Below are 72,089 nucleotides of genomic sequence, written 5' to 3'. Positions count from 1 at the left end.
GAGCAAACACAGGGTTTGATGACCTGGAAAGTAAGCTAGACAAACTTCTAAATCTTCAATCACCGACACGCTTCTGTCCTCGGTGGTACAAAGAGTCGACGCTCTGGATAAAAAAACTGAAATGTTAATAGGCAATATGCATGAGCAGGTGGTTAAACAGGACACTCATCAACACAGCATAACAGAGCTTGAAAATAATCTTCAGCATGCAATGGACTATATTGATCAACTTGAAAATCGCCATCGTCAAAATAATCTGAGGCTCCTAAAGGTGCCTGAATCGCAGGCAGATAACTTAAACTCGTGGCAAAATGGAAACCATAAAGGTTTTTATTCTGCATTGAAATACATATGTGATTTTGGAAGTAATTGTATCCTAAAATCCAAAGGAAGAATCAATCATGAAGAATAAGTATGATGTAACTGAATCTTGTTCTCTTGGTTCTGTTAACTTTCACAGTCATTACGTTATAAATTAAATGAACCCTTTCTGAGCCTATTGCATCACCCATCCTAACATTACAGATCCATCTATTCAACATTTTACATTGATATGGAGAAGTTATATGCAAATACTGTCAGAATGATTACAGCCATTATAGTAATAATGTAATTCTGGGAGTTAAAGTGTTTTATTAACTTTCTGGTTTGTTGAGGCTTTTAAAAACTCCAGGTATGATAACTGGAAGGCATACTAATAAAAAGTGGCGGCTGACCAATAGAGGGCGCTAGGGCACCGCCCTCCCTAGTGGAGAGTGTGTTTTTATTTTTATTCATTTTATTTTTAAAAACTAATGTTAACAAAATTACGTATTTAAATATGTTATATATATATGTATATATACAAAAAAATATAAACTAATGTTCATTGGAAATGTGGGAAACAAGCATTAGGCTACTCGTCTCTGCTTTAGGGGCACTGGAAAAAGCGCCCATAAAGCAGAGATGAGGAGCCAATCAGGGACTGTTGCTAGGGCAAGATACGCGCATATCAACGTGAATTTGGCCAATCAGCGTAGAGTCGTAGAAAATGATTTATTTCGATAAGTCTCGGTGGTTGAAGTCTGATCAGTCTGTGAGTGATGGAAATGACAAAGATGGACGTGGACACCGCAAACAACTCTGTACGCTCTCTTCTTCAAAATCCTTTCAAGAGGAGAAGTTTAAGTGAAAAATTACGGATTAAAGAAACTGGACCGGATCAGCCAGATATTAAAATCAACTAACAAGCGAGTGAAAAAGGTCAAACCTACACCAGAGGATTTTCTCGCAACTGGTACACCACAAAGGCTTGGCTAGCTGGATGAAGCCATGTAAATGCACTATTTTGCTTCCTGTGTTTACTTTTTAAAACTGCTGGCACGGATACGGCATGGACTTGTTAAAAACTGAGTATGGCACAGCACAGCCCCACCTAGAATATTTTTCACCTGCCGCCACTGCTAATAAAACACCTTAATGTCAAAGCTGACCTGGGTCAGTCCCACAATAAGAAGGCCCGGTGCTCCACACAGCCTCCTTTTCACTGAAGCCGCGATGAAGTCTCAGATCTGGAAAGCATCTATATTTTACTCCCACTCAGACTGCTGTAGAATATGTAAGCATGCGTGTTTCATGATTCAACATCCACTCTTTTAATGTCTCAGTCTCTCACTTCTTTATTATTCTACCTGCCTGCCCCGCAAACTACAGACAGGAAAAAGCTATTTGCAAAAACCCAGAATAAAACATCTCTGCTCCTGAATTAAAAAAAAAAGATAAATTAGATATGGACTTTGTATGTGAAGAATTAATATGCAGAACTAAATTAAGTTTCTCGAGTGTTTACATGCTCCTGGAACAGCTGGTCTCGAGCGATCACCGCTATTATAAGATACTTGACACAAACAAGCCCTGTGATGAATCCCGCTGCAGACTCATTAATTCAAGGGTTTAAAAAAACATGCGTGGAGTGTGATCTGCTCCCTGCGGACCCGGGGCAGATCACACTCCAGATCTCGCTGTGAGCGTGGATAGCGAGGGCCCCGTGCCTCTGAGTTTAACTGGGGCCCTAGAAAGCATAGCTGGCAGGGAGGCTGACAGAAACGTGAAGTAGACACATGCCTCTGCCAGACACCGTGGGCTAGTGCTGAGTGGGTGCTTCGACATGCCAAGTTGGTGTGGAGGAAAGTAGGGCAAACAATGCATTCCAAAACACAACAAAGTGGACATTTTCTTTTGAGCTGAAATTACACAAATATAATGTGGCTACAGGATTTGCATATATTTGCAAACGAAGTAGCAACAAGGAGTCATTGTCACAGAAAGTGCAGCTCCTCTGCAGTCCCATGGCACATTTGTGGTTTTGCAAGCTTGAAACTATCTCGAAACGCAGAGTCAAACTGCAAATTCAGCCATAATTTTTGTGTGACAGTGTTTCGATTATGCATGACGAACCTTTTGGTAAGTACAGCATGTATTTATAAAAGTGTGAAACAAAGATTTTCACACATAGGCCTCAAAGTGGGAAATGATTTGATAGTTGACCCTCTGTACAATTAAAGATTTTGTAACAGAATCGGCAGAAATCTGTAAAAACCTGAATGAGCAAGAAAAGAGCCTTTACTTCCGTTTGTGAAAGGTCTAAAACAAAAGTGTCCTTCACCCCCACACTCTTTTAATCTTCATCTCCACTCTGCGAGGCTGACTTAGTCATACTTATTGTGGAAATGTGACTGTTGTATTTTCAGTAATTACTCACACTGAGGTTCAGAGAGGCTAATGAAGACACACCACTGAAACCTCTCTATTGTCTCATAGTTCACGCTTTTTGTTTGAGACATTTTTCTGATGCATTTTGTCAGCAAGCGAGAGTTTCTCTATTCACAATCGATATTCAGAATACCAGTTTGTTGTTCTGTTTTGATATTCTGGGAGCATCTCTTTAAACTCCTGTACCAAAACACACTCGATGACCCCGTTGTGTACCACTTCATCTTTATTAACCCTTCATTAAAATCTGTCATTACACTGCCCCCTGAGGAAGATCCATTATGAGGCTGTAATGAACAACAATGTTTTTTATTATTGATTATTCTATTAAGTATTTGTTTCATTAGTCATCAGTACATGGAGATAAATGCCGATCAAACTCCCAGGGTTCCCATTGTAACATCTTCAAAACATCCATCCATCCCTCCATTATCTATACCACTTATCCTGTTCAGGGTCACGGGGGGACTAGAGCCGATCCCAGCTGTCATTGGGTGAGAGGCGGGGTACACCCTGGACTGATCACCAGTCAATCACAGGGCTGACACGCAGAGACAGACAACCTTTCACGCTCACACCTACGGGCAATGTGTTTGGACCAATGACCGTATATATAGACTGTGCAGCCCGTTTTCAAAACATCCCAAGGTAAAATAAATTATTATTAACAGTATTAACAATAGTAAAATATATAGAGAGCTTAAAATATTCCCATTTATAAATGGTTTGAAGGTGTTTGAGGATTTTGTGGCTTCTGGAGGTGAGGCTGCAGATTGAGACCTTAGAACACAGGTGGGCAACCCTGCTCCTGGAGGGCCACCTTCCTGCATGTTTTAGGTTTCTCTGCACTCTAACACACCTGATTTGAATGATCTGCTCGTTATCAACCAACTGAATCGTCTCAGGAGATTGGTAACGAGCGAAACATTAGAATCAGGTGTGTTAGAGTGCGAAGAAACCTAAAACATGCAGGAAGGTGGCCCTCTAGACGCAGGGTTGCCCACCCCTGCCTTAGAACAACTGCTCCCCTCACCCTCCCCGTCCAAGAGTGTAGGAGAACCTACACTGGCTGCAAAACTCAGAAGGTCCCCTCTACAGCTAGTTTAGGTTTTCCATTTGAAGTGATAACCTCCAAGATCTCAGTTCTGTTCTCTTTGTCGGCACCTTATGGCCATAAATGGCAATTGCGGGAACACACTTCCCAGACAACCAGACGTCCACGGTTGGCTCCGGTTGTAACTCTTGATTTTCCTGGCTGACGGTCGCTTTCCTTTTTCATCTGAGCGTCCAATTTGTTTCTTTTTCTTTGGATTTTCACTTATTTTTTGAAGTTCTATCTGTAGTCATCGATCTTTTCTTTGTTTGTTCAGCCATAGTAGATTACTGTTTACTCGCAACACTTGCAGAGAGCGGAAAAGCAGCCACTTAGCTCCGCCTACCCTCTCTGGCAGACCAATCACTGCTGGGTGATGGAAAACGCGTCACTAACTGGGCGCCTGATTTTTTCCGCAAAAGTCATCACAGACACCCAGTCTGTAAGACTGCAGAGGCAAAGGCGTTCATCAGTGGGCCATAGGCTCAATCACCATTGTGTTACCTCATTCAGTGATAGATACTGACTTAACAGACATTTATTTACATGAAAATCTTCAAGATTATTACTTTAAGGGCTACTGCAGAGACATCGACGAGGACCCGCTCCCTCTGTATGCAAGAGCTCCTTCTAAGGTCGCCAAACACAACAGTTCTTATTTTCAGAAATACACAAATGAATATGTATGATTTTTTTGTTTTGATAGATCTCTCTAAATATGGAATCCTGGCTCTGGTTTAAAGCAGCATTAGTTACCTGTAAATGAATTTTAAACACAAGAATGGAATTTTATTAGCTAATATAACCTGGTTGCCTGGTTACACATCCAGCAGACACAAAGCAAAATTGGTGACAAATTTCAATCTCTCGAGCCGCTTTATTTTCCACAGTGTTCACCTGCTGGCTGCTTTGTCTGCTCTTTGTTTGGTGCAGGAAGCTTACAGTGAGTTTATCAGAGCCCTGTCACTGAAAACAGCCACATGCTGCTGCTGGAAATGGGATTTTATGAGAGAGTGGTGGGAGTGAAACAAAGCAGAGATGGTTTTGGGCCTTAAAATGAGAACAGTGGGTGAAGAAAGGCAGATTTAGTGATAACTCTCAGGGGTTCGTCACTACAAGCAATTCCCTGCACATTAAAGGTAGTAATTGTATGTGTTTTTAACTTGAAAATACATGAGTTCAGCCTTAAGCAGTGTATTGATAAGAACATTATCTATCTAATCAATGAATCCTTATGAAAAGCGATGGTATAAACGACATAGCTATGAGATGCATCTGGCAGCAAACATCCATCACCTTGGATAGCTACTGCTCGCCCAGCTGTGTAGTTACTTTCTGTGCTGTGTCTTTGTAAATGCACAACATCACAAAAACAATAGGGATTAAACGTTCTGTTTCAGTCCCCACTTACTGATATGACAAAATCCCCCCCCTGCAAAACAAAGGCGGAGCAGATAGGGCTGAAGTCAGACCGAACTGGTGTTTACCAGCGGTCGCTTCAGGTGATGTCAAATCCCCCAAAACAGGATGAATACTTTGACGTCAATCAGGACATCAAATTACACAAATGTCCATCATGTTTGTGTACTCACTGGTGTCTGATAAAGGCGCACAACAAAGTACAGGTAGTTTCATTTATTCATTTATTTTTTTTAGAGAGAGATAATATTTCTGGCATTTGATATTACTGGATTGTGCAGCCAAAACATAATTAAATGGAGAGAGAGAGAAGAGGGGATGACACGCAGAAAATAATCAACCCAGATTGCTGTCATATAAGGACGTAAGGTGAGCTACAAGGATGGCGAATTATGTGTCAATAAATAAAATGATATGTTTGATGATGACGTTTGATAATACACACCTCTTTTAGCTGCCTAATTTGCCACATGCCACCTCGTGAGGTGGAAGCTCTATGGTGACTGTTCCACACAGTTTTAATCTCAGCTCAGTTATGACTCAGTGTTGAATAAAATAAACAACTTGAATTAGAGAAAACTTAAAAACACCCTTTTTTCCTCTGTTCACAACCAAATTATGACTATTTATTATTTAAATAATACAAACATTGTTTCCCTAATTTTTGCTGCTGTTAGGTCTGCTATACACAATACAATGTGTTTTCCCTTTATGAATGAACATTTAACAGATATGATTGAAAGATGATGTAAAGGCTTCCCCTTGTGTTCTTGGTGGTGTAACTGCGATGGGATACTCAGTGGTAAAATAACTTAGAGCATTATTTATAGTTCTCCACAAGCATCAATTAGCAACAACAAGGCACCAGCAGAGGGCATCAAAAAATCATCAAGTTCCCAGCCAACCATTTGTAGGGCGCCTCCTCCAGCTACACTTAACAAGAATCCAGAGGAGGCAGCGGGGACATCCTGAAAGACGAAGGAAGCTGTGGGGCAGCCGCATGCTTATGGGATGTGGGAATGTGACAGCTAAGCTGGCCTAACATATTGCTGTCATGTTGTGCTGCAGAAATGTAGTGAAGCTGTCAGCTCGCTCAAACCTAAATGTACCAGCTGTGAGTGGACAGGACTGGCTGTCTCCAAAGCTCTGACTTCAGAAGCAATCACACTCTGCTTTGTGTAAACCTGTTTGAGATGAGGAGTAAAATCACTCATGCTGCAGCTCTATTCTTTGATTGCATCTGGGATAAACCATTTTACCTTCGAGGTTCAAAGTAAGGAGTAATGTTGTAAAGTAGACGTCCAATCATATCACCAGAGAAAACAAGCTCCATCCCTCAGATGTCAGATAAAAACGGTTCTGCTCTGATAATAAAATATGGGTAAGACAATGCATCGTCCTATCTCCTTGGCTCGCTGTTCATTTAATCCAGATGTGGAAGTAACTAGATTAGAGGCAGGTCTGCCAGATCTCCACTGGATGCATCCAATCACATTATGTATGAAATATACTGCAGGAATATTAATTTTGTTTCAGCTGTGATAGCAGGGATGTGCTGCAGCAGCTGTATAGGCACTCTGTCTTGTGGCTGCTTCTGGAGGCAGGGACGTGTGCCAAGAAGGAACTAAGTCCCTTGCAAATCCATTCACTGGGAATGGTTGTCATCCCTCCAATCCATTCAAATTTGATTTGGCAAAAAGTAGTTTGCATGACAGAACCTTGAGCTCCAATTGGGCGAGGCGATGAGGGGGAGGTGAATGACGCACACGCCCCGGGAAGCTAAATGAGTAAGGAGGAGGATTCCCAGGGCTCATACAATACACTTGGTTAGTGAATCTAAAACCTCATTTTGAAATGGCAGTTTATGCAGCGAGGTTATAGCCAAATAGATCACTCGAAAGTGTACAGTAGATACATGGGTGGTGCATCATAACAGTAAGGACAAACCATCCAGCTGTCAGGTGCCTTTCTTGGTGCAGCTTTCTTATTCTTCATGTGTCTGTGTGTGTCTATAAAATGTTACAGGTCTAGAGAATGTTTTCCTAAGTATCAATTCCAAGGTGAAGTCTTTAAATAGTTGGCTTTCTTTTCATTAACTAATCAAGTAATCACATCGCAGCACCCTAAAGCTGCTTAACCAAAACCCTAACCCCAAACAATGGGCTCAAGGGCAGGCAGATTTTGCATTTTGCAAGTGCCATTTTCCTCTGGAGGTGGTGGAGACCAAAAACAGAGTTAAAAACAGAGCCAGTTTTAGACATGCATTCATGAAATGGCCAGAAACACACAATTCCAAATGAATCCTAATGTTGTCTCCTTGATGTGCAAATGAGCAAATGTTAGCTTAAATGTTCACCAAAGCAGCAAAAATATTTGGTGCGTTTGCATCCCAAGTCGTCAAAAACCAATGCTTTGTCACAGGCCTTCACTGCTCATACAGACGGGCAAGGTAGCGTCTGTTTCTATCAAGGGAACAGTGAAAAACAGGCTGTTTTGCTAGGTTTAAGTAGGTCAAAATAATAACTCAACTTCTATCATTTGTTTCCACACAGGACTCCGATCTGCACCGACCTACTGGGTGAAGGTTTCCGTGATGTTTGGCCCATCTCTCGTCCCCAATCGCCTGCTAAAAAGGTACTTAATGTTCTCGTTATGCTGTCACTGAGAGCGGTTTCTCTGCTATTGCTGCACATGGGCTTACATTGGAGTTGGTTGAAGGGTACTGTGCTCTTTTGTATTGGACGCCATGGCTGTGACAATGAGTCAATACATGACAACTTGGGAATGAGAAGGGGCGAAAAGAGTCGCTGTGAATGTTTTATTGCAGCTTACTCCTAAGCTAGCTCATTCAGGTTAAAAGCTAAACACTTCTAGTCCAGATATCTTTAATTTCTGAACCACATTTTATTGGAAATATCATATTTGCATTCTAAATCACACATACTGCTGTTGAATCTCCAGTCAGCAACAGTAAATTGACCTTTTTGATGCTAACAAGGACAACAGAGAGTAAGAACATTGTGATTGTTATTTGCAACCCCCCAGTACCCAGAAACCCCGTGTCCTACTGTCTGCATAATTTGATTATATGTATATAAATACTGTAACACACACCCACACACAAACACACACACACGCTGTATATAATAGCTATGTGAGTCTCTTGGATATAAGCTATGTTGCATAATATTTCAGTTTGAAAGCTCTGACGTTCTTTCTCAAATCAAAACCAATTAATCCACAGCAACCACGCCGTTCTTTGGTTTTCTAACAAGATATAAAAAGGTCCAGAAAAATTTAAGTATTTGGTCCTTGTTTGAGGCAGTCGACAAGAACTGGTTGAATAATGCATAACTCTGTCTTTGACTGTGCAATGCTTTGTGTATTTACTGTGCATGCTGATGAGTAGCCTACATCAGTTGTAAGATAGTCTATCTGCAGCCAGGTTCCCATGTGGTTACAAATGTGTATGTAGCCAAGAATACAAAGTAGAGCTTTAATTTTAAGTTTACTGTAGAATACCCACTGAACTGTGATGAAAGGAATCTCATGTTTAATTTATCTTTGGCGGACAATATGCAGCAACCTCAGTGGCTAATTATGGGATGATTAGTGAATGGTTAGTAGCTGTTACATTGGACAAACCAAAATCAAAGACACTTTTGGTCTCCACATAAATAAAGTGAATTGAGTGATCCTTGGTAGTTTATTAGATGTCTTGATAAAATGAACACACAACAAAGGCCCAGTTTGCCAATTTTCAACCTCAGTCCTATCATGCTATTATGGGGAGCTAATGCCATTATGGTTGGGGAAAAAAAGCTCTTGGAGGACGCTATCCGCTTCTCCAATGGGCCCTGGAAAACCTCTGCCAGACTTCGTAAAACACATCATCTGGTGGAGGCCAGGGAGCTCGCTAAAATACACTTCCTCAATCTAGGACGCCGCCTCTGATGTCGTGTCTCATTCAAAATCATCAGGTTTGAAATGTAGACTGCAGACCTGAAGATTTTTTAGACGATCCAACAGTATATTCTCGTCGTATTTCGGATTCTGTACCGCAGTGCATGCTGGGCATTGTAGGAATGTAGAATGGGCGAAACCTAAAGCTGTTTGTACAACTTTCTCCACAGCTATGGCACCAATTTCATTAGTATTGCTTCTATTGATTACAGAGAACACCAGCTTTGACTGACAGAGGCTTTTTCAAGGGGCGAACTGCTCCTTTGCATGTTGTATCAAATCCATAACCATGCAGGCATGACTTTTTAGGAAGGGGTGTAGAATATTAAGTTGAAGCTTTTACATGATTTTATAATTGAATATAAAGGATACAACTGGTATTATATGCACTATTCTGGAGTTTATTTTCTGGAGTTGTGTGCATGGAAAAGTCAGAAGACATGGATTTACATATTTTACATTGGGCTGCACAGGGTTATTCATCTTCAACAGCGAGTGGGCCAAATTGGAAAATCACTGGGGGCTCCATCAGTCACACAAGATACTTTTTCATGTCTACAATAGCTCCTATACTTACAGTATACTGTTGAAATATAGCAATAATAATGGAATGAATAATGGAATTATCTACTCATGCACACTTTAATGATGAATTAACAATAAATACCTTACTTTATTCCTATTTGCATCTGAAAGGTAAATAAATACGTATTTTGTCCATTTAGCTTTGAAAGACATTTTGAAGCTTGTTGTTAAAAGCTTAAAGTTCGCTAATGTGCGTTTTTCTGTGAACAGCCAGAGTACAAAGTGAGGCTTCATTGAACAAATGGCATTTGCAGGGTGGGCGTAATCCTGTTGCAGCCAATCACAGCACCGATCTGCTGTTCAGATGTCTCACAGCAGCTCAGCGACATGGACGTTGTCTTAGTAATATTTATCATACAGAAGACACAGATTTAAAAAAAGGTCTGTAGCTGACCCACGGGCAGCTCCTTGAGTAGGCCTGGTTCACACTGTAGTGTTGTTGCTCTGCTTAATATTTTTGGCTCTGTTACGCTGCATATTCTCTTCTATCTTCTATTTATCAGAGTAAAGTAATAGCCTCGGTTTGGATAAGGTTTATATAATATAATATATTAAAAGGTGCTTTTGAGGTGCAGCATCATTTCACCCCTTAAGAACCACTCACTTTATGTTTTGTACAGAGTATAATTCAAACTGACTTTATCCAATAAAATACTTAATATTTGTATTTATCACATTTTCAAACTAATACCGTGTCAAATGTCGACTAATAGGCGCATTAGCACATTTGTGGCGGCAGTCCTGACTGCGCTGCCGTGGAACATGAGGGATGTGAGAGGATGCATTACATGAATTTATGATCATAATCCATTTAATCTTTGTCAGGTTTGGCATATTTTTCACCGAGCCTCGACGCTTTCAAGGACAATTCAACATCATAACTTTGCTATAGGGGCTCATGATAAAGTGACTGTTGCAGGCCTGTACAGTATATTGGCCTGTCAGATTTATATTAACTGCGGCTAATTTAATCCAGGCTTTTACCTCCCTTCAACATGCTTCTTCACAGATGTGCTTCAGGAGAACAGGGTCGGGTTATTTAGTGGCATTTCTTTGCAGGAATGAGTCGTGCAGACTCGGCTTTCAGTCAGGAAAATTCAGATTCAATGTGAAATTCATTTCCTGTTCTGAAGTCTGCAGGATCAACATAATTTATGACTTTTGGTTGTCTGGGGCCCAGTTGTCACTTGGAAATTAGGATTTAGAGGAATTACTATCAATCAATGATAAGTCTGGCTCCTAATCTGTCACATATCCTCTCTGTCCTGTACATTGAGCCTCTTCTAAATGAAGTAGAGATATCTTACATATAATTAAAATAAAAGGCAGATATGGGTACACATTTGCACATAAAAGGTAATATAAATTCAGATTTATTATTGATGATCTTTCTTGTCTAATCCATCCGTTTGAGGATGTGTTCAGAGCCCGGGGGAAAAGGGCTGAGAAGAAAACCAAAGCTACAGTCAGAGCTGTGTTCTTTAAAGCCAAAGTTATAATGAACTCCACATGTTTGAAGTCAGACACGCACGTCTCCTCAAAGGCTACTAAACTCGTATATAAAATGCTTCTATATAAAAGCCGACGGGTGATTAAGTATTTATAAGAAGGTAGTTCTTGTTAATTTGATGATCACACCAATTATAGTGGAGTATACTGTTCCATAATGTAATGGCTCCATTGATGCTACATTTATGACAAGGTAGCTCACATTCAGTTGCAAATGGTGCAAGCTGAAACAGTGTAGAATTCCTTCTAAAACATTGTGAATTTGGTGATAAAATAGTACGCTTTTTATTTTAAAAAACTACTTTTGACAATTTATGCAGGACCTACTTTTCCTGCATAGTGGAAAACTACTGCGACTTATTATCCCCAGAACAACAGCATTTCCATTAAATTTGTTGTGGATAATAAAAGTCCCCGGAGGAGAAATCTGAATGTTTTGATGGCCCATGGAGGGTCCTTTTCTGGCAAAAATACCGACTCTGCATGCAAAATGTCTCACATCCTGATTGTAGATTGCCGACTGTTGATTGAAATTTGTGAACCCAAGAGGATAAAGTATTTTTATTTTAATGATACATGTCATTTTCATGAAGCAAAGACAATTATTGGCACACTCACTTTTAGTACAAAAATACTTTGAAAGTTAAATTTGCACAAACATGTGAAATTAAATGTTCTTTCCACTCGCCCCCAGAGAATGACGTGACTGACTTTACCAATGGCATGAGTCACTGGCTTAAGCTACCACTCTTTCCAAAACATTGACTGTTTTCTTATTCTGGCACAATAATTCAATAAAACAGAAAAAAGTTGAATAATGTGTATATATATTAATTTCCAGCTACATTACAGCTACTTGCTCTTTTCTTTCAGTTATTAAATCTGCTAAATTTACAGCTATAATAATTTGATTTCTTAAGCATTGCTTGAAACATCATCTGTGTGCATGTATACAAACAAACATAAGTAAAGATTAAATGAGCCTTATTTCATTACACAGAGAGCATTAATGCTCCAGACTTTTAGCTTTTTATGACTTGGAGAACATGATGTGAGAATAAATAAAACAAAGGCAGATTATTTTCTGCAGACACGTGCACCTGAGTGTATTATACTTGTGCATTAACACATGTTTCACTCTGCATTCACCATATTTATCCATTCATTTACTTATAAGCCCTTTTATTAATTATTATTTAATTATAATATATAATATAATTATTAATTAGAGTAAAACCACTCTTGTAATATATGTGATATTAATGCAATCTTAAATAAAATATACAATTAAAACTTTACTTTTCTTTGACCACTGACCTGAAACAATAAATCTACAGTTAATACATAAATCATTGTTTTCTAGGTTCTTAAAATCTCGATCAACAGTCAGAGCAGGCAAGAAAACAAAGTGAGGCCTGAGTGAAAGGATTAAGAGAAGAGGAGAGCCCAGAGCAAAGAGCTGCTGCTGGTCTGATAAGTTAGCTGAGGAGGCTGATTCACGCTGGAATCTGACATCAAACCATTTTTGCTTTCAGAGGACAGGAGCAAAAGAAAGTAGACGATTCATTCTTCTGAAGCTGTAGCTAATAACCTGTAGCAGCACAAACTGTGGCGAGAACCCTTTTGTTGGGCTACAGCTCACATTAGAAACAGCCAGTTGGCTTGATTTAAATGTCTTACTAAGCCTATTTAGCCGGCAATCAAGGTTAGATAATGTTGCATGCAGCTAGGTCAATTTAACCTGATTGAGAGGATGAAGTCAGTGCAAACCTGAACCTGCAGACGCTCTTTGCCAAAGACGCGACTCATTTTGTATTGTTTGGTAACCTGTTGGCTCAGTTAGAATCTTTTGTCCATATACCAACAATCGTTCATATATGATTATTAGAATTTATAATAATCAAATTATTAATGTTTAATGTAGCAATGTAAGACCTACATTTATATAAAAAATAAGTCATGCAAGTTCATGTCACATTTTGTAACAGTCTGAGTTAATGTTTAAAACCTGTTACAGCTGTTAACAGCTCACACTAGACATCCATCAATAGACTGTACATAAGAAGTTGTCATAGTCACCGTGACATCATCCATTGGATCGAAGCCCTATGTTAAGAAGCCTCACATATGCCATGTTGGCCGTCACCATCTCATTCTATTGGATCCAGAAGTGACTATATTTGTACAAGGGTTTGGATACTAATTCCTCGGCTTCTATCTTGGGTGACCATCCCAGAGTAACAACGCCCTAAATCAAACCGTGCTTTGTCACCTACTTTACTCAAAATCAGACCATTATTTACACAATGAACATTTTGCTGTGGCGAAGAAGAAACCTAAACTCATAAGGAATAAGTTTACCATGGTGTAAAATCAATTGCCAAACACAAAGGTTTACTCACAGGGTTTACACAAAATAAAACTTGACCTATTTCTGCAGCCTGTGGAACAACCCCCTGGCGTCATGTTTTGGAGTCTTATTAGTCATGTTTTGTTTCCCACCAACTATTGACACAACGATCTGGGTCAACAGCTAGTTGAACAGCTTTTTTTGTTTTTACCAGCCAGTCCCTAAATTGTCTGTTTGACATTTTCATCCAAGCAAGTACTGAACATTTGGCTTGTCAGAGCATGTTTGCTGGAAACTGACTTCTCATGGCTTTATACGGGGGATTATAATGATTATAATAGTGACGCTAAAGGTAAAATTACTACTGAAAGCAGTTACCTCCAGTGTGCTGGCTGCATTTTCCAACAGAATTTGAAGCTGTTGTTCCCAGCAGGTTTCTGTTGAAACTAAAGAAGATAACTGACGGTAATGAAAACAACCCACTTCAAAAAGTCGATCACAGGTGCGACTGGACGGTGGATTTAACTAGCACATTTTTATAGCTTGACTAAAGAAATGTCAAAGCATACAGGCAGTTGTGTTTGTAACTGGGTAGGTTTGATTGACATGAGTGATGGTCAATCATAGGGATGTGGCTGTTACTCAAACCAAAGAAAATCAATATTCCTTTGTTGTTGACGGGCTGTCTGCTGATTAACAGAGAATAGCCGCAGTCTTCAGCTGCTTCCATACCTTGTCTTTGGGGCTTTTTTGTATAAAATACATGATCTCTTTCTTGTTAAAAAACACAGAGCAAAAATTACATTTAATTTCTTTAGAGCGACCAGGAACACTACATTAGAATCTAATGTATTCTGGTGATTCATTGGGCTCAGGAACATGCAGCACCATCTAAGTGCCATGTTCTGGTTTTAAATCCACCACTTAAATCAAGCTGGCTTCTCACATTTCCTTATTCCTATCACTCTCTTGTTATAAACCATCTAATGAAGGCAAAATGCCAAAAAAGAACAGAATGTCATACAGGAGCGATATAAGAATGTCAAAATGCAAAAGTGGTCTTTCAAATGTCGACCCTGAGAACACATTAGTGATTTTCAGGTGCTTTTGTGAGGATGTGTGGAGAGGCTGACGCACATACACTCACAGAACTTGAATCTGAGCATCAATAATATTAATATATATCACCATTTGGCCTGTCACAAGGCTTTTACTGAAGCTAAAAATCATAAACACATTTACACTTTAATCAATATCATAAAAAATATGGTGCAGCAATGAGTGTTCCTTCTCTCCTGAGACATGGGTGCCAAACACGTTAATACAACTTGAATGTAATTTATGGGTTGAGGGGCGCCACTACAGCACTTGAACTGTTAAACATCCTTCAAGTGATTGAAAAGGCTGGGGAAAATAACATTTTCTGCAACGCTTATAATGAGATGCCCTGTGCAGCAGCTGATAATGTGCTCAAAAGGAGACTGCTAACGGCTGTAGTGATGAAGGAGAGGAGGATCAAAAACTGTGATGTGATTTCTTGTCCATCCAGGCAACATGCTGTGTATTTAAAGTTTAAGAACAAACAAATGAAAATAAGCTTTTTGAGGGAGTTCTAACAGAAACGCAAATAGAGATCATACTCATGAAGAAAGGTGTCTCAGAGCGTCTGTCATAAAGGTTTGCTTTAACAAGAGATTACAACAGGGGATTCTGCGCACAGTCATCGCAGATGGAAGTGCAGAACGAAGGGGGACTGGGTATACGGGGCCCTCTTGAGAGAAAGGGCCCACAGAGATGCGATAATGAATTGCTTTAGATGTAGGGAGGGGCCCAGAATTTGGTGCTACGCCCCTGCCAATGAATAAGAAACACCAATAAACCCATTATTTTTGCTACTGATGTATAAAAATGGCAGACTGATCAGTGTAAGTATGTGATTTTTCAAGATGACTAACTACAGATCTATAAAGTTGAATTCTGTGCCCAGCTGGTCCCATTCCACACTAAGAACAATTTGCTACAACACCCCCTCCCCTACCTGCGCCTGTGAGTCTTCTTTGTCTTCATATTCCATTCATAACGTGTCTGTTGCTGAACTTTGCCGGCTGACAGGTAATAAATATTAATATAAATGCATAATGGCATGAATATTGGAATGTATAATACAAATAATGTTTGGTTTTGGGTTCTGGGGCAAAGTCTGACTTTGAAAATGCTGCAAACTTTAGTAAGTAGTACTTTTCGAAAATGTAAGAACTAGCTTTGGTGTGTTCCAGAGTGGACACTGAGGATGACATTGTGAGATCCACAATGTCATCTTTATGTATGTGTGTTTCTTTTGCAAATGACTTTACCAGAATTCCTCTTAAATCAGAAGACAGGGAATCTTGGCAGTAAAAGCGCAGCACGTTAGAATATTTGTTTGTTTTTTTTACTATATTTCTTCTTTTTTCAATTTCAAATAAGCCTGCAGCGTTTTTTTTGCCATCGCTCTGTTTTCAGCAAGTACAGTGGTGGATGCAACGGGGTGTTGGCAGCAGAGGGAGCTTGTTAAAAGAACAACAAGTCTGGCTTTCATGAGAAATGAGTATGCAAACGACTGGAGGCATGCTGCGCGAGGATCTACAGGCACTGTGCGAATGCAATTGCCTGGTGCTGTATGGTGGTGAGAGAATGACGGTTGTTCATCGGCACCACAAGGGTCCTTTTTCATGGCACACAGGGTCCTTAAAACTGAAAGGTCTTAAGATCACTACATACACTTGAGTGCATGTGGCCATGACAAGTCAAAAACAGATTTGTGTATTGTATTTGTCGTCAGAAGCTGAAGTACATTTGTTGCATACACAAAAAATAACAACTGCCTTTTAAAGGGGACATACTGTATTTTCACTATGCAATACATTTTCTATTACTCTTTTTTTTTTAAGATGAATGGGGTAGGACAGAGTGGGCATGACACGCGGCAAAGGGCATAGGGCGGGAGTTGATCAAAGACTATGGCCTCTGTATATTTGTGCCAATTTAACCAAAACCGGCGCCCAAGTTTCTATCATTGTAATGTGTTTGTTTCGTTTTAAAAATGTTATACATTTTTTAATTTGCTTATTTTTCAGACCCTTTCCTTCCTCCTGAAACAAACGAGCCGTTTTGCCTTTCAAAGGTTAGACCTGAGCCACGATTGGCTAACAGTATTGATTGGAGTGACCGCGTATCCCCGCGGCTGCACTGCACTGTCACTCCAAAGTTGTACAAGACATGGCAGCTCTAGGATCGATTATTCTGCCTTATATGTATGAGCCAGAATCGCCAGGAGACATTGAAATGGTGAGTTGAAATCTTGACTACAAGCTGGTGCAAGAAGGCAGCCTGAGGTGAATGACGTAGGTGCTGCGTAAAAACCTGCAGCTGTTTTGAACGGCCCGTTTCAGAGGCGACCTTTTTAAAAATGTGATTCTGGAAAAACACGGAATTATGCAGTTTTCACTTTTTCACTGTGAACAATAAACACCCAAAAATGTGAAACCCATGAAAATATGAGAACATCCACTCAAATGATACGGCCCCCATAGAAAATAAATAGTAAAAATTGGTTCATAGTTAATTTTAGTTTGGTATTATTTTTAAAGTCAGAATTTCCAAATAATTTCTGCAACTCAAGAATTACATTCCATCAGCTTTATTGATTGAAGCAAAGGCATTTATCACCATTACAGGTCAATTGAGATGCACAGTATGCTCATGCCTGACATACACCAGGACCTAGAGTCCAGTGCAGTCAGACCTAAATAGAAAAGCATTTGAACCTGAAGACCTTTTATTTGACGGCTGCTCACTCATGAGTTGTCCCACAGTGCTTTGCAGCGTACCTCCAGGTGCTTACGGATCACAGGCATTCAATCTCCTTCAACTCTGAATCTGCCCTTACCATCGAATTTCATGGAATTTGAAGCAGGCCGGCGTGAAAGGCAAATGATTACAATCAGCTCCCCTGATTGAACTCCACTGACCTTTCTGCTACAAATTTCTCTTTCAAAAAGCACCACTGAATGTCACTCTATTCCCTTTTCTTCCGTTGGGAGGGCAGAGGGGTCCAGTCCGCACTGCTTCATCTGGACGGCGATGTCGAACAGGTAGTCGTAGCATTCACACCTACAGAATGCAACAAGGTTTTGAGTGTAGGAGGAGAAAACATACATGAAGAACATTATTCCCTCTGCTGTAACTTACAGATACATTAAAAATATATATATTCTTGGTCATATAGACGATGCACGAGGTTAATAGTGGGATGCAAACACTCACATGGTCTTGGCCTTTTCCCACGACTCCCCCCAGACATAGACACCGTGTCGGCGGACAAGAACAGCACATGTGTTCGGGTACTCCTCCATTGCAAAAGCCATCCGGTCTTTCAGGTCCTTCTCCTCTGGTGTGTTTTCGATTATAGGCACGACCAAGGTGTCATCATACCTGGATTTATGAATATATATATGAGCATATAAAATGACACATTACATGCTGGCTGCTTTCTTTGTCAGGCATAAACTTCTGCCACCACAGTGCTGTCAGACAGAGCCTTTACATGCCTGTTTTACAAGCTCGATACCACCGTCTGCTGTACAGTCTCTGATTGTCAGGCAATCAAATCAAAGTCATACAGTTGCAGTAAATCAGGCATCATACTGAAAATGATTTGAGTAATTTATCCAGACAAAATACCCCTTTAACATTTCCTGACTCCAGCGTCCCAAATGTGAGGATTTGCTGGGTTTTTCTCTTTTTGGCTGGATTATCTTTTTGACTGTTAAACAAAACAAGCATGTTTAAGTTGTCACCTCTGACCTTTCTGACCATGTTTTGACATTCACCAACTGAATTATTAAATCAAACTCATGACTAATGAAAATAATGGAGTTGCTGCTGTAATCCAACACACTCTTTACTGCCTCTTTCCCAGCCTAACCAGAGAGGATCAATCTAAACCTCTGGCAATGCTTCCCCCTTTTCTCTGCTGCCTGTATGGGAAATGAGCACGCTGTGAAATCTTTGAACTGTGCAAATGTTATTCCTATCAGGCTTTTCAATCAATGCCAAATTGAGTGGAACCCTTACATAATATGAGGCAATTCAAAATGACTATGAAAAGTATAATTTCGCAATGTCCCCGATTTTATGCACAAACTAAAACTGAAACAAAATGCATAAAAGATCATTTCAGGCGATCTGATAAAACAAAAATTCTGGCATCAATCCTGTGTGATACAAAACAGCTCTGTGGTCGGGACTCGCGTGTTTCAGCCTGTGATTTGCATCAGGATTGTTGAGATAATTAAGGCAAGACAGGGCACATTTATGTACAAAGGGATCGGGGCCAAGAAGAAAGTGTTCAAATCGTAATGTGTTTTAGTTGCAAATACCCAAAGAATACGATTACATAGTGTTCTTAATGTGGATGATTTGCTGTGCCACGGTCATGCTTTTTAAAACCCTGATAAAGACAAGGAGTCTAACACGTAAGCTGCAAGAACGAGGTTGCCGCCTTCCATAGCAGGCGATGCTAGACCTTCAACAGTCAGACCAATAGTTTGTGAACCACTGCCAGAACTGCACCTTGATTAATTGTTTGGCGGCAAGCTTTCATTCATTTTGTCCTTGGCAGAGCAAAACACACAGAAAAACAAACACTCCATACTCATAGTGTTAGCATTCTTAACACATTCAGTGCCATCTTATTGTGCTTAAGTTTGTATTCTTACAGCCTGCAAACTCCAGTGGAAACAAGTGACGGCTCTGAAGTTAGCCCTAAAGCAATCTCGGATCCCATCGGCTCCAGTCTGACGACGATATAGCCTCTGGGGACAGCGGTGAACATGTCGGGCATGTAGCCAGCGGTTAGTGGTAAACGACTTCCGCGTGCTGCATCGTTTACAGAAAAAGAAACCGTTTTTCTTGCGATTTACTTTAATTAACAGGTCTTGCCTTTTCCGAAATAACAACATCATGATGCAGATAAGTATAAAGTCAAAAAATGCTCGCTTGTTGAACGGAGGTCGGATCAATCATTTCTGATGCATTCGAGGAAGTCGGGAAATCTGAACGCTGAACGGCTTTCGCGACGAAGCGTCAAGGGAATTTTAAAGTTGAATTTTAGATCTAGAACAGATTGTTAGCTGTTAGCATGCAGATGTCTGTTTATAGAGATTAATGAGAAGGTAAATTATTGTCAGATGACGCTGATGGGAGCCGAGATGTCATTACGGTGGATTACGTTCCGCCTGCTTTTGCTCTCCACACGGACTGTTTTTCCTGCATACGCCGCAGCCTGCTGATACGTGATTGGTCAATATTACTCGGAATACAAGCGTACTACAAACTGAAACCAGAACACTTGCCGTCCCTTAAATCCACGTCCCCGCCTACAGATTCTACATTTCTATGTAGAATCTGTAAATAAAGATTAGACCTAAAGTAGTTAACAAGGAAATACACACTAAATGATGTCTTTGTTCACTGTAGACTAATGACATTAGACTCTTGCAGGCATATGTAGCTACAAGTTTCCAACAAAATGCGTATTCTGTGTATATATAACAGCTTTTTTCCGGTCATATTAACGTGCGTCTGTGTTTTACAAAGGGGCATTATAAATACAGCTACATTATTTTTATTATTACTTATAATCCTCTACAATTTTTGCTCACTCACTCCCCTCTGAGTTTGCTTTGAGAGACGTTTTATAGCACAATTTGAGCCTTAAGCTCAATGCCATGCTACTGAAACTTAGTCCACCAACATTTCAGCAACCAGTAACAGTTTTATCACCATTTATTAGGGTCATCTTTCCCATTCAAAAGTCTTCAGCTGTGATTTCTCTGACTTTTCAGATTCCTTGATAACAAAATTTTACAAACTTGACTACGAGATGGAAAATGCTTCTGGCATATTTGGACTTCACTAATCTTGCTGCTTGATTACATACCGATAGTTAGTGCCTGAGGTGCCCTTACGGATCCCCTTGATCATCTCCTGGTGTGTTATCCTGAACTCTTTGCCAGGATACAGCAGTGTTGCCATGACAGCAGCCTTGGAGTGGGTGTGTATAACTGCCTGTGCTCCTGTTTTTTAGCAAAGAAAAAGCTGATTTTTATTTTTTAATGGTCCTCTCTGGTATGGTCTTTGTCGATTAATAATTGTTAAAAGGAAAAAAAGCAAAAGATGAGACATCAAGATGCAAAGTATTAAAAATGACTTATTAAATTGTGTTGGAAAGGGTTCTTATTTAAGAGGCTTCAGTATCAGAATGTAATTACAATAAACAACAGTATCTCCAGAGTGTAACCCCGTCTGCTTCTTTGTAAAAGTGCAATTCCTGGAACTTTCTCTAAAAGCACTATTAAAACAAACTGGAGCTTCAGCAGTGGAGAGTATTAATTTGTAGAAAAAATCTTCTGCACTTGTTTCAGAGTAAATGAATCATACAAAAAACTGTCTTAGTGGTTGCAAATTGAGCCGCTGTGGGGCAAGATACATTTTTTGTCAGACGTCCTCTGACAATTAAGTCGTATCATCATCATCATCTAAACCCGTGGTTCTCAACTGGTGGGTCCGGACCCAAAAGTGGGTCGCAGAGCTGTTTTCAGTGGGTCGTGGATGTGTGGTTGAAAAAAAAACAGCTGGGGCAAAAAGTCGAAGCTGCGCTTTTATTTTGAAGGACATTGGTTTCCTATGACGTGCATGCAGTAGTAGTGTAGTTTATTCACACTCTATTCCAGCTACAGTTACATTGACATTCTTGAAACTTGATGAGCCCTACAGTAGCTGCCTTTATGTTGCATTTTTTTGTGTATTTCTGTTGATAAAAGGCCATTAATTAAATGATTAGAAGAGTGAATATTTTCCTCTTGCACTGCCGTCTGCTGGATATTTTGCTTGACTATTATACTGCTGAGCTTGTGAAGCTGACATACTGTGATGTTTTTTTTCCATCTCAGGTCCAAACTGAACCATTTTTCATTAAATACATTTGAGTGGTTGAAAAATTTCAGAAATTTGGGTGGCGATTTGTCATTAAGGAGGTGTTGGTGGGTCCTGAGGCTAGACCAGTTGAGAACCGCTGATCTAAACCACATGTTTATGGACATTAAATTTGTGTTATACTGATTTGTTAAATCAGGAACACTGTAGCACACTATAAATAGGACTCACACACACACAAAACAAGCACATCATTGACTTAATTAAAGAACTAATTGGTGGTATGAGTGTGAATGCAATCGAGTGACTCACCTCTCATAGTGTAAGCATTCATGAACAGCGGTGTGCACTGGCTCTTCTTTAACTTCTTCCAGGCAGGAGGACAGCTGACGTCCTTCTCCTCCACGTCACACACAAACATGTCATCTGGCTGGGAAGCACAAACATTAGAATGATTTAAAACTTAGTTAACTTAACCTAAATTCTTATCTGAATACTGCTCAATCAGAACTGTTCTTAAAGTGATAATCTCGAAGATCTCAGTTTCGTTCTCTTCGCCAGCACCCATGGCGGTTAAACGGTAATTGAGCACACTTCGCAGCATGTGTGACGTCCACGGTTGGCTCCGGTTGTAACTCTTGATTTTCCTCGCTGACGGTCGCTTTCCTTTATAGACTGTTTGCCTTCTTCTGTGCATCGAATTTGTTTCTTTTTCTTTGGATATTCACTTATTTTTGAAGTTCTATCTGTAGTCATCGATCTCTTCTTTGTTTGTTCAGCCATAGTAGATTACTGTTTACTCGCAACACTTGCAGAGAACGGAAAAGCAGCCGCTTAGCCCAGCCTACCCTCTCTGGCAGACCAACCACTGCTGGGTGATGGAAAAAGCGTCACTAACTCGGCGCTGCTTGCGATTATTTCCCCTAAAAGTCGCACCAGACACCCAGTCCATAATACTTCAGTGGGCCATCGGCTCAATCACCATTGTGTTACCTCATTCGACGATAGATAGTGACTTACCAGACATTTATTCACATGAAAATCTTTGAGATTATCACTTTAACAGAGCAATATTTCACACTGTAGTTCAATCGGCTCACCTGTATCCTCTCTTTCTGGACGCCTGATGGTGCAATGAAGATGTGCTCTCTGTAAGTTATACAGTATGGTGTGTATTATCATCATCATCAGTTTGCAGCCAGTTTGCTATAATAAAAGAACCCTCACAGACTGCTTTCAGAGTTAACACAGCCCCAATTGTTCCGCTCTACATCTTAGCATTCCCTTAAAAACTGAGAGCCTTAATGTTTCCCTATATAATGTACAGAGTAAAGCCACTGTATTCTTCTTTATCTTGTAAAAACCCCACAGTGTATAAAGAAGTATAAAGGAGTAGCCTATTGATTTTTCTTGTGCAAGGTTTGGCGAGGCCGCCTCAGGCTCTGAGTCATTTCTGAGTCAAAGCAAAGCAAAAAAAAAAGCTTCAAAAGTTAAAATTCAGACCTGCACTCACACAATATAAAAATACACTTATTGGAATTTTTGTCTAAAACATCTGACAACACTGTTGTCTATTCTCACTGCTGTATGTATTACATATTTTCATCAGCTTTCTTTTATCTACAGTAATTAGTGTGTAGTTTGAGGGGCTTTGTTTTAATATAACAGCTTAAAGGTTTATGAGCCAAAAAATTAATGCACCATTAAATAAAAGGAACAGTGTAAAAAGAGCCACAATATGAACAGATCTCGTTAGTTAGACTGTGTAGATGATGTTCTTCAAATGTGTACTATTTATAACGATGTGGAGATTTTAAACAGACAGCTAGAAAAGAATCATTTATCTCTCAGAAAAACATGATTTTGAGAAGTGGTACTCTACATAGTGGAAGTATTGAAGAGTGGTTTGGAGCTGCTTATATTCCACCTGAATCTAAAGGTATAATAATTGAACAAGGTCAGAGGAAACTCTAAGTAGGAGTTGTTTTTTTTTCACTACACCAAACACGCATAAATGAAGCGGAGGTCAGTAAATCGTTTCATCTTGTGTTTCAACAACTCCCCTGCTGGCTTAAATATGTGTCTGCCATTCCCCATTTCAAACAAGGATATGCTAATGGGTGGCGCTTTCTTTATAGCTGCCATCCACAACAACACAGTTCAAAAATGCTTGTAATAACCTGTCAAAGCCTTCACTTTGAATTCTGTTTCATTAAAGCACAACAGTGGCCTTTGTCGTCACCCAAGATTTGCGCAGATTGTCAAAACAGATAGAAGTGACCTCACATCAACCTCACTGCACTTCTGTCAGCATAGGAACATTCTAAACACTCCATAAAAGCTTTCATTTTTTTTGGCATCACATTTCAATGTATGTATACAGAAAAAGTTCAAACTAAAGTACAAGTAAAGTTATTAAGCATTGATAAAAAATCTATTTCCGATCCTTCACAATATTCTGCGAGAAATTAATAAAATACAAACCCTCGTTTCAGACTGATCCCTCCGCCCGTCCCCGTCACCCATCCCAGCTGGTAGAAGAGTCGGCATAACTCGGGGATGAGCACGCGGGGATGCTCCTTCTCCTGCAACAAACCAAAACACTGTTCACGTATTTATCACAGCTCACATTAAACACTCTTTAAATATATCACTTAGAGCACTTTGTTCTCAACTGGCCTAGCCTCAGGACCCACCAACACCTCCTTAATGACGAATTGCGACCTAAATCTCTGACATTTTTCAACCACTCAAATTTATTTAATGAAAAATGGTGCAGTTTGGACCTGAGATGGAAAAAAACATCACAGTATGTCAGCTTCACAAGCTCAGCAGTAGAATAGTCAGGCAAAATGACCAGCAGACAGCAGTGCAAGAGGAAAATATTCACTCTACAAATCATTAAATTAACGGCCTTTTTTCAACAGAAATACACTAAAAAATGCAACATAAAGGCAGCTACTGTAGGGATCATCAAGTTTCAAGAATGTAAATGTAACTGTAGCTGGAATAGAGTGTGAATGAACTAAACTTCTACTGCATGCACGTCATAGGAAACCAATGTCCTTCAAAATAAAAGCGCAGCATCAACTTTTTGCCACAAGCAAACACATCTGCGACCCACCAGTTAAGAACCACGGACTTAGATTAAAAGCAACTGAATGCACATCTTCAACTGATAAACACAGTGCTTTAATGTTGCAGTTTTTGGTGTCGCTGTAACAATGTCACAAGCAAAACTGTGACTTGGAAGTAAATTTGCATGCAACATCCTCTGTGCAAATGAGTTCATTGACCTATAACAAAACCATGACAGTGAGTGACATTTTTCTTATTTACCTTGAACACACTCGGTTATTTAATTTGAATCATCGGTAAATCACATAGCCTACTCCGCCCTACTGTCATCAACACTTGCAAGAGTTGAGACTGTGTATTTATCCACAGCTAAAAATAGTCCCTTAGAAAAAAACTAGTTTATCCTCTTTGATAAGTGCTTTCAGGAAATGATTGAGCCTAATGATTCAGGTTTTTTTTGTTTGTTTAAACTTTATGACTTCAGTGGAAAACTAAAAGGGGGCTGCACGGAGGAGCAGTGGTTAACGCTTCCTCGTTCGAAGCCCTGGTTTGGACGAAGTGGGCCTTTCTGTCTCTTCTGTTGTCTGTCTCTGTGTGTGTATGTGTCAGCACTGTGATTGACTGGCGATCAGTCCAGGGTGTAAGCCCGCCTCTCGCCCAGCTGGGATAGACTCCAGCCTGCGACCCTGAACAGGATAAGCGGTGTAGATAATAGTCGGATGGCTGGATAGATGGATGGGAACTAAAAGGTTTGACAATGAGTCGGACTTTAGGAGTTTTCATGTGATTTGTTGACAATACGATAAATCTAAAAAAAACACCATACATAGCCATATGTGTGGTTGCTCTGTGCTTTTAACCTTTCCCAAAGTATGTCTTGAATCATGCTGTACCAGGACAGTGACATGATAATAGAAACTTCTTTAACAGTTCTCAGTATGATTATAGCTACTCAAAATAAGTAAAGATAACTGAAATCCCATTAGATATACCTTGTAGTTTACTCTCTCTCTCTCACAGACATCTGCCGAGTTCAGACGTATTTATAGCACCTTTCATTCTGTTCACAGTGTTTATCTGTCATGTTAGGCTTGCCTGTTTCTCGGCGGCCTCTTGACCTGCATCTTGGCAGCAGTTGCTGGTGCCACACAAAGATGACATCTCCTGTGAAAGAAAGCACGGAGCAGATTTAGAGACAATTCATAACGCAAAGAAAAGGCGTCTGGAATATGGTCGCAATAATTCAGTGTCATTTGAGACAGGCTTAGTGCTCTTTAGTCACAATGAAAGAGCATTTTGACAGTATCATGCGTGCTTATTTTGATTTACTCCCTGTTGAAATCAGACACTGTTGAGATAACAACGGGAAGGAGAATACATGAGAAATGATTTACAGTTCCTACTAATTCCTCTCCTTCCTTCTCCTCCCACGCGTCAGTTAGGGAGAAGCCGTGGTCTCCTTAGATGGATAAGCAGATACGCAGAGCAGCTCAAAAATCTCTGATGCTGCTATTGATTTAAATTTCTATTTATACCGACGGTTATACAATGGAAAACCCTTGAAGATACGGCATTTCAAAGGAAGTTAACGCTTCACATTTTGTGCCATTACGACAAATAAATGAAAAGATTGTAGAACAGAAAATGCAAGTGAGTAAACAAAATTGTTTTGAATGCCTAAATAAAAACAGAAAAAGCAAATAAAGTGAAACAAGTGTTGTACATCACTCCACCCACAGTTTGGGTGAAGACCTCAGACCTCTGACCTGCTGTTTTAACCGACAGTTTCTGCTGACCTCTCACACCATTATATCTTAGTTTCAAACTAAGCTGTCCCACTGTAGCTGAAGTTTAAAAACACTTTTTAAAAATACATTACAAAAATTCCTATTCCAGGCCTAAGAGGAGCTCGAATTTGCACCTACAGCCAATTTAGAGCCACCAATTAACCTGCATGACTCTGAACTGTGGAAGAGCACAGAATAATACAGTCAGGTCCCAGACAGCCAGCAGGATCCACCAAAATCACAGGTTAAAAATACATAGCTTTTGTCTTTAGCCGTCAAGCTAAATACACCGTTTTTCATTGTGACCTAAATTTCCCGTGCCTCATTACAATCAAATCCCAACATATACAACAAAGTGAAAAGATGGATTACATTTCAGTGTTGTCCTGCAGAGAGCATCATAGACAAGCCAACACTGAATGCAGAGCACTTTTCACGAGGACACACATGCAAATGTCCGATCACTGCTTTTCATGAAACATGATCGCAGCTAACTATCGCTGACATGACCCGGCTGACACTATAGCATTAACCGAACGTTTAGTGAAATTTGCGATGTGTCAGCAGTTTGATGGATTGTTCCACAGAAAGCTAAACAAACCGACACTTAAAGGCATCCTCTTGGCAGAAAACTCGGTAAATGTTGACACGTAATAATGTCAGTTAGCTCGTGTTAGCTTACAGTAAACACTGACAGGTACAATGACGAAGGATGAGCTCATGGTAAATGACTGCAAGCTAGATAGCTGGAACTGCCGGAAGGGCTTATGTAAGACTGCAGTATTTTTAATTTTGTAAACATTACTTCTGTAGTCGGCTGTCACTTGTCCTGTGATTGCAAACTGCAACATTAAAACTAAGACAAGACCTCGGTGCCCTTTTCTTCCTGAACCTTGTTCGATAGGCAAGATTTTCTGCTGTTATCTGGGGTAGCAGCAGTGATTCGTTGTTTAGAAAATGAAGAGTCAAATATGACACAGTATATTAAAAATAAATGCTCATAACTATGAGAAGTGTAATTCACTATGTTGGTTTTTAATTAGGCATTTTAAAAACCATATTACTGTTTTAATTATGTGGCTATGTAATTGTTGGTCAAACAAATCAAGACTTTGGGAGAAGTCACTGGCGGGTGTCACAACATTTTGCTAGGCTAAACGATTAGTGGGTAAATAAAAATCATATTAATTTTATAAATATTAATAAAAAGAGAATTTATGATAAAATATGTTGTATATGTATAGTTATATATTGTAGCCTAAATAATGAACCATGCAGACGATAGGAGTTAATGCGCCTACCTCTAATGAGAACCCACTATTTACTTTGTGTTCGTGACTTGTTGAGGATATTTAAACACGTCTTTTTTATACAGCTGAGGCCTGTTCCTTCTTAAAATCCTGAAACTACTGGACATGTCTGCACGCATACTTAATTGAGCAATAATGTGTCATCAAAGTATGAGTCTGCACATTTTAACTGCAACAAAAGAGCAGGTCATTTCATTTCCTGGAGTGAATGTCTTCTTTACAGTTGTGTGCTTTCAGTGAAACTTACTGCTGTTGTCTGGGCGCTAAAAGAAAACTTTTCCTGGTTGATTTAGTTGGAATTTCTGTTCCTGGTAGACTAATCTAGGCGTAACTGGCATCTGAGATTAGATGCAAGATACTGTATTCAATTCAATAAATACATCACTTTTAGTTAGAATTTAGTTTATCAATATATCAATCAAATGTATTTATAAAGCACATTTAAAAACAGCAGCAGACCAAAGTGAAGCATGAGGCATGAAAGAAACAAGGAACAATCAAAGAACAGGAAGAGAGAGAACAAAACAACACAGAAAACACAAAATACAGGCTACATGCTTCCTCTTCAGGGCAAGAGGACTCAAACACTGACATATAAAAGTACTGAGTTTTTAGGTAAGACTTAAATGGATCGACATATAGGGCAGATCTGATTGTGTAGGGACGGCATAGGCACAGTTACCCCTAAATTTAAGATCAGAGCAAAAGAAGCCAGTGAGAGAGGCTAGAGTAGGACTGATATGATCCCTCTTCCTGGAACCAGTCAGAAGCCTGAAAGTATTAGTTTAGAATACGTATATAATATTTAGTATTTATACAACAGTGAGTTCTGACCAAGTAATCTGATTGGACAAGAGGCATTCCATGAGTGGCGATATACATGATAGTACAGCATCACTGGAACATTTCACTGTGTATCACTCGGCCTCAGCCAGGTGTTCTGAATACTGTTCATTTACATTACAGCAGACTGTGTGTGTCTACATTAATCAAGTTGGTACCTCTGAATCACACAGCAGACTCTTATTTCTGGTTGATGATAAATTAAAACATACAGATACATGTACATGATAAAAAACAGCTGTGCTGTGGTAACCTGTAGACAGAGTGCAGGAGAATGGTTGGGTTGCTTGGCAACAAAAGTCCAGTTTCAGTTAAAGTTGTGGAACTAGTTCAGTTGGTGGAACAAAAAATAATCTGTTGTTGATTGTTACTGGTTACTACTATTTGCCGCTTGTGTAACTGTTGTATTAAAGCAATATCACACTCGAGGTCTGCGGCCTCTGCCCTACGACCAAATCACAGCCGTGATGATATTCAGTACAACATCAATCCCTCCCACGTGATATTTCTTAATTAGCTAAGCTTCAGTCCTCATGTCACCATCTAATCCCAGATTTTGCCTCATATATTCAATATGAGTTGCCACTTGCCCTAAAAAGTCAAAATCTTTCTTTGATTGTACCTGGTGTGTTAACAGCATTATTAATATAAACTGTATGGTACTGTTAATGAACAGTTTGTTAGTCAAAGTTTTCATGTCATTTTAAAATACAAAGATGTATGAGCATAACGAAATTAAGGTTTGTGCAATCTCGGATCCCATCGGCTATAGCCTAGTGACGATATAGCCTCTGGGGACAACTGTGAACATGCCAGGCGTGTAGCCAGCGGTTAGTGATAAACGACTTCCTTTTCCGCGTGCTGCATTGTTTTCAGAAAAATTAAGTTTTTCTTGTCTTCGCTTTAATTAACGGGTCTTACCTTTGCCAATATTTCAACATCATGATGCAGATTAGTAAAAAGTAAAAATGAAGCTTTGTCAGGTCTGTCCTCACAAGGAGAAGAAAACTGCTTTTATATGAGAAGTTTGTTGAACAGAGGTCGGATCTATCATTTCTGATGCATTCGTGGAAGTCGGGAAATCTGAACACTGAAGGGCTTTCATCACACAGCGTCAAGTTAAATTTTAGATCTAGAATGGATTGTTAGCTGGACTTGCTGCAGACGTCTGTTTATAGAGATTAATAAGAAGCTAAATCATCGTCAGATTTACCTTCATATTAATATGAATCTCTAGTTACAGATTCTACATTTCTGTGTAGAAGGTTTGTGCAACAATGCTCTCTCCTAAAAAGCTTCCTTCTACTCTTTTGTTTTATTGTGTTGATGCTGCTCAGAAAATGCTTCACATGCCAGCGCGTATAAAGCTCGAATATGAACTCCTATTTCACTGGAGACTGATGTTATTTTTTATTGTAACAAAACACGGGGTCGTTTCATTGCATCAAGCTGTCCTGTATTCCAAGTTGCGTGCCTGTCATGTTTGTTGATCTTGAAGAGGGCCTGAGGGCTGAAATGACATCTGAATAGATGGGAGATGCATATGGAGCCACAGTTCTACTATTCTCAAGTCTGAAACTTATCAGTCAAATCATCTGCTTTATGTATGATGCTGGGAATGACGGAATGAAAACTTAACGTCACATAACAAACCTGCATAGTACCACCGTTATCTGTGATTAGACACAAATAGGCCTACTGCATTCAATATAACATTAAGTAGTTCATCTGGAAGGGTGCATTGTTCCGGTTTGACCAAAATGGGCTGAAATTACAGACTTTTTGGCATCATAGATAAAACAAGTGAACATAACAGAATCTAACATATAGCTTGTGTTGTTAACTGAGGGACAACATACAGTCCTAAAGAATAAAATAAAATCTTACTTATCAACAGTTTTCTGAAATTAGAAACTAATAGGAAGATGTGTCAATAATCAAAATAATCATAATCGTTTCAGGCATTTCAAGCAAAAATGTCAATGACTTGCTGGTCCAAGCTTCTTAAAATAAAGGATTTGCTTCTTCTTCTTTTTTTCATTTTGTAAATGACAGTATTGGGTGTTGAACTATTTGATAAAAGAGGCAACTTGAGGATGTCACTTCAGGCTCCATGACATGTGCAGAGCCTTTTTCACACTTTATTTATTTATTTATTTTTTCAACTTTATGGAGTTTTATAGACTAAAATGATTACTCGATTAATATTTCAAAATAGCACTAAGCCCTTATTGTTAGTTAATATGACAATTCAAAATTACTCTATTTACTTTTGGTGAGCATGTTTGCATTAAATGTCAATAATAAAATTAGCAACAGATTGATGGTGTTACAGGACTATATCTTGTTTTAAAGGACTGAAGCCTGTTTCATGTTATAAAACTCTGTTATCACAGCTTTTAAAATACTTTACAAGTCAAGCACATTATAATTGGATGTACAATCCTGTGTCACTAAAGACTAAAGACTTAATATCATCTTGGGTCTCTGTTACAAGTTGTGTGCCTGTCAGCTGTAGACCTAGTGCTGGCTTGAAATAAAAACTTTCTAACAAAGCATTGCAAACTTACAAAGCACATCTGGCATGTCTGATTATAAACAATATACTCAATTCAGTTCACTTAACATGCCCTGTAATAACGTTATCGTTTAGTAGTATTCCCTTTAAATATATTTGCCATATGGTGCATGAGTCAATCACAGAGACAAATTAACTTTATTGTTAAAGGAAGTAAGACAAGCACCTACATTTTAATCTAGCTCGTGAAGAATATAAAGCTAGATGTTTTAGTTATAGTTTAATCAAGTTACACTACGGTGTAGAAGTCACCGAATAGTGTTATAGAGTATGTAGCGCTTATTAATGCTTCCCTTGTCTCGGTTTTTGAAGCATTAAAAGGTTGAGGGGTTATCTTATTAAATATGACAAAATACAGGTTAAGTTCTGTTCAGCTGGTGCTAACGTTGATTTAACCATAACATATGTGGCTGTGCTACTGCAGAGCAACTTAAAAAAAAAAAAAAGGAAAAAAAGGATAGCTTAGCGTGTGTTGCAGCAAAAAAAAGAGTATAACTACTTACCTTACGTGTGTTGTTAAATCCGTCTTGGGTTAGAATAAAACTGTTGTCAACAAAAGCAACGGGAGAACTGCTGCTGCTGCTACGGCTGCTGCTAAACCTACGTCATTAATGCGCGACACCCAAACAGGATGTATAGCCGGATGTGAAAACCTGTCATTCTCCAACTTGTCAGTTTATCTATCTGTTTGTGTTTTTAATTTATTGTAGTCTATTTATGTTTAGATTTCTCTGATGTACATGGTATATAACAATGGTGGAGGAAGTAGGCTACTGAAATACTAGGTACAGGAGTAATGGCAATGACTACAGTCTGTGGGTAATGGCAACAAAATGTGACGTAGGCCTACTAAAGTGCAGAAAAGCCCATGCCAGTTGTTTTATATAATATTATCATTATCAGTAAATTATGATATTTTTTTCTGAAAATTATAGTATATTATTGTATAGTATAGATGTAAAATATCCTCTTTGTTAACTTTCCCACTGGTTAATTACACTGAACATTTATTTATTCATCAAAGCTTTTTGTTGCTTTTCATACTACTGTGTTCTTTTCTATGACAAAAAATGATAAACTTTTAAAGTACAATGCATTATGAAGTTTATTTTGCTTTGAGACTCCTATGAAAAGCAAGCTATGAGTTAAGATGTCTGTGAAGGCCAGGGAGCTCGCTGAACTACACTTCCTCAATCTACGATGCCCGCCTCCGATGTCATGTTTCGTTCAAAATCATCAGCTTTGAAATGTAGACTGCAGACCTGAAGATTTCTTTAGAAGATCCACCAATATTCAAATTCTGTACTGCTCTGAGCCATTGCCTACAGCAAAACGGTAGTATTTTACTCCAGCGTCTCTCGCTGGGACGTTCCTTTCAGAGGGAGGGGTGCAATGCATGCTAGGTGGAATGTAGAATGGGCGAAACCAAGAGCAAATTCGCCCACAGCCATGGTGCCAATTTAAAATATTCTTGCTTTTATCGATTACAGAGAACACCAGCTTTGACTGAGTGGCTTTTTATAGGGGGACTTGCTCCTTTAATACACTCTGCACAGTGCAGAGTACAAATTAAAAACAAAGACTACATAGATACACAGATAAGCTAAGTAACACAGGCATAAGCATATACAGTAATTATTTATGTAAAGGTAAGAGCAAGATCAAAAAAACATACAACACCTTCAATTATACAAATCTGGTTAAAGTATAAGGTATGAAAGAGCAAAGGACACTGAAATAAACTTTTACATAATATCTTACTATAATGTGTTAATGTGTAATCTAAAATGTATGTTAAATTTGATTTCTGTCTCTTTAAATGTTACCTTTCCCCCCCCCCCGAATTCAACATGCTGTTGCCTGTGTTCTGCATTTCTGCAGTTACATAGACACATGCCATTTTATTCAAAGCAAGCCGAATGATACATTTCATGAGAACCGTTGCATCTAGTCTTAACTTGCTATCTTTTGTCTTCAAGGATCTCTATCTGGGAATGATCTGTGGTTGCCCCATACAGCCACTCCTCCATATGCCTGCTGAATAGACTCCAAATCTTACGTATTCGATAGGGTGGCTGATAAGAGTACTGAACTGTGAAAGTTCCCATGTAGTCAAGCAAATCTTTAGCTTGGCAGATGTCAGTCAGCGTCTCCTTCTTGTCAGTGTTACCAAATTCTCCAACTGCACCATTGGTTCAAACACAATTACACCAAGTGGTGTGTGCTAGAACATACATTTGGTACAGGTTTTGTGCTTCCTGTTTCACAGTTGGTTTAATTGTAGGATATTTTGTATCCTGTATTGTTTTATCTGTTTTATTGCTGTTGAGTCTGTTTTGTACTGTCTCTTGTGTGTTTGTTGTTGATTTCATGTATTTTAAAGGCCCTTAGGAACAGGCGTTGCAAATTAGCTAAGGCTATAAATTCTGTAGTGTGTGGCATTGGTTTGATTGCTTTATACTTGTCCCAAACAAATAAACATTAAATAAAATATATTTCTTAAACAATGATTGAAATGACTTCGGTGATCCTCTTACTTTTCATCCATAGAGTCAAACATTGCAAACCATACTGAATCATAACCAAACAATCATTAGCAGGCAACAGGCATGGTACAAAACCTAATTTTAAATGAATATCAAACAGTTTCTGTTCATGATCAGTAACACAGGCCACCCTGTAGGTTTAAGACCCATTTGCAGATTTTTATTGTGGCCCTATTTGCAACAAATTTGACATGTTACAGCCCATCCCATATCATGCTTCCTTAAACCTGTGGGGCATAATTAACCTACAGCACAAAGGGAGTGGCACCCTTTGAACTAGTTGCCTGTCAGGTTTTGTTTTTTTGCCGTGTCATGTCTTAAGCTGGCGCAAAAAAAAAAAAATAATCCAGCCAAGTCAGATTTGGGGATGAGACATTTGTTTCTTTCTCTCCTTCTTCATCAGTCACCATGGAGACATAAACAATGGGCGTGTCTCAGATTTGTTTCACTTCAGTACGTAGACAGGTGCTCAGAAATCAGGTGCTGTGTTTTCTTGGGCGTGGCTGATTCCAGTATACTCGGTGTACCAATTGAATTCAGGACTAAACAGAACGTTCCTCTTTTGTTAAATGGAATCCATGGTGACAGTTTGATAAATACTTATGAATCATAACTCACATGGCTGAATACAAACAAAGAAACAATGCCAATGAAGCAACATGTATTATGATGAGCTCAAACCTTGGTCCTATTGTTCTTGCACTCTGTAGTAAGGTGATTTATCATGCTACATAGATGTTCCCCTTTCTAAAACACTTCTGCTTCAGCCATACTTCCTACTGCTGTGAGATTACCAACAAAACAGCACCTGCTAGCTGCATTTAAACTGCTTTCATTCCTCTGGGAGAAACGGCAACAATGGTAAATGAGTTTTTAAGTAATAAAGCACTTAATAATCGCAGCATTTCGTAAAAACAGGAACTGGAAAAAATGGTATAAATCTGTCACTGTGTAAACGACTTTTCTACAGTCTAAAATACATTACTATATGCATACATTAAAAAAAACATAAAACGCTATTAAAAGATGGAAGAGAAAATTAAGGATTTGAGAAAATGCAATAAATAACTCATCAGTAAATTACAATATATAATAAAACTGATAAATACATACAGCCCAATTAAAAGGCAAACTAAAAAGGTGGGTCTTGAGTTTGCTTCTTAAAGGTGACATATTTTAGCGTTTCAGTCAATTCTCATGATTCAGTTTTTGAATCACGTTGGTTTGTTTGAGGGTTTTTTTTAAATTGTACACATATTTTAATTCAATTGTTTTTCTGAGCCTCTCCTTCCTCCTGAAATGAACAAGCCATTTGGCCATTCAAAGGTTAGACTTCAGCCATTTTGGAGTGACCGCATCGCCCCCACGTGGGAACGGCCGCACTGCACTGTCACTCCAAAGTGGAAAACATGGCTGCTCTAGGATCGATTATTCTGCCTTATATGTACGAGCCAGAATCGCCAGGAGGTAATGAAATGGTAAGCTGAAATCTTGACGACTTGACTACAAGCGAGTGCAAGAAGGCAGCCTGAGGTGAATGACGGTGAACTATGATCGATGTCAGCCAAAGCAAGGTTCTACGTAGAAACCTGCAGCTGTTCTGAACGGCCCATTTCAGAGGCTACATGTTTAAAAATGTAATGCTGGAAAAACACAGAATTATTTAGTTTTCACTTTTTTCACTGTGAATAATAAACACCCAAAAATGTGAAAACCATGCAACATATGAGAATATCCATTCAAAAGATAAGGCCGCTTTAAAATATCACATTGTCTGCTGCCCTCAGGTCCCCTGGAAGGTTGTCACAGAGGTGTTGACCGTAGTAATAAAACACCTCACTCTCAAGTTTTCTTTCTTACTCTAGGGATAATTGAACTACTACCAGAAGACCAGAGGGTTCTAAAGGGTCCAAAGACTAAAAGTAAATCTGCTAAATCAACAGGACCAAAAACATTAAGCCAAAAAAGGACCTAAACATCAAACCTAAAGCCGACAGGTGGCAAGTGCAAACTTTAAACCTGTTGTGTTCTCATTTCTGAGTTTAGCAGTAGTTGTAGATGAGTTGTATTCTTTTAAGAAAGACCAGAAAGTAGAGCAACACAATAATCAATCCTGCAGGTAACATAGGCGTGCATTCATCTTTGTTGTGTTTCTAATGTGCGCTTCAAAACTAAGGTCTTAATTGAAGATAACAGTTTTCTCTCTAATGTTAGCTCAATACACCTCAGTCAATTACTTTCATTACCTGAAGCTGTTATGACAAGATAATTCGACAACAGCTTCCTGAGAAACCCAGAGAAGTCAAATATAGTATTTCTTCTGCTTCATCACAAATGTTAAACAGTTTACTCATTATACTTAATTTGTTTACAGTGCAGCTTCAATATAAGCAGCATTATTGAGTGCTTCCTTCGAATTGATTTCCAGGTGACTCACCAGTCAGTGATTCACCAACCACTGAATTATAAACTGATTTCAGACAGGAAAAAGGTGGCTGTGGAGAGGAGAAGATGATTACTCTTTTATTTGTGTGACTGAAATTACAGATGAACACTCATGCTAATGGTTTTAAATGCTCGTGTTTTGTTATATTTTCTTTTGTACTGAGGAGCCCCTTCACTTTTTATATGTTAGTATGAGGAGGTTGTAATTGTTAGCAAAAAAGGCTCATCACTTCATCCACCCATTCTTTATGCTGCTTATGCCGTTCAGGGTCGCAGGGGGGCTGGAGCCGATCCCAGCTGTCATTGGGCGAGAGGAGGGGTACAACCTGGACTGATCACCACATAAGTGCAAGGTGATAACTGACAGATAGACAACCATTCATGCTCACATTTACACCTACATTTTAGATAACCCAACAAGCATGTCTTTGGACAGGAATCCAAACAGCAGGGATCAAACAGGGACATTCTAGCTGTGCGGTGACAGTGTTAACGACTGCACCGCCATGCAGCCTCTCATCACTTTAGCGACTTGAAAATCTTAAGTGCAATCATGCTTTTAATAGAGTTCTCTAAGCTTATGGTGACCATCTCTAAAATAATTTGTTCTTATATGCATAAGCAATGACGCATTAACTTCAAGTGCACGTAATATTTAATTCAGTTGAACAATGACTTCATCTTCTTCCTGTTTGGGTTCGTACATCCCTTTCATATCCTGCCAACATGGTCAAAATTGGATTGCTGTCAAGTAATAAACAATACGTTTTTGAACACCATTATCACAGGCTTTATTGAGTCTGATGAGAAATATGAAGTGGATATTTGTCCATGTTAAAAGATAAAAGCGTTGACTATTCTCTCTTGATTATTCATGGTTGTAATAGATGTGAGAGCTGCAGGTTTGCTGGGCTCCGTTGCCTTGGGATTTTGCAGACGGGAACAATGGCGGCTGCCATGAGACACGAGATAACAGCGAGGAGGATGGAGCGAGAGAGGGAGGGAGGCGGTCTGCTACAATAGCTGCTAATTGGCCTGCACATGCCCAGTGGACGTGCCCTTAAAAGACCCTATGTTCTGCTGCTTAGCAAATGTTTATCCATTCATACGTTTGATTATACAGGAACACGGAGAAAATCCTGGGTCATGTTTTAGAGTTTGAAAAATAGAGGGGGGTTTTTAAGGAAGTCACCAGAGGAAAAATACGAACACAGAAAGGTATCCTCTGAAATTCATAAAACATTTTGGCAGCAGAGCTCTTGTTCAAACCAGGTTTTTTAAAATTCAGGTTGTTTCACTTTCTAAGATTTAAATGCGCTTGTATTTTTGAAGAAAATCCTCACAACACCAGGGGCTGAATATTCACTGCTTTCTATCAAGGCTCGCTTTTTAAAAATGAAAATGTTCAACCGCAGAGAAAAACTGCTCCAAGCCTAAATATCTCCAAATGTAAACGAAAAGCTCGCCCGAAAATTTGAGATCAGTCATTATTGATTCACCCTCATGTTAGTTGAAAAGGCACTGAAGTTTGCAGCATGATGAAACACACGGCCAGTTAGCCTTCAACGATACACGTCGGCCTTTTCTTTAAAGTACTGAAGTTGTTCTACAGCTGAAAGCTCATGACTGCAATTTCTATCAAAAAATGCATATAGTCCAAAGAAGTACCTGTGAGCATACCTGTCTTTGTTTGGAATGAACTCTCTTTGCTATGTATAACCATCAATACTGTTTAGTGCTTGGAGGATTAACAAAATGATTGCTGTGCGTTGGAAACCGCCACACTCACTGACTAGAAGACAATGGATGCTAACATTCCTAGATATTATATACATGGAATTATCAACAGCTCGAGTGAACGGAGCTATAGAGGCCAACATAAATAGCTGGACTGCAACCGCTGAGACTTTGAAGAATATGTTATAAGTCGCGTTATCAATGTGCGTACCACTAGTTTTATGTTTGTCTTTTTTGGAAGGAAGGTCCTGGGGCCTATACTACGGAGTGAGTTCAACATACCCAGGGTCTCTTTTCCTGATCTGGCTTCACTTAACCTAACGTGCTAAATGGTCACATGACCCAGGGAAAGCAAACTATGATTTTAGAAAGACATGAAGAAATGTGTGTTACATTAGATTCATACGTTTTTTGTTAGTGGCAGATTTAGACCATATTCTCTTAGCCATATCAAACGGACCCATGAAGCAAATATAAAATAAAAAGCCTATAAAATCACAATTTAAAGCAGTACAAATGCTTTTATATCTTACGAGTACAAAAATACTTCAGGCTTCAGTGTTTTTATCAGTCTCTGTTATAGATGTACATCAGTCAAGCACATTGGATATCTTTTATGAATACATTTTAAAAACTCCTACAGTAAAGTGGAAGTGTTATACCTCTCTTTCTCCCTCCTCCCTCTCTTGATCAGCTCACAGAGCTCCTGAATCAAGAGACCTGATTGGTCAGTGGGTGGTGATGAGTTCAGGTTAATCTCTTATCTCGGACATAACCAGCAGGTTAGGTATTTGGCATAAGTTACCATGGTGATTTACCCCGGTAAGAATTGAACCACCTTCGTAGTACTCGAAAACTCAAGAGTTAACCCTGAAGTTAGCTCGATAACCGCAAATCCTTCATATGTGTTTTGTCTTTCTTGTTGTCCTTTGTTCTGTAACTGTCTTTATAAAAAATTTTAAAAATCACAAAAAAAAAAAATGCATATACAGTGTTAGCAATAATGCATAATAGAGCCTTTCCGTTATTATTTCTTCTATAAAGGACAATCATATAGATATTTGGAAACATATATTAATCATTTGACTCACCACATTTTGCCTGTGAGAATTCAACCTTTCACACAATAAAACGTTTAGACTCTCTTCTGTAACCTACTTACTCACTGGGCCACCACACAGAGAGAATATTTTAAATCCTGAATCACTGGCAGTGTCTCGCCAGTGAAAGCTGACTGTTGCACTCCTCTGAATGTTCTTGTGTTGAGCCTTGGGGGTTATCCCTGTTTTGCATCCCGGCTGATCTCTTGTAAAATTCCATTTGTAATAGTAACATAAATGAACCTTTTTCTGGGTGTGGAGTGCAAGTCCGGACAAGTGCTCTCCCACACACATGCTGAGTAATTCATGATAGCTGTCGTGAATTCATGAGCGCTGCAGATAGCCCCAGGGTAAAGCTCTGCAGTGACGCATTCATTTCCGTCAGATACCAGCAAATCACAAGTCATTACCTACAGAACGCACACTTCCTGCAGGGAGACGATACTGAGCTCAGACTGGGGCAAAGTCTTCCTGGTGAGGTCTGGAATTGTGTAAAGAAATGTGTGTCATGTGTCTTAAGAACCGCAAGTAAATTAACATGTCTGTCTCTAAGACGTTGAGCTGTTTCCAAGGCATTTTCCCAACTGACAGCCAACAGATTTTATACTTCCTTGAATCTGGTTTCGCATGGTGAACTGAATAGCTTCACTATGTAGCCCATAATTAAACTGCCGGTCCAACTCCCTTATTCATGTTCCGTATTTCTTTACTCACTTTGTATTCTTATCCCGACAGAAAGAACTGTAATCCCCATAACACAAAGACTACAATAATTAGCTTTAGTTTGTTTTGTTTTTATCATCAACAATTTAATAGTATGTCAGGTCAGATAATTGCAACTTGCATTTACCTTTTTTTATCAAATAAATCTGACCAAAATGCTGGTTACAGAGTGAATATTTCCCCAAAAGCTTTCTTTGTGTGCATGGTATCAGCTCATATATTAGTGGGCAGGAGTACGATATGTTCGTCATCTATTATGTATAATTTTTAAGTAAGAAACTTCTGCCACCATTTCCTTCTTAAAAGTAATCATCTACTCTTCATGTAATCTCATTATCACTTATTTTTTTTTAACATTTTGTAAAGTTTTGTTTCTTTCTCTCTGTTTTCTTTGTCTGTTCTTATTTTTGTATATCACATAACTATGTATGAATTTGCTTCACAGTGCTAACCATCATGCTAGGCCATGTCTGTTTATGTAAGCATCAATATGCCTGCCATTATCCTATCGTGGGTAAGGACAAAGATGATATATACATTTTTAACTGTGAACTAATTGCCCAAAGGCATTTACTAGTCAGATATCCATCCGTCTATTATCTATACCGCTCAAGCCTATCCCAGCTGTCATTGGGCGAGAGGCAGGGTACATCCTGGACTGATCACCACCAGTCGATAAGATAAGATAAGATAAGATAAGATAAGATAAGATAAGATAGCACTTTATTGATCCCCAGAGGGGAAATTCGGTTGTTGCAACAGCACAAAGACAAGTAGCAAGAAGGCAAATACAAATAGAAATAGGAATAGATAAAAATGAAATAAAACAAGAGGTAGACAAAAGGGACATAAGTGACAATCTGAAGTGACATATATGGGTAACTGCAGCAACATTTAGCAGTATGACAGTACAGAATAAATAAAGTACAATATGAAATGTGTCACAAATAGTTTGTTACATTAAAGTATGTATACGTCTATAATCTAGTATGATATGGAATATTATGTCAATAGCAGTGTATATTACAGCAGCAATCACAGGCTGACACATAGAGGCAGACAACCTTTCACACTCACACCTATGGGCAATTTAAAGTCACAAACTCTACGAAGAAAGGCCCACGTCATCCAAACCGGGATTTGAACCAGGAACCTTCTAACTGTGAGGTTACAGCACTAACCACCACCAACACCAACAACTTTAATTTATATATAGTTAAAGTTTACATCTTAAGTATTGTCCTTCCACAGTTTTTTAAGTTCTAATCTGGTCACAACATGTATCTAAGAAAAACCGGGCTATTTGTTTTAAGCTTTTTGTTTCATTTTTTGTCATCTTCTTTTTCGTTAATACCTGTCTGCCACGTATTGTTTTATGGCCTTCATTAATACGGAAGTGAATTACCAGCTTTGGCCTCATCAATGGTGTTTGTTGACATTCTATTGTGATTTAAATGGTGCTTAAGAGATTAATTCAGGCATTCAGCCATATTTAATAAGTAACCTGTGTCAGTTTCTGTGGTTGATTGTTTGAAAGGATGTTTTTCTAGAAGTCTCACAACATTAAAACTAATGAACTTCCTGAAAGACAGGGTTTTTTCTTGTTTTTATTAGTTTTTGTGCACTGTGTCTGAAGAAGAGGGAAGAAGAGCGTGAGAAAGTGTTTGAGGTAGTGGGTGTGTTCACAGGTGTGCCAGCCCTACTGCGTTCGTGTGTCACCAGACATTGTTGTACTGATGTAACACCTACGTGCTGCTGTGTGTATAAAAGGCAATGGTAATGATTCATCCACTTCAAATTAACAGTTCTGCGTGCCAAGTAGTTCCGGCTTGCTAACAGGTACCTTCAGTCCTTATCGCCATCACAAGTCTCGGTTCTAAGATGAGGAATCTTCTTTTTGGGGTTATTCTTGGACTTCTTGCTGTTGTTTACTCAACACCTGTTACAAGTAAGTGGAAGTCCTTTTTCATATTTTTACCGTTTTCTTTTTACAGTCTATGTCTCCTAAAACACAAATCAACACTTTCTTTTTAGCCCAGTGTTTGTGTCGTTTTATTAGACATGTAATTGTTTTTCTGACTGTAAAACAGATCAGAATCCAGTTTCTGTTTTTATCTGCTGATATCCTAATATATGATATTCACTGGTCATGACATTCCCTTGCAAAATTGCATTCTCACACTTCAGGACTCAGGGGGCCATAGACATGGGCTTTAAAGTTAAAAAAAAAAAAAGTTTTTCTTCAACATACACCTCTGAAAATTTCACTTATTCTCATGGTGCCTTTTTTCTCCACCTGTGAGTCAGCACTTCCCCCGCCGTCACCTCAGATGCACTTTATGCATCAGGTCTAACTCTCGCTGTAAGAATGCCGGAGTAGAGTTTCATTGTCGCTGCGCAGGTTTCACTGGCACCTCCAGATTACACACTGAGATCATTGTAAAAAGTTCTGGGCTGATCCAGAAAGTGCATTAAAGCGTATGTCTTGAGTAAGGTGAAACCAAAGAGCAGCAGGGAGCTTCGGTACAAGTTTGGCCAACCGGTAACTTCATAGGGGAACACCGGAGCTGAACATGACCAGGCAGAAACGGAGAGTGGAGTTGTGTCATTTGATTCTCAGGCCTTATTATTTAAATTTTTAATTAACTTTTCTTTATCTTTTTTTTTTATTTTTACTTTATTCCAATTTTACAAGGCGATTATTGCTTATTATGGTCAACAGTGCAAGAAGTACCTGGATTGTTTATTTTACGGCTGTATAATTAATCAAAATATCCAAAATATAATATGGCAAAATGCAAATTTAGCAAATGTCACGTCATCATGATTTTCATAGTTTGCACCAATAATATCGTCATAATATCTGTCAACATGATTTTTTCTTCCCATTGCCAAGCTATAATTATCCAAAACAATACTTAAGCAAAAGAACAAAAGTATTTTGTGGCCAAATGTATTTAAAGTAGCAATCTCGAAGATCTCAGTTTAGTTCGCTTTGGCGGCACCTGTGGTAATAAGCGGTAATTGCAGCTGTGGTTTTGGACCTCATTCTAACAGAGGTTCAAAACAGCATTTTTGCTAACAATTTTGGCTTTTTCTCTTAACATTCTTTGGATTTGTTCCTGATTTTGAAGTTTCATCATCTGTAGCCTTTTTATTTTTCTTTGTTTGGCCTACCAACCATTTACTCGCAACCAAGCAAAGACTTGAAAATCCGGTTCACTGCTTCTGCCTACTCTGTCTGGTGAATCAACCATTGTTGGGTGAAGGATTTTCCAGAGAATGTGGACTCAACATTAAGTTCGTAAAAGCAAAGAATACAGCTGATGCCAGGCTTGACCAAAGGCTAGACCACTACAGTGTTATCTCGCCCAGCATAGGATAGTGATTAACATAATCTTTAACTGAAAAAGACTTGAGTATCAAAAGTAAAAGAGGGCTACCCATTCGGGGACAATGGTGCTACTGTCGTACCTTGTTGCAATAACGCTAGTTTTAACAATTAGCTTAGGCAAGTAGTTGCCAACACAGTGGAAGGCCCCCTCTAAAAGGTCACATGATAAATCTGAATTGTCAGTAGATGATTAATTGGATATTAAGAATGATGGCACGAAACCCTGACAATGGCTTCCTGCCCACCGAAAGAGAGAAAGGGAACTATCCTGGTTCACTCTGTTGTACTGGGTGTGTCAATACTTGCGGTATGCTTGTGTCAACTCTAATGCTTTGGTAGGGCTGTCTCTCTTTTGTTAACCCACTCATAGACCATTAGTCACCCAGGTTAATCATTACTGTCCCTCCCTACACCTGATCAAAGAAGATCACAACACAAGTTTATACAAGAATTTGGGGCGAAGCATTAATCCTTCTGTGGTGATTTTGAAATATATCAACAAAAGCTTGGTAACTTTCCTTTCTGCTCATGTCAAGGCTGGTAGGTAAACACTTAACTTGACCTGTGGGTTTTTCCATCTCTCTTTGTCCTAGCTGTGACCCAGATCCCCACCAAAGTCGACGATGAAATTCTCCATGAGGCTGTGACAGATGGGTTCCTGATTGAGCTTCCTTCACTCACAACTGAATCACCCAAGAGAAACACAACGGTTCCAGCTTCCCAGCAGCCGTCCTCTGTCTTCCCAGAGAGGGACATTGAGGGTAGTGCTATTGGGGAGACAACCAGCTTTTTCCATCAGCATGAACACCATGCAACCACAACGCAGAGTGTTTCAAGTGCCCAGAGCACGACTACGTCTTCGTCAGTGCCCAATGGAGCCAAGTCAAGCACCACCCCCGACCACACATCCTCTAAAACCACAACGCAGAGTGTTTCACATGCCCAGAGCTCGACTACGTCTTCGTCAGTGCCCAATGGAGCCAAGTCAAGCACCACCCCCGACCACACATCCTCTAAAACCACAACGCAGAGTGTCTCACATGCCCAGAGCTCGTCTTCCACAGTGTTTCTCAGAGGCATTGACCACTCCAGTGCTGTCTCAGCTACCACCCAAAGCCCTACGACCAGCTCTACCTCTTCGTCAGTGCCAAATGAAGCCAAATCAAGCACCACCCCCGACCACACATCTTCTAAAACCACTCACCTCAACCCATCCCTTGACCCCCTGAGTTCCATTTTTGGTTCTGGAGAAGGAGAGATGCTTGGCCAGTACTCAACTACAACCTCCAGAATGACCACTACCACCAAAACAGAAACTAGCGCTGCATCATCAACTACTACGGTGACTCCTATCCAACCCAAGGCTCCACGAATGATGGGAGGACCTGAAGGATCAGGATCAGGATCAGGAGAGGAATCAAGAACAGTAGATTTGACTCCTGTGCAAGACATTGCAAAATCAATCAACATTGAGAGTGAAAACACTAAAACCATTGTCAATACTGGTAAATATGATATACCTGCCTCAATAGTTAAGCTTACACTGCTTTCATGTTGTTTCAGTTGATTGTTTGGAGTTTAAACCTTTTTTTTCTGCCCTACTTTCAGAACCACAGAAAGATCAAGCAGCAGCCAAAGGACACCAAACACCAGGTGAGAAGAAAAAATTTTTCTAGTCTAGATTTCTGAGCGATCTCGGAGCCCATCAGCTACTGTCTGGCAACGATCCTCTAGGAGCGACTGCCATTTTTTAAGACTTCCAGTGAGCCAGCGGTTATTTAGATCTATTATGTACTCCAAATTATTTACAGTCTGATCACCTTGAGACACGAGATTGACAGATAATAGCCAGTTGGGTCCAGAATTGCATTGCAGCCGAGGGACAACTATGTTTCTGTGTACAGCCATGCCTCCTTAAAGGCTATTAGCTGTAAGCACACAGACTACAAAGGGAAACCAGAAGGTTTCAGACACCAAAAATCGTATCCCTCAGCTACAGATTCTTCCGTCATATCTAGATTTTTGTTTATAGAGAGCACTGCATTACTCTGGCTTGTGACAATCCATCTTATTTACCCTTACTCTCCCATATCTCCAGGTTGGATCATCATCGTTGGCTTTATTGTTGGTGTTGCAGCTCTGGTTGTGCTCTGTGTTGCCATCGCTACAAGAGACAAGTAAGACCTGAAAATCTGGAAAATGGCGCCATATTCTTGACTTTCTGATTATTAGCATAGATTTTAATTCTCACCATTCCTTATTGCGCAGGTGGAATGGACCAAGAAAAGCATCCCAGCTTGAGACCAAAACTAACTCCACCAACCAGCAGAGGGAGCAGGAGATGGTGACGTTCCTGCAAAATGATCAGCCCAAGGAGAATGGAAAGGCTGCAGAATACACAGTTATCCCTCTGGATGAGCTTCCAGAGAAATACCCATCACACTGAGGTTCAGAAACAGAGACTCATTGAACCACAAGACTGTGTTTGAAACAGAGGAATTTGGTCAGAGAAATGACACAGTCAGGGATGTTGAGCAAAAGGTTTCAGCTCTGATCCCAGTCTGAGAATTACGGTCTGTTTTTTCTGCTGACATTGAAAAAATATCTATCTTTACTTCGAAACTACAGCAAGATTTTGTATTTATCGTCGTGTCAGCTGTAAGGTACAACGCTGGTTGGTTAAGATGCACCAATGTCATTTATTTCAAACTTTACAGTGTTTATTTCCTGAGTTTCACTGTAAATAATAAGTATGCTCTGTTTGTGGGCACAAGGTAATGATTGCGTGTCCAGTCTGGTGAAAATGCCGTTTTTTTAAGTGTCTTTGTTGTAACTATTTTAAATCGCTTTGTAATTATATTATTGGAGGCTGTGTTGTGGATTGTAACTTATATTAAGCTGCTCTGTTTTCCCCACATCCATTGTAGAAGCTCAGCCCACAAACTCATTAGCTTCTCTGGACATCCTACGCTGCACTTCAGCTGTTGCACTTACCGAATGTTCACTTGCCCTATCAACCCCCCATCCCTCGTCTGAGAAATAAACACAACGCCAGCTCATCAATGAACATTTATTTTTGGTTTTCATTCATATTTACACATAAGTATTAAAACATTTACACACTTTCAGTTCATCTGCCTGACAAATGTGTTTTTGCACTGTTATAGTTTATTTTGCATGAGTGCATTTAATTCTGCTTATAGATAACCAAAGCCAAGAGACATGTTGAATCACAATGAACACAAGGAAAATGTTGAACACATTCTTAAACCAATATGTGCATAGAAACAAAAAGAAATATACAAAATCTAAGTTAATTATCTAAAGAATATACAATTTCACAGATTCATAGAAAACACTTGCTACACTCGGCCACTCGACTAAGAACATATTCTTATAGATCAAGGCCCAATAACAAGTCAAATAGACAGGAAAGTGATGCTGTGAATTCATAGATAATGGGCTTTTAAGGGTACCGTGATTATTACTGATGTAGACCCTCTTCCGTTTTGGACGAGGACGTTGCTTTAGCCAAACATGAAGTTGGATGGACACACACAAACCTGCCTCACTGTGCTCATAACCCTTAAATAACCAAAACAACATTCAGTCATTAAACAAGTGAAAAATATTCTGCTTTTTCTTTACGCTTTTGAGCTCTGTAGTTTTTCTGAAAAACAGATAAATGAATGCATTGTTTGTTAATAAATAACCCTATGTTCACAACCTACTGAAACTAGTGGCCCATAACATTAACATTGTGCTAACATTATTACATTAGATATATAGGTATAGTCTTTATAGAAATCATAAGCATTGCAAAAACCATCCTGATTCATGACATAAAATCACACTCTATACATTTGATTTATACATTGTTTTTATCTAAAGAGAAGTATATACACAAAGTGCAAGGAGGCACTTTAAAATGAAAAATAGAAGCTTTTTAAAAAGAGAATTAAAGAATCCCATTTTTGCCAAGGATTGAACAGAGTCGCTACACAGAGCTGAAGTGAAATACATGTACATATTCACCAAATATCCAATGACCTTGTTGTTACGGCTTCAGATTAATGCGAGTGCTGGAGGCAGAATTTAGTGTGCACTAGCTAAACAGACGTGACCAAAGCTAATTAACTCTACATGTAATTACAGGCTTATTTATATTTAAATCTGCTGCTTAAAACTCTGCAAATTCTTGGTAGGAGCTTGTGAGGATGGCCCAGCCGTCCTCGCTTTGAGAAGGTAAAACTCCAAGGGTGAATGAACTTTATCGCTCCTACAAATATGCGAGTGCCAATATTCTAAATGAACATTTGTAACTTTTATCCAGAACTGTGGTAGTCATCCTACTGACTGCACTCTGCAGTTGACATTGTCAAGGCAAGGTTGTCATAAAGCAAAGAAATAAAACAGTTTGAAATAAAACACAGAGCAATGCACTGGCCTGCTGAGAGTTAAAGAGACGATCCCTTCTTTTCTCTCCCTTCATCCTCTCCTGCTCTCAGAAACATAAATTGCTGTACACATGCATACTTTTTGACTACAAACAGAAACTCAGTGCTTCACTTATAAAGAACAAACATAGAAAAAGTGATAAATAAATAAGCAAGTAATTTGGAGGGCACCTTTCACGTGTTCTGTTTTCTGCTTAGCGTCTCTCTGCAACACATCCTGTACTGTTTGTTGCTACTTTTAGAGGCCACGCTCCCTCTTCTTATGGTCTAAGTCCTAAGCTTTGCTGCTTAGGCTTGACCATGTGTGCGCCATCAAGGTGTAATCCCATAAGTGAAAAAGTCAAAGGTAACTCAGTGATAAACCCTCCTGTACTTGAAACACCACATGAAGCACTGTTTCATTCAGTCAATGTTTGCATTATTTCAAACCTTTGGTCCAGTGTTTACGGACAATTTATAAGAAGAAAGAGTGAAAAATCACATATACACAAAAACACACTGATAGTGACAATTTAGACACTGTCTGATACTGACGTGCTAATCTGTCCATTTTCAACAACTTTTGTGTCATCTCTCACTTGGTCCTTGTAACAAACTAACTAATTGATTAACTGGCAAGGCCATCATTCACAGATCATCTCTCTGCCCTTTAAGCTACAAAGAAAAAAACGCTTTGATACAAAAGAAAGATGTTGCACACGGTAGAAGAATTTTTGTTGACAATCGCTGACAAATCAGGAGGCTTGGAGCAGCACCAGGTAAGGAATATTGTCATTTGTGGTTTGGTCCAGAAGCTACCCTGTTGGGTAACTCAAAAAAGAAAGATGTTTTTCTTTCGTTGACATGGCTAACACTTTTTTTCTTCTGTGTGATTTGTTGTTTTTTGTGTCGTCAGAAATTAAAAGCTGTTGGAACTCAGGGTAAGGCGCAGAAGCATCTGGATCTTTACTCGCATTTCCACGGTCCCTCCTCAACAAGAGAGAACTCTGCAGTCTTGCCATTTTTGCCCATGGTGACCTGGAAGCAGTGATTGAGAACATCTAACTATTTGGGCCAAGGCACCATCATTTTAAACACCAGGAACGGTTGGGAAGAGAAGCCAACGCTTCATTACAGTCAGGCCATTGAGGTGGGACCAGAATAGATGAGTTCCACTTAACATCGAAATACATGTCCTCTTACACACTGATACAACGAGACAGCCATAGATTTATATCACAGGATGATATAAAAACAAAGATGTGTTTCAGAGTTGGCCATGTATTTTATGGATTCTCTGCCCAACCGAATTACATTTGTCAAACAATCATAATGCAGCTTTTGCATCACACAAAAAGTTGCATCATACAAAAATGAAATATGAACATAATTAAACAATATGAGCAAAATTCTCTAATAGAAATACAACTACAATTTTGCTCATGTTTGATGGGAGAGGATGTTGGATAGGCATTTCATGAATGAATGCATCACTTTGGATGAAACACGGTGAAACAGCAGTCTTTATGTGTACCACTTTCTAAAGATGGCCAATGATTGGAAACTGTAATTTGGTCAGGGCTGCCATAAATACATGTCCAATTAAGTAGACAAAAGAAAAAAAGAACAATTTCTTAATATAATCCAGACATAGCACAACAACAAGTCAAATAGAATTGTGTACAAGACAACGCATTAGGTTGATGCTTATAACCAAACACTTCTTTTACTGGGTTAATAAGAATGAACCAGAGGTTTTGAGGATTGAAAATTAAAACAGTATAATAAGAAAAATATATATTGCTTTTGATGAACCTGGTATCACAAAAACTGCTTTTTCATATGATTAATAAATAAATATAGAACTATTTATTTTTGCTTTTTCACCCTTTTTTTTATTAAAAAAAAAAGTTTTCTTCCATGAAAATATAACATTTACTATTCACATATACACAAATAATAACAGGTCACATAGAAAAGGAGCACAAACACAGACTGGAGAAGAAGCACGAACACAGACTTGGGGAGCTCTCTACATACAAGTCTCTATGTCCGTTAACGTGAAATGTACCTTGCAGTCGTCTATTAAGATTGAGTTGTGGTGAGCGTAAACATTCTGGTTGGTGTTATTTTCATAAAAGGATTGCGACTTTGACATCTCAAAGTCCTCCATGCGGGTCTGTTGGGAGTCGAAGGAGTCGAGCTCGTGTTTGGAGAGGTGGTACACGATGCCTGCCCCGTACGAGTCCCCGACCACGTTAACCGAGGTACGGAAACGGTCCCTGCAAGAAAGACACAAGACAGTGATTAATGACAGAAGAAGGGAACAACTTGTAGCAAAGTTAGTGGGTTTTTTAAGGTTTAATCTTGAAGATTTTCTTGTAAATAAATGTCTGTTAAGTCACTATCTATCGCTGAATGAGGTAACACAATGGTGATTGAGCCAATGGCCCACTGATGAAAGCCTTTATATTTGCAGAATATAGTATTATGGACTGGGTGTCTGTTAGTGATGCAGGCGCCCAGTTAGTGATGCATTTTCCATCACCCAGCAGTGGTTGGTCTGGTAAACAGTAATCTCCTATGGCCGAACAAACAAAGAAAAGATCGATGACTACAGATACAACTTCAAAAATAAGTGAAAATCCAAAGAAAAAGAAATTGGACGCTCAGATGAAGGCAAACTAAAAAGGAAAGCGACTGTCAGCGAGGAAAATCATAAGTTTACAACTGTAACAAAGGGAGCCAACCGTGGATGGTCTGGTTAAATTGGGAAGCGTACTCCTGCAATTACTGTTTATCACCAAAGGTGTCGCGAAAGAGAACGAAACTGAATTCTTCGAGATAATATCTTTAAATCACGTTAAAGGCAAAATAACATTGGTTTGGACGTCCTTTTAAAAGCAATAGATACAGTGAAGAGATGATGCTTTTACTGTATTCAACAGCAATGTACTAAAGAATAATAGTCTTTCAAGGTTAATTAATTTGTAAAAAGAGTTTCCACCTTTCATATGAATCATTTAGCCCGCGGTTCAACAAAATCCCTGTGATCAGGTGAGTGTGTAGGTGGGGCAGCTAATTCCCACATGAGTAATGCGAATATTGATGCCAACGGAGAGACAGTGCCAGAGCCTTTTGTCTTTACAAATGGATTCTGTGCCACAGTGTTGTTTCTGATTTAACAGAGTGATGTCAGTGAAAGCGTGAGTGGGCATATTCAGACTCAAACAGTTCGACAATGGTTATCAAAGCCGGACAGCGCGATTCGTCAACGCCCACAGAAAGCATGTCAGAGAACATGCTCATGATCTCTCTGGAATAGTACACACTTGCAAAAACCTGTACTTTCAAACTGAAGCCAAGCCTACTGCTGTGATTCAGCTCTACATTGTACAAATTGTGCTTTTTTTTTTTTATACATGTGCTGATCTGAAGAGTAGTGCACAATAAAATTGACTGCAACTTGTTAAAACAGATTTGCTCTGACTCTTCCTTCCCAAATCTTTTGGGGTTGGACTGTGTCTGCATGTTTTTTGTGTTGACATTGAACTTACAGCAGCCAGTCGACAGCCACCAGCAGGCTGATGTCCTGTGTGGGCAGCCCCACGGCGGTGAGGATCAGAAGCATGGTCACCAGTCCAGCACTGGGGATGCTGGCTGCTCCAACACTGGCAAGAGTGGCCGTCATACTACAGAGGAGACAAGTCCAACAGTCAGCAGGAGGTCAAACCACCAGATGTGGCTCAAACACAATACTACCCAAAATTATACTATAACGCAAAAACCATAATTCTTTTTCATTAATGTGAAGTAAACAAAAGAAATACATGATATTTACTGTATTGTATTGTAGCGTATGAAACCTTTTACAGTATAAATATTCCATCAGTATTTTGTTGGAAAATATATGGAAAAAGGGTAATCATCCTTAGTCATCCGAATTTAAACCCCACTGAGAAGTAATGTTGTGACGTTCACGAATGATCCAATTCTTTTGAACGGCTCTTTGGTGCGAATGACAGGAACTGAGTCGTAGGTGAGATTCGTTCTTTTGATAGTTGTGCCCTAATTTAACCGCCTGTAGTGCCCTCGATCCACTCCCCTTTATGCCGAATTATAACAGGCAGATGTTTTCAACTGCAACTCCTCTATACTAGGTCACGTCCAGCGGAGTCATGTCACCACAACAACGGCTGACGCTGAGCGAAATTACAACCCTCCGCCAAGTTTGTTGTTTTTTTGTTGACATCTCTGTAGTCATACAGAGTTGTAGCATAAGTTATTGGCAAATCAATGATGCAATCATTCAATGAAAATCAAATTTTAAAAGTGCAGAATTTTAAATATGCGTGTGTCTTGACATGGGAGAATATAGTGCAGGCACGTTCACGAGTCTGACCACTCTCTGACTTCGGATCTTATGGCTCCGTTCCTTTCCGAGAGCCGAATGGCTCTCGGAAAGGAACGGAGCCATAAGATCCAGCTCCCTTCAAAGAGCCGTAATTCCCAAAACTGCTGGAAGCTTGGGCTAAATCATTGCCAAAAATATTAAATCTCATATGTGTTGTGACATCTGTCAGCAGCCACAGTCTCACCTGACAGTAATAATCTGGCCCCAGTCGAGCGCGATCCCATTCATCTGAGCGATGAAGATGGCAGCCACAGCCTCATAAAGCGCCGTTCCGTCCATGTTGATGGTGGCACCCACTGGGAGGACGAAGCGCGTCACTCTCTTGTCGATGCCCAGGTTCTCCTCTAAGCAGCGGAATGTGACAGGCAAGGTACCGGCACTGCAGCGAAAGAAACAGGAAGAAATGCTTTATTATGATGATGTCACAAACAGCATGCAGCACGATGCAGTTTGCAAACTCTTGCAACATAATTACGCTGCTCTTTCATTCACATCGACCTGAATCCACTCTGAAAAATTGTGATGTATTAATTCTTAATTTGTTGCATAAAATACAGTAATGAGTTCAACTTCATCAAAGACAGAAAAAAGTTTCACTGGTTTGAATTCACTTTAAGGGTGGATCTCACAGTGGGAGCAGCAGTTGGTGCTCAGCAGTTGTTTTGCATGCTTTCTCTGATAATTAAGAAGTGTTTCTGGTTGGCCGGAGGAGCGGTGAACTTGAGAGAACCGAGCTCACCTCAGGAGGGGAAAGAGTTCCTCCATGTTATTAATAAAACATGGAGTAAAGGAAAGTTATCCCACATGAAGGGAAAGTGTAAAGCCATGGCTTGCAAGACTCCTTCATAGTTATTACCATTTAAAATGAAGGTTTCTTTGATTATTTACCAGATGACCATGGATGGAAAAGGGAGTCAGATTATTCGTGAGAAGAAACTCGAATCCTAAAATATAAAACATGAACAAAAACAGAAATCCCTCATACCTGGATGCTGTCCCGAGTGCTGTGACCCAAGCTTGGAATATTCCCATGAAGAACTTGAAGGGGTTTTCTTTCACTATTACAAAATATATCAGCGGTAGGAAGATGCCTCCATGGATGATGAGACCCACTATCACAGTGACCATGTACATCCCCAGCTGCCTCGCCACCACCTCCAGGTCAGCAATGGAGATGATCTTTCCACAGATGAGGCAGGCGATACCAATAGGGGAGTACCTGAAGATAGATGGATGTGTTATTTTTCTGATAAGAATACTCTGCATTTATATCATGTTTCTGGATTGTAAAAGGTCAGTGATAGTTGAGCTGTACACTTACCACATAATTGCGCCAACGAGCCTCATGACGATCTCATTCAGGACATTGAAAAACTCCAACATGAGTTTGGCCTTCTCTCCCATTTTCCCCATAATAACTCCAAAAGCGACAAAGAATCCAATCAAACCTGAAACACAAAGGATGATGTAATGTTATATTAGTCTTGGATCAATCTTGGATCCTATCGGCTACAGTCTGACGCCAATACAGCCTCTGGGGACAGCGGTGAACATGCCGGGCGTGTAGCCAGCGGTTAGTGATAAATGACTGCGTGCTGCTTTGTTTTTCTTGTGATTGACTTTAATTAACGGGTCTTACTTTTGCCGAAATTTCAACATCATGATGCAGATGTGTAAACAGTAAAAATTAAGCTTTGTCAGGTCTGTCCTCAAGAGGAGAAGAAAACTACTTTTAAAGTGCTCGTTTGTTGAACGGAGGTCGGATCTATAATTTCTGATGGATTCGAGGAAGTCAGGAAATCTGAGCGCTGAATAGCTTTTGTGATACCGCGTCTAGGGAATTTGTTGTATTTTAGATCTAGAGCAGATTGTTAGCTGTTAGCATGCAGATGTCTGTTTATAGAGATTAATAAGAGGGTAAATCATCATCAGATGATGCTGATGGGATGCCGGGATGTCATTACGGCGCATTACGTTCCGTCTGCTTTGCTCCCCACACGGACAGTTTTTCCTGCATATGCCGCAGCCTGCTGATACGTGATTGGTCAATATTACTAGTGTACTACAATCGGAAACCAAAACACTTTCCGTCCCTAAAATCCACGTCCCTGCATTTATATGTAGAATCTGTAAGATAGTCTTGGATGAACCAGTCTTATGGAAAATTTTACATATGGAATGTCACATGCTTTTTTAGGAGGCAAAGTATTGAAAAATTGAGACAGCTTTGGCAGGAAGTTAATCTCCGAGTCTAGAGATAAGAGGTTCAAATTTGGCGTGGATACAGCTATTTTCAAACCCTTTTTTTTAACTTTTGCATTATGAAAGTTTATTTGGAAATGTGGAACTTTATCAACTTAAAACTACCTGGCACATCTACCTCTGACTGACTGTCAAAACATAATTTGTCAAAGATCTGTCTCCAGACGGCTTATTTTCAACATCTTTCTATAATGAAGACTGATTGTGCAGTCATTGTGGTGTTATGTGTTGGCAGGTGTTTTTTCTGTTATGTAATTCAAAGTGAAAAATAACTTTTCTTATACAACTATTTCTTTTCTCTTCTGCTGTGGGTGAGTTTTCTAACTCTTCACCTACCCAGGACATTCATCCCTCCCTTGAACTGAAGCGACCTCTTGATCGTGAACTGTGGAGGTGCTTTGGTTCTGTTTGTGGGCACAGGTACTTTGGTGGATACTGTCTGGATCTGGACAAAAATCAAAGAAAAGAACAAACAGTTGGAACACCTCACATATGAATCAGACTGTGCAAGGTGGGTGAAGAGATTCTGAGAGACTCCTACCTGCTGAAAGCACGCCTGCACCAAGTTCTCAGGGAAAAGATTTCGGACGAGATCGAAGAAAGCATCAATGCTGGACACCTCGTCGTTCTTCCTTCCCTGTCCCATGTTTGCCCTCAGCTTTGGGTTTCCGGGATGGATGAGCAGCACCAAGACCACTCCGAGGACGGCTGCGATCACTGTCGTCGACATGTAGTACACCATGGCTCTGGTGCCGAGGCGGCCGCTGGATTTGGCGTCCAAACCGGCAAGACCTGTTGGCATAGGACGACAGGAAAATAAAGTAAGTTTCTTGTATTAGTACACAAAAAAGGCCAACAATATATGCATGCATCGTAATGTATGTCAGATAGTGACGAGGTAGATTTGTCCAGGTCAGTGCATTTATAGTCAAGGCATTTTTAATCTGCAGATCAGACCTCTTCTCCATGTAGTTAAATGCATAACTTTAATTGAAACATCCCAATTAAGTTGATCAGCTTCCCTCAACGAAACAGTTCAGGCCAGACCTTTTTATAGCTCAAGAACCTCTTTAGATAACATGTGCCGGTGTTGTGACTGTGACCATTTGGTCTCATAGGACATATTGTGCTCATATATTTTGTACATTTTTCAGCCAAACATTCATATAAATTGCTTCCAAAGCGAGATGACTCGTCTTTGTTGCACGTTTGTACTTGGCTGAACATTTAGACTTCAGTTTTTTAATGATCCTTTATGACAGCAAGAGATTCAGACTCGGTTTCTCTGTTTGCTTAAGGGACTAGATCTCTTAACTTTCGGGCCAGCACATGATGAATAGCAGCAGTCTGTGTGTAGTGTGCTGTAGTCAATATGCCAATATCACACATGCACATGCGTTGTTATATTGTTGTATTTATTTCTGTTTAAGTTTACTTTAGGGAGCTAAAACTCTCGTTTATAATCAAGCTAGTTCATTTTATGCATTGATTAACTGTTTGGAAGGATTGTAAGGGACTATGACGAAGGCTATGTTATATTTTCCAACAAAGTTTGCTGGAATAAGTTGTACAGTATGTTATAAGTGCTTTGCGTAAGGAGATATAACGCTCTTTGATTTACATTTCCAGTGGAAATGTTGCAACAACACGAGCATACAGTAAAAGTATCTATGTCTAAATGCATTCAATAGATATTGTAGTCCTACTTTAATTTCTTGAACTAGCATCAAGTTTTTGTTTTCACTAAAAATAGTTTAAAGTGTGGAAAAACAATAACATCTGTGTGCCTGTGCCAGAAACACCCAACACAAAGCTCTGTGTTTTTCCCGTCCTCCACACAGATCTCATTGAAGCACAAAACAAACACTTTATGAAGCATTTTTTTTGTTTGCCTGGCAAAAAAAAAACACCCACTCTCTGGTCTCTACTGTTGCAACTCAACTCCCTGTTCGCAACAAGTTGCACCGCTCAACCTCATTTCAGGACAGTCGTCTGCAAATGAAGCAGAACGTTCGCGGCAGCTACTGTACCCCACCCACCTGTGACCAGGCTAGAGACAACAAGAGGCAGAATAAGCATCTTCAGCATCCTCATTAGGATCTCCCCGGGGAAGGCGATGATCATAACAACATCAGGAGGGAGAGGCGATATGTGCCGCAGCAGCATTCCAGCAATGGAACCCAGAAACACACCTGAGCGGGTGAGAAAAACACAAATCAAACACAAAGACAACACAAAGTCATGAGAGGGTAACAGTGAACACTAACAGTCTGAATGAGAGTAAACCAACATCTGTGTCATCTTAAGCTCGTTAGTGTCTTAATTAACATCGCAACCTGTCATCTGTGAGTCACAGTGTAATGGTGTCACAGATGCATGCTGGGATAATTGTGTACATGTGTGACAAATGCAACCTTTAACTTTATAAGGTCACATATGTTTCACGTTAAACAAGCTAAGAAATAAATGACAGCAAGAAAATATTGCTTTGAAGCAAATGTCAATACAGTAGAAAACATGATACTGAAGACGCCTTTTCTTTTGCACAAATGAGATATCACAGCAGCTCCTCACTTCAGTGTATTGTACTTTTAATTTAAATACCATGTGACCCCAGAGACTCTCTTACTATCGAACGCCTACTATTAGAACATCAAGAAACAGGCTGCGAACCATATCGTATATAAAGATGGTATAATGATGATGATTGGATATATCTATATGCCCGATTGATGGACTAATAGAACAACCCACCCACCCTGCCTTTTTGTCTGTTACATGCTAGGAAAGGCTCCAGCCTCCCTGGAGTCCCCAGAACAGAATAAACAGGACTAGAAATGGATGGACTAAAGTAACAGGATGAAACTTACCAAGAATTGTGAGGGTGAGAACCATGTTCTTCATGATCTTATCACAAATACTGCTACATGCGCTCTCGGTGGTTTCCACTCTGGGCTCCAGGTGGCTCTCGTCCATCCTGACCTCCACTTGCTTCTGCATTTTGTTGGCACTGAAAGACATAAAGAGGGAACAAGAGCTTGTATCATTTTTTTTTTTTTTGAGTTACGCACTTCTTTTGATCACAAACCAGCTGTATGAAGACCCAAGCAATGTCGAGTAGGTTGACAAACAGAGGTTGGCTTACAGAGCAATCAAGAGTCGAGTTTGAGTTCAAGTAGATCTGTTCTCAAGTACTTTCCAGCTTTGGTTGCGCCTGCCAGCACACATAAATGTCTGTTGGTGGGAAGCCAAGAGATCATGCTCTTGTAACTGCGAAAGCAACACCGTCTGGTTGGTCAGGTTGCCTGCAAAGGTAGGGGTACAGTTTTGCCGAGTAGTTCCTCAATGAGAGGAAAAAAACACAGTTGGGTACCAGGATTGTTTGCTGGATGAGACACATATCGGTCTGACGCAGCATATTGGTGATTGCAAACTGGGGAGGACCCACCACTGAAGCAACATTTTATGCAGCATTATATTCTGGTATTTATGGTTGGCAGTCAGAACAATTCGTATATTAATTGAAGTCCCAATATTGCATTGAAGATTAATGTTTGAAAAAAAAGTGTTCATTGTGTCATTAAGTAATTAATGGGGGCACATGCACACATGATTAAATTCAATTAACTTTGCATACACTTGCATTCTCAATGGATGCAAATTTGTATAAAGTTTACAGATGGCCTTTTTATAATTGGTGACTGACATTCCCAAACAATTAGCACAGAATCAATAAAGAGCCGCTTTATAATCTGCATTTTAAACAGATTATTCCACTTTTACTTGATGAATTTGAGTAAACAGAACAGCAGCTGTTACTCATATCCGCCCCTCTGCTTCTGCTGCTCATGCTTCTGTTGGAAGTCTATGCATAGTCATTTATGATAATATGAGATATTCTGTTATGATGTTAATATCAGAGTAACAAAATGTGCTTGTAACGTTTTATAAGAGCATGCATAATGTGCATTTACAAGCAAATACTTTATATGCACACAAATGTGCTTGTTTTATGTGGTTGCTGGTTTGACTTCATGTGTTTTTGAGCTTCCAGGACTTTTACAGCTAATTTTAATTGCTTAGATGTGTTGTTTTCAGGTGATCGCGTTCATCTGCCCCTTCATCTTACTGCTTCATCATGTAAGTGAAGCATCACGTCTCTCAGGTTTGTTGTCGTTTGGTGTAAAGCCTCTTTGACTTAAAGATCAGCTCTCCCCCGAGCGGCCTTTAAATCCCCTGGAGAGCACAGACTTGCCCTGTTACGTAACAGTGAATGCCTGTGTCACTTAGACACTTGACCTTCATGACTTTATCACCTGGCATAATGCTGGATATATGTTTGCAGCAAATGCAAAAGAAAAATACCAAAGTAACTCTAAGAAATGGTTTGAATTGGATGAAAATGTCCCTCCAGAAAATGCTTCTATTCAGGACAACTCAGAGTAATAAGCGGACATAATACTCTTCGTGTAGAAATGCTTCGTTATCGAAGCATAGAGTATTCCTCTTCCAACGTTCAGAAACATGTTTAATAGTTAGATATGTAAATGACTTTGTACACAGGACCTGAAAGGTAACAGGGAACACATAAGGTGAGGACAGAACACCTGCCAAGTCAATCACGACTGTCTGATACACTCTGCTCCAGCATTAATGAGACTTAAGCCTTTTAAAGAGGATACAATTAGCGCCTGCAGCACACAAGTGAGTTATGTAACAGAAAAGGGGCTTCCCGGGAAAAGTCAAGGTGTCACCACCACCCGACATGACCACTGTTATGCAGGAGATTACTAATTTGCATACCTAACTTTAGTGTTCAGACCATTTTCTCATGGATTTTCTAGCTACTCCAAAAGCACGTTACTCCTAATGAGTAGGCAACGTTTGGTACAAAATAAAGGAAATGTTTGAGGTAGAGACGTGAATCTTTTTCAATGCAAGCTGGTTGTTTTATGCTATTAACATTAAAAGTCACACATTTACACATTCACTTTAAATTCGTGGTTGTGAAGCTGATGCAAAAAGGTCAAAGGGCAACACAGGAAGGAGTGTGTGCACTGCATTGGAAGAATAAAGACAAAGACTTTAACGTCAGACTTATTCTGCCAATGCATTGCCAACAGGATAAATAAACAGCTTAGTTTACCCACAGGACACAAAACACAACAGCTATTGCACGATCATCCTCATCCTCATCATAAATCATTGATGCATCTTCAGCTTTCAAGGGAAATCTGCACTTCTTCCACGCCGATGCTTTGGTGACTCATCTCAAAAACTACCACAACATCACTACTAGTGCTACTATTAATGCTTACCAGTTTTTTTAGTTTTTTTATGTTGCTTTGGATTGAGGTTGTACTTGTGGAGCGCTACTACACAGCCACCAGCATCAGAGAACTGAATAACAGACTCATGGCTCATGCATTAGTAAATCCAGTCAGAACCTCCAAAAAGTCTTTTCCTGAAGCACTCCTCAGTCTTTGAAAATGTGAAAAACAAGTCTTTGTCAGCATTCGATGTAAATCCACAACCACAGGTGCTTGTTCTTTCAGCTGCAGGGAGGTGTGCACAGGTGAACTGATCACACTGGAGGACTGACATGAGTCTCCCAGACATGAAGGGCGGAGTCAGCCCTAAGATTAGCAAGGGAGTGAAAATCCTTGTTGGCTTTTTTTTTTTTTTTTACCTTGTTGTATTTGTTTACCTCTCCCTTTCAAAGACAGTGATTTATATCGCTTTGGAAGTCCACAGAAAAACAGTCTCAGAAGGTCCTGATAGAGTGAAAAACTGTGTTGAGAGTTATACATGGGATGTTCTCTGGCTGGCTCCGACTCGACTAAAAACACAAATCGTGTTGGGATATTTCATCTTATTTAAAAATTCAACATCTCATAAATTAGAGAGAAGAAAGACAAAAAAATATATTCATTATCACAATTCTTAAGCATCAACATGCTGCACTTGCACAATTCGAGCACAGATGCTTGGAAAGTGCATGGTTTGCTGAGCTTTTATTTTGTACAACAACTTTAAAAAAAGTTTTGGCTAAACACAGTCCCTGAGGATGTTGTCAGAAGACGCAGCACATAATTAATTTCTAACAGAGTTGTGTCGTGATGGGATAAGATCCTGAGCTACCACCGTGTACCCTGCTCATCGGCTCCACTGACATTTAAAGGGAGCAAATAGAAGCTATGTTATAGATTTCCTGTTATGAATCTGTTTCAGGTAACACACTTATCTGTCCCTGCATGTTGAGGATGTCAGGCCTTCTAAACACAGCTGATCTCTTGCAAAGTATGTGATTTATTAGAATTTCTTATTAGTCGCACTGAGCTGTATTTACATGCCGCATTAATATATGAACAAGGGAACGGATCTCAATAAATGTCAAGTATGAAGTTCACAGTAAACAATAACCTCCAAATGATGTAGCATAAAGCTTCAAGCAGAACTCATTTTGTCGAGTAAAAGTTAATTATGAGAACAACATGGGAAAACTGATTGCAGCTGTTTCCTCCACACAATTTCAGTATTTAATCAGACATTAATTATGCCTCATATTTAAGAGCCATTTCTTATTTCTTATTGATTTAAGGGGAGATTCTGCAGTGCAAGTGGCTCCAGACATTTCGACTCCTCAATTAAAACCCGTATTGGATCGCTTAAGACGACAGATAATGATTCGGTTGAAGGCAAATAAATAGCAAATCGAGGCAAGTGTAAACTTTTTATGATTCTATTGATTATCTGTTTGTTTGATCAAATAATGTGACCCTGAATTTTTTTCTTGTGCCGCTCTGCCAGATCATTTTACTGTCTCTGAATTAATCAGCGAAACTTTGCACAGCAGCGAGCGAGTCCCTGACTCGAGGTGTTTCTATAGATGCATCCGTTTAGTAACTGCTGAGTCACTGAACGGCCTTAGTGTTATAAGGCTCTTCCTGGAAGCTGGCGACCCTGGCTTCTTTTTCATTTCACTGAATGACAAGGCCGTTGTTCATGCTGTCATTGTGCTAGTGTTGCAATGGCAGCCTTGATACTTCAATACAATGATGGAGAGACTTTCTATGTGGGAAAGATGATTACCAGGTGTTTGTGATGTCACTGGAGACATTTCAACAGCCATCATGGTCCCATTTGGTGTCTTATTATAAGGCAGTCCTTGAGTCGTGCAGTATTTTATGATCGTTTAGGCCTTACTAACTTGTATTCACAGTATCATCACGTGTTTCATTGGGTTATGACAGCTTGAAATTATTCCACTTTATCCCTTTTTTTTGATAATCAAATCATTTCTCGGTCAGAGTCAAAGGAGAATTGGTCGGCAGCTGTCTGATTGCACAGTGATCCACTATTAGAAGTCCCTATAGCTGCTGCAGGTGTATAATCGCCGCAGTTCTCAGGGTGGCTGGGTGTAAACGTGTTAAGCAGGTGAGAGTTTCTATCCGTGAAGTGTGTTTGAACATTCCAATTACTGAGCCGCTCTCTGAGCTTGGACGGTGAGAAGAGAGACGATCTAAGAGCACATGGCAGAGCATTTGTCCCTGCAATTCCACGCCTCGCCCCGCCTTTCCCTCCCGCAGCAGCAAGCTGACCTCATGCTGCAACACCTGACAACACACACCACGCTTAGACAGCAGGTGTCTATAATTAACTAATCTGTTCTGAGCCATCCTAATCCAGTGCACATACACACTGAGATGGATCAGACACACTCCGGGAACAAGTCTACAGCTGGGTCTACAGCTGGCAGGGAAAGTGTGAAAGACCAAACAGGCAAATACACAAACCCTGCATTTTGAACAAAACTGTTTGAAGGGACATTAAATGGGGACAACAATCTGAAGAAATGCAGACAATTATGAAGTGAATCCTTCGCAAAAAATTATCAGAATCAAAAACAATATATAAACAGAAACTTTAAGGATGTTATCAGCGAAGTTTTCACTTCATACCAATAGTAAACATCAATCTATGTAGGATATAACAGCCCACTTTGATACGGTAACAGACGCCTAAGCTCTCACATGTACAGGTCACTCTTTGGACTTAGCACTTAAACTACTCGGATTACTAGAATGGCCTTGGTGGTCATCTTGACTGTTCATGCATTAATTGCATGCAAGTTCAATAATTAATGTAAAGGTATAAGAATAAGCTGGTATGTTAGGATAGGTAATGCAACACCCTCAGAAAATGTAATAATAACATCAGGACATTGAATTTATATTGTTATGAAAGTGAAAGTATCAGCCATGTTGCTTGGGCTCTTTTGTTACCTACTGTGTTCATGATTGCTTGTTTGTCAAAGCACTTTGTAAACTGATGTTTTTAAAGGTGCCATATAAATAAAGTTATTATTATTATTATATGTAAAATAAGTATTCTTTTCTAAGTGGGCTCTGTTAAACAAGGCATCAGGTTGTTGTTGTTGTGTGTGTGTGTGTAGGGGGGGCAATTTCCTCTTTGGTTTTAGCTCAACGCTAACGCTAGGTTTTAGCTTTTCCAATAGGGTAGAAAACGACTAGAAAAAATTGCTTCACCAGTAATGGGGGAAAAAAGTAAAAACTATAATTACACACTGTGTAGAATGCATAAGGTCATTACATTTAAATACGTTATTACATTGCACAAATTTAGAACACAGTCAAATTGACCAATACGCTCTGAGATGCAAATCAGTTCATGTTTTCTGTGACTGAGTAACTCGCGTGAATCTGAAAGGTTTCCAAATTCAAATAAAAGTAAAATAGTTATTCTTGTATTAATTTATCTTCACTGTTGGATCACACTGTTTTCCATTGTACCTGAATCAAGTGCTTACACATTCTACATACAAGATTGGTTAAAAAGAATACATGTCCCAGCATGCTTTAACCCCTGTTACACAACACGGACACGTGAAAGTGGAAGTCCATTAACTGCTCAGAGGTTTAGTCTAAGGACACCCCACGCTGGGGTCAGTCAGTCAGCCAGTAAAATGCTCATTATTCAACGGGCCTGAAACAATGAGGATTAATGGCCTTTTCTGATGGTTCAATGTGTCACGCTGTCAATGCCTCAAAGGATTTCATGCTATCAGATCAATTAAAGATTATATTCTCCATGACAGGTTTATAAATCTCCATCAGCTTTAAAAAAAGTGTACGAATATTATCTCTGGAGACTGAATATATAAGCAAACTTTTTTCAGAGTTCAGACATAATGAAATGTGATCATTTTCATGATTTAAAGCCAGAATAGGGATCATGTGATGACCTGCGGATTTCAGGTTAAACATTCGTTTTGGCAGGCACCCAATGTAACCCACACACAGAGAAGGTTCAGCTGAGAAGGTCAGAACATTATGGACATAATTACAAAAACATAAAATGTTCCTTCAGTGTTAGACCAAATGAAACACCACAATTACTCTTCATGAAAGTGATTTCAAGTAGCATTAAGGTCAAAAGCTCTTAACATTAACATACGAGGGCTAAGGACAAGAACACATTTCCTTAACAAACTACTTTTATAGAAAAATATGAACTTATTCAAATTATTTCATGTGCTACAAGACATATCAGGGACAACATGCGCAGTCATCTCCATGGCTGGGCCTGTCTGCTTTTAAACTGCAGTGTACCAAGGACAGGCTGAGCAACACGTTTTCAGATTGGCAGGTTTGAGACGTCACAAACCTAAGGAGCCAATCCCGTTAATGGACGGGGTGACGCTATGCATATCATCATGTGTAACCTATGGCAACCACTTCGGCGATGCTCGAGACAGCTGTAACCATCATCGTCATTTTTGCAAACTCACTACTGATGACTAATGTTAACGTTACAACTATTAATTACTACATTTCAAGCTAGCTAAGTTTCAACAAGTTGCCACTAAACGATGGCAGAGACGTGGTTTGTTTTCGCGACAGACGGGGCGTTGGAAATTTGCATAGTGGGCGGGGCCTATGCAGAGTTGGGAATTTTTAATGAGGGAGAAGGAGGAGATGCCTTGGGAGGATTTTTACAGGGTAATTAAACATATTTTGCAGAAAATACGTCGACACAATTTATTATTGCAAGCATTTTATGTCTAAAAACATCATCATTGTTTTTGGAAGTTTCAGGTAATTTTTGCAAAATGAAACAACTTCTTGTTTCTGCTGCACCTGTGTTTGTCTCTTTCTAAATGGCTGACTGACTGACTGCCACACTCCTTATAGTGTGTGATACTTTAAATTAGGGCCCACAGCAAACATGAACTTAAGAAATAGTTTCATCTGTTAAAATTGGATATACGTGCAGAATTCAGTGTTTTACATTGGGGTGAAAAAAGTCCCTAATGCGTTGGTATTTTTAAAAAGCAATAAATGAAAACAGGGATACAAAATAATTACATAATAATGACGTAAGGAGGAAAAAAATGATTGGCAAGTCTAAAAATTGGAACGATAGAATGAAGTTCTATATGTGATGTTTAAGGTATTGAACTCCATATAGATATACAGACGTGAACTACTTCTTTCATTGGAGCAAGCACACGTACTGATTGAAGTTGCCTGTTTGAATTTCACTTTTAGTATTGTTGCGTGTGATTCTGTCTTTCTTTGTATTCAAGATGGATAAAATAGTACCACTAATGACACTAATAAATCTACTTCAGATCGGATAAACAGATTCTCAGAGAAAAAAACAACAGCCGTAAATCAAGCAGGACAACCCATGAGAATAAAAGTGCACTTAGGTTTCACCTGTGCCAAATGAACATCAGCAGTACCAAAGAGTCAATGCTGCTCTAACCTTGAAACCACACAAGGAACCAAACTCATGTTTTATTTGTTTTGGCAGTCTAGCTCCTCTCCTGCTCAGACAGATTTCCTCCCACCTGACTCAGGCCAGGCCGATTGTTTATCTGGTATGGTGAGAGATTAGTCACTGTTCAGGAATTTTCGTAAGAACAAACATGGCTGCTGCGGATGGAACGTTCTGAATCCACTATTGCATCAGTTTAAAAAGAAAAGCTGTACGTAGGTAGGTCATGTTACGTCTGTGTATTCTGAGTTACTAGGAAACATATCAATCGTCACAGTTATACGGTAGTTCCCCAAGCAGTCTCAGTCTGAATCTGTTGATAAGGGCCATTGATAATAAAAAAAAAAAAAGATATTATTCGTCGAGTGATTTGATGCTACAAAGTTGAATAAAAGAGGATGGTATTCCTGACATACATGGAGTCTGCATTCGGCCAATCTGAGGTCCAAGCCAGAGCAAGGTCTCACGTTTTGCAAGGACTTGCATCAGCTGATGCCAGAGACAGCGCAAGTCAAGGATAAAGCTCAACATTCAAATTGAGAATCTACTAAATATGATCAATGTGTGTGGCTTCTCTCAGAGGAACTCTTTTGTCTCAGAGTCGTAGATCAGAATATTAATGTTACTCTAAATAAGAATATAGACAATATAATTGAAGTACTTGAACAAAGATATAAAACGGACATGTATGACTGCAACACAGCTCGTGCACATGAGAGCGGGCTTTATACAGTGAGTGTTGTCACTGATGGTAACCCTGTTTTGCATCATGGAGGCATGATGCACGGCTGATGATCCTGTTTCAATGATGATTTTAATTACATCTTCTTGTCTTGTAAGAGCAGCATTTCAGTTGGATCGGAGCCAGAGCTCCTGATTATGCTCTCACTCACTGCTCTTACTTATGCAGGAGATGTACAATTAAAAAATTTCAGATTGGATAAGCACCTCTTGACTTGCTCCGCCATCATGCCCCCCACTCGAGACTGTAGTTGAGAAGGAAACGTCGTTTCTACTCAGCCCCGTTTCTTTCACATGTCCTTCCTCACAGAGAGTAAGAGAAAATCAAAGCTGAATTATGCAGCTCGGATTATGTGCGTGTCTTTCTGAGAGTAAGGTAAGAAGATTGATATCAAATTTCCATCTCTTTCCTTAAAAATCCTTCTTCCAGAAAGTGATTAGCCTAGCTTAGCTGGTCATTGACCCAAAGAAGGAAAATACATCTTTAAACAGCTCCAATCGTGTTTGCATTTTACATCTTTCAGCCACTCATCCAGCCCCTGGTTTTATTTAGAGTTTGGAAAAGTTTGGAAGCTTGTCAACTTCACAATGAGGACAGGACCTCTGAGATGCTGTGTGCTATCACTCTAAATGTGCACTGTTCAGTTACATCATACAAGAGATCATTTCATTGTTATGTTTGATGGAAACATGCATTTCATTGGCAAACAGAAGCATAAGGAGAAATCTCAGACATCTTTTAGACATCTTATGTAGCTGCACTTTACAGTTTATTTTCATTTAAGGAATTATGGCATTATAATCATGAACTAAAGAACATATTATAGGAAACACTCAAACAACTGCCTGCATTTCAAATGCATTAAATTTGCGTTTGATGATTAGTAGACATTCTGCCCACCAGGGACAACATGTCATTTTAGTGAAAGATGGTGGATATTTCTCCTCAGGGCCTCCAGCCAGCCCTCAGGGCCTCGAGCTGATGCAATGCTTTAAAGTTTCTTTGATGCACGAGTGAATATATATGAGAGGCCCATTTCCCTCAAAACCCTTCTAGAGGATTACTATCTGATTTTGTGAGAGTATATCATAAATTCTACTTAGTGAAAAATAACATTTATATAATAAACTAACTGTCAAGGGATATATTTGTGCTAGATGTCTTGTTCTCGGAGCTTCATGCATTGATGGTTGCTTGATGTACGTCGCTTTGGACAAAAGCGTCTGCTAAATGAAATTGAAACATTGTAACATTTACAGCAACTTTAACAAATTCCCTGTGTGTCTGTGAAACAACACAATGGATTTGCCTCCACTGTTTTCGTGGAAGTCAACAATCTCTGGCAGATTTTCTAAAAATATTTTGATTCGTGAGTTAAAAAAAAAAAAAGTACAATGCAAAGAGGGATGACAGAAAAACACTTCGATGCTAGAGGCATCCACTGTGCTCTCTAGAGACTCCGACTCCCTAAGTGCTGTTTAACCCCTCTTTGAGAGTACAGAAAAACATTGAAATGTGCTAAATCCATTGTTTGATTTATGTCGAAGGAAGATGTGATTAAGTCTGTAGTCACGTCCTCGTACATGAGGCATAAAAAAAAGCAGAAACTGTCTGATGTGCAACCCATCAAGTTCATTTTACAGAGAATTTAGAGAGTAACCCTTCGGGCTATGCTTTTGAACTTCATCGTCTCACAGCCCTGTCTCGACTCGGGGAGGGTGGTGGGAGTCAAAGCCATATCTCTAATGATGCACACGTGGCCCAAGGCCAGCAGTTTTGCATTGCTTAACGAAACTGTCACTTCCATAAATTACATGAGTTGACTTGTTCCTGTCCTGAAATGCAAAGTCATTAATCTTTTCATTCACTCAACAGTCAATGTGTCATAACCAAACCCAGCTTATTGCAAGACTTTGTTCACCGATGGTTTTCACTGGTAGGCAATTTGCCAGTATCCTGAGTTGACCTACAATACAGCATCCGCTCAATGAGTCATTCACTCAGGAGGAGATGGTACAAACATTATATTAAGATAGATGCTCAAAAACATCGTAAAATTCCTCCTTAAAAGCTGCATGTTACACTCTTCACCAGCAATCATCTCCAGTAAGAGGAAATTGATCCAGTATCAACATGAATGACACCAGATTATCATCCTCCTTTACATTTGAAATACCTTGTAATTACATGTTTGCCAGTTCACTGCATGCACAAATATCCTCATAAGGAAAGAAGTGTAATTATCCACCTCTAGCATCCTTATATGAAAGGTACTCACCTGTGGAAGTTCTTTAAATCTGCGGGATTTCCTGGTTGGAGTAAATTTCCTACAAGTGTGTAGAATTAAAGATTGAGTTTGCTGGAGAGAACTCGTAGAGGTGTTGCTGCAGCTTCCTCCTCCTCTCCTACTCTAAGGTATAGACAGCCTTGCACCTGCTCCTTGTGACCTAAACAAACAGCCCGCACATGCACAGTGTGTGTACCGAGGGGTGGGGATTTGACATGAGAGGTCAGTACCTGTTCTCAGGTGTGGGTGGGGTGTTCTCTCAGTTAAAGAGTATAGATTAGCAGACTTTCCCCCCCGTTTTTAGCATCGTGACATCTTACGGTGAAATGGAGACCTCCACTAGTGCAGAGCTTATGACTTAACTTAAATGCAAGATTTATAAAAGCTTGAACATGCATTTGTATTTACAATGCATAACTAATATTTGCGTGCCTGATTTCTGGATGTGCATTAGATTTACAATTGTGTTTATCGGTGCAGTCTAATGCATTTTGTAGTCTTGAATTCTATATTTATCTATATTTATCTATTACATCATTTTTAGATAGTATAAATAAATTCTTTAACTGCTTTTTTCCCTGCAGTTCAGTTTGCAAGTTGCAGAGAGCGACTACCGAGCTATTCCTTGTTTAATTGGTCGGGCTTAAAAGGTGTCCTGCACAAAGCCGCAGAGAGCACAGCGGGCGTCTGCGTCTCAGGAGTAAGAGCTAAGTTTAGCAAATCCTCTCAGTGTGTTTCTCAATGACAGCACATGTTGGACAGTCTGCGAGGAAACTCACGAATGCATAACCTCACATGCGAACAAGCTGCAGACACACAGGTACTGGGCATATTTACTGTGACTGATGAACATGCCGTCTGTACAGGGTGTTCTGCCGTTCACGTGCACACGTTCAGAGCTTGGAGGTGCATTCTAATAAGGGAAATGATTTCATGGCATTTTAAATGAAGGTTGTTTGAATGTCAGCGCTTTCTCAAGTAAAGCTATGCATGCAAATTTTGCAGAAAATAATGTATGCATACTTACTTTTCAGATATGAAGTTCAATGTGAAGTTTCTATTTTGTTATCATCTTATATTGTGTTTGATTTTATTATATTCTAAGCTCCACAGTTGCAGCAGTACCTTACTTTTCTAAATAAAAAGTAATGTCACACGGACAGATCCTTAATAACATCCAGACATAAGCACATAATAACACAAAGTGATACAGCAGAAGATGAATGACAAAATAAATAGAAAACCAAATTTCACGCGTGCTTACGTAAGTTAGCACCAAACAATTTCAACCAATCAATCTGCAACATTTAGCTGCAGAGCACCAAGAACGCTCGGTCACTTAGCTAGCTACTGCACTGCGGAGAACGTCTGTTTACGCCCACTTCTCAATGATCAAATCAAATCCCTCTAATGATATGTTTCGCCTGCACGTCCTGTTTCAGCTCGACTTTAAAGGTGCACTGTTAACTGTCAAAAAAATCCTTATAGTGACACTGTTGGCCGTTGAGTGAACTGCAGGCGACCTTCTTGTACGCTCTCGCATGGACACTCACACGCATGAACGAGCATACAGGGTTTTTGCCGAAGACACACGAAACTGAGCATGCTCAATCTCGAAACTCACCGGTTCTGTTTACCTTTCACTGACGAGACGTGTTTATTGACCGGCATCAACACTGTTTGTCATAATACCTAAGTTAATTACATGTTAGCTGGCGAAATTATTTGTAAAGCTAGATAACTGACATACACACTCAGATAGTATTTTGGTAGTCATAACGTTAGTGAGCATGCTAAGGTTAGCCAACTAGCTCTAACGTAAATACTCTGCATGAATCCGGCATTGTGCTTTGTAACCAAACAGCAAATTACGCTGGCGAACCAGCAAATCGTCACAAGCTAACATTAGCCAGCTAAAACCACAATCTCACAATGATGTATATTTCACATGCTTTGCGGCGATGTCAACTCGCCTGTCCAATAGCAAGAAAGCCAGTTGTGGGTCTGTTTCGATCCCCAAAAGCAATCGAAGGTCTCCATGATTCACTGATGATGACTCTAGTTTTCCCCCTGACGTCGGTCACATTCCTGTTTGGCCAGACGGGCTTCACTAGATGAAACTTGTTTTGTTTTTTTATTCTTGTATGTACTTTGTGTTGGTGTTGTTGTGGGTGCTGTCGTTTGTTGGCATTATCCGTCTCCATTTCTCAGCTTGCTTTGTCTCGTGTTGCACACTGTTGACTGTAGGGGCGGAGAATGAGCTCTAGGCAGCGAGGAGAGGAGAGCGCGCATATACATCACATCCTCTTCTTTTCGCAGGTAAACCGGCCCGAATGCTTCACATAGAAATCAGCCCCAGGCTGTTAGAGGCAATGGAGGAAGTCGGGGAAGGTCTCAGTGTTTCAGTTCGTCTACTATCCCTTCACACACAGGCAATAAAAACTGATTAATACATGTAAAATCTTACACAATGCACCTTTAAGCATTAAAGACTCAAAATGGCATCATGAGGATTTCTTTATTTTGTCATTTTTGTGATCTTTACCTTTACAATTTTATTCTGAAAAATACTCCTCAGACACATTAGGTAACATTCAGAGATAATGAGTGTGTGGATGTGTGTTTCTTTAGCAGCTCACGTTGAATTGTTTGCAGTGGAGGCGGCCCAAATACAGAAGAATAACATGCACACAGAAGGGATACAAGTGGAGTGCCAGAGGAACAGTTCTAACCTCACATGATATTGACACAGCTGACAAGTACAAAATTATCCATCTCTACTATTTACACCAACTGTGGGAACATTTAACTGGGAATAAAAGACCATTTAGATTTCAGTTACAGATAATCAGTTTTACATGATATATTGAGGAAAAAAATCTACTTCATGTTTTTCTCTATCCAGTCCAGAAAGTTTGCTATTCCTGTCTGAGCCGTGTACGTCTGCTGTTGGCAGTTCTTTTCCTCCGTGCTGAAACTCTCTAAACCAAGAAGCTGCCAGCTTGTGCCGGAGGCCTCCTCGGTGTCCTTGTGTCCTGATAAAACACCTCCTGTTGATGAAAACACAGCTGGAGTGACTGTGATGCCGGGAATAACTCTGGGACAAGGAGGATAGGAACTGGACAGCTTGCTAACGACACACAGTGTACTGTCACTGATCTCTGTGGACTGTGCTCCTCCTTCAGCAAATGCTCCCTCGCAGTGAGCAACATCAGCCAGCTCGACAAGTTTGGTCTGGCTCGAGGGAGTGTAACGGGTCAGGTGCGTGCGATCGTTTGGTGAAATCCACCTCGCCGTGTAAGCCTGCTGCGCGGTCACCTCTCCACCTTGAACTTTGGGCAGACAAACTGGCAACACACGCTCACTGATCTTGGCCTTGTCTTTGAGCTTGAGGAGAGCAACTTCAGAGTCTGATGCATAGTAGAAATTTGGATGGACTAAAATGTCTGAAACCTGTTGGGACAGAAAGAGAGAAAATAGAAGGAAGTTAGAATACCTAAAAAGCCTGATTCCACTCTGAATGTGCCAGGTTTTGATGTTTTTAGAATATCTGAGGAGACCAGATAATATGCGTCAAGATGCGCAAATATCCAAATCCAAATCAAATTTAGTTGTATCCTGGTAAAGCGTTAAGTGCACATCAAAGTGCCAAAAGGATTTCTTCCACACCCCTTTACAAACAAAGACCTATCCAGAAGATTATATTTATTTAATGAAGATTCCTCACTTAATACTTTATAACTGCATCTGCTGTTTGGTACATTTTGCAGTCACAGGGAACTTTTGCAGGTCAAAGGATAATAAGGTTAAAGTTGGATAAGTGTGGTTGAAAAGTTTACCTACGAAACCACTGTTCAACCACCAATAAATGGACCTTTCACTAATTTAAAAATCCCTTAAAAAACAATGTATATGCAACCTAAAAATAGCCTTTAAACTTGAATAAAGTCTAGTTTT

The 72,089-nt window shown here is 39.6% G+C and overlaps 4 protein-coding genes across 4 annotated transcripts in view; 1 reads left to right on the top strand and 3 right to left on the bottom strand.

Moving 5' to 3' along the window:
• Positions 1 to 17,345: 17,345 nt before the first annotated feature.
• On the bottom strand, positions 17,346 to 31,811 carry apip (APAF1 interacting protein). The gene is made up of 8 exons (XM_069658933.1): positions 31,747 to 31,811; positions 25,821 to 25,889; positions 24,132 to 24,232; positions 22,748 to 22,796; positions 21,960 to 22,077; positions 20,653 to 20,788; positions 17,976 to 18,143; positions 17,346 to 17,822 (listed from the first exon to the last, which is right to left on the bottom strand). Exons 2-8 carry the CDS (start codon positions 25,884 to 25,886, stop codon positions 17,723 to 17,725), a joined length of 738 nt encoding a protein of 245 aa, XP_069515034.1. The 5' UTR covers positions 25,887 to 25,889; positions 31,747 to 31,811; the 3' UTR covers positions 17,346 to 17,722.
• A 9,793-nt stretch (positions 31,812 to 41,604) lies between these two features.
• LOC138589815 (uncharacterized) lies at positions 41,605 to 46,316 on the top strand. Its single transcript, XM_069660275.1, has 5 exons — positions 41,605 to 41,742; positions 43,782 to 44,693; positions 44,797 to 44,841; positions 45,287 to 45,365; positions 45,457 to 46,316. Exons 1-5 carry the CDS (start codon positions 41,676 to 41,678, stop codon positions 45,632 to 45,634), a joined length of 1,281 nt encoding a protein of 426 aa, XP_069516376.1. The 5' UTR covers positions 41,605 to 41,675; the 3' UTR covers positions 45,635 to 46,316.
• A 2,274-nt stretch (positions 46,317 to 48,590) lies between these two features.
• On the bottom strand, positions 48,591 to 57,306 carry slc1a2a (solute carrier family 1 member 2a). The gene is made up of 10 exons (XM_069682392.1): positions 57,171 to 57,306; positions 56,340 to 56,492; positions 54,842 to 55,092; positions 54,637 to 54,745; positions 53,360 to 53,486; positions 53,024 to 53,257; positions 52,223 to 52,417; positions 51,182 to 51,316; positions 49,696 to 49,906; positions 48,591 to 48,662 (listed from the first exon to the last, which is right to left on the bottom strand). The coding sequence occupies exons 1-10, from the start codon at positions 57,298 to 57,300 to the stop codon at positions 48,591 to 48,593; spliced, it is 1,617 nt and encodes a 538-aa protein (XP_069538493.1). The 5' UTR covers positions 57,301 to 57,306.
• Positions 57,307 to 70,638: 13,332 nt separating this feature from the next.
• The window catches only part of pamr1a (peptidase domain containing associated with muscle regeneration 1a), an 11,897-nt gene continuing 10,446 nt past the window's right edge, over positions 70,639 to 72,089 (bottom strand). Inside the window, exon 11 of the mRNA XM_069659403.1 lies at positions 70,639 to 71,585. Coding sequence (XP_069515504.1) covers positions 71,013 to 71,585 — 573 coding nt within the window. The 3' untranslated portion in view covers positions 70,639 to 71,012. The remainder of the gene's footprint in view (positions 71,586 to 72,089) is intronic.

The sequence above is a fragment of the Semicossyphus pulcher genome, unplaced genomic scaffold (assembly GCF_022749685.1).
Source record: "Semicossyphus pulcher isolate SPU_LCO1_2020_fin unplaced genomic scaffold, fSemPul1.0.p SCAF_1, whole genome shotgun sequence".
Classification (NCBI taxonomy): Eukaryota; Metazoa; Chordata; class Actinopteri; order Labriformes; family Labridae; genus Semicossyphus; species Semicossyphus pulcher.
Note: the sequence above shows the minus strand (reverse complement) of the source record. Positions and strands in the feature narration are given on the sequence as shown.

Coding starts and splice junctions, on each gene's coding strand:
- apip (XM_069658933.1), bottom strand. CDS start 25,886: ATGTCATCTTTGTGTGGCACCAGCAACTGCTGCCAAGATGCAGGTCAA. Junction 22,797..24,131: donor GGGATCAGTCTGAAACGAGG/GTTTGTATTTTA, acceptor TATAACTTACAG/AGAGCACATCTTCATTGCAC. Junction 17,823..17,975: donor TGGGAAAAGGCCAAGACCAT/GTGAGTGTTTGC, acceptor TGCATTCTGTAG/GTGTGAATGCTACGACTACC.
- slc1a2a (XM_069682392.1), bottom strand. CDS start 57,300: ATGCAGAAGCAAGTGGAGGTCAGGATGGACGAGAGCCACCTGGAGCCC. Junction 56,493..57,170: donor TCTCACCCTCACAATTCTTG/GTAAGTTTCATC, acceptor TCACCCGCTCAG/GTGTGTTTCTGGGTTCCATT. Junction 49,907..51,181: donor GTGGCTGTCGACTGGCTGCT/GTAAGTTCAATG, acceptor TCTTTCTTGCAG/GGACCGTTTCCGTACCTCGG.
- LOC138589815 (XM_069660275.1), top strand. CDS start 41,676: ATGAGGAATCTTCTTTTTGGGGTTATTCTTGGACTTCTTGCTGTTGTT. Junction 41,743..43,781: donor TTACTCAACACCTGTTACAA/GTAAGTGGAAGT, acceptor TCTTTGTCCTAG/CTGTGACCCAGATCCCCACC. Junction 44,694..44,796: donor TAAAACCATTGTCAATACTG/GTAAATATGATA, acceptor CCCTACTTTCAG/AACCACAGAAAGATCAAGCA.